The sequence below is a fragment of the Salvelinus sp. IW2-2015 genome, linkage group LG17, assembly GCF_002910315.2.
Source record: "Salvelinus sp. IW2-2015 linkage group LG17, ASM291031v2, whole genome shotgun sequence".
NCBI classification, from domain to species: Eukaryota; Metazoa; Chordata; class Actinopteri; order Salmoniformes; family Salmonidae; genus Salvelinus; species Salvelinus sp. IW2-2015.
In genome coordinates, this window is record NC_036857.1 from 40,000,132 (window position 1) to 40,072,220 (window position 72,089).

Here is a 72,089-nt window from a genome sequence, read left to right on the forward strand (position 1 = left end):
CTATTTTTTGGTTATTCAACAGTCATGGCAAAATAGTTAAGCATTTCTCTGCAATAGGCTTTTTTATGTCGGGATTGTGTTAAATTGTGTAGCCTTTCATGTAACCTAAACATTTCTGATTGTGTAGAGGGGTAAGGATATGGCCGTGTTATTTGATGTCATGTTAATCCGGTCAGGCCTTTTGATTTTAACATTTGGAATGTTTTGGTTATGTAGGCTAGGCTACCAATTTAAATATTGAATTCATGGATCAAGCCTTCTTTCAATAATGAGCTATTCTGATCTTGTTCCCAATGGTCAGTGCTTTAGTTTATTATTTGGCTGTCCAATGGTCCCGGTTCTGAATTTGCAATGCATCCGACTGTCCGCTTTTTTCTGTGCAATAGCCTTTTGATTTGAAAAGTGTTGCTGTGTACTAGGCTATTTGATTTAAATGTATTGCTGTTACAGCACTTTGGTTTCTCTAATAAATATGTTGAAATTACMGCTGACCCCATTTGGTCGACTGGTCGATTGTTTGTTGGTCAACCGAGATTTTATTTTGTTGAGCAGTGGCAAATATATATTTTTCACCAGCCACGTTGGCGGGTGGTCAGGGCTCCACAGTGCGAGCATTTCACTCGCATTTGTGAAAAAAGTTTGTAAAAGTAAAGTATGATCACATTTATAGTGAAAATAAATGCCGCAGTRAGCTGTTTTCAAAGCATTTCTGCAATTTTTGAAAAATCGCACACAGTCAAAGAACTACGAATCCTATATAGCCTATTCCACCCCGCGCTGCAACTATCCCTGGCTGTCGAATAAGGCAGCCCCATGCACCTCTCTGAGTCAGAGGGGTTAGGTTGAATGCGGAAGACACATTTCCYTTGAAGGCATTCAGTTCTACCACTGACTAGGAAACCCCCCCCTTTCTATGTTTGAGTATCAACTGCTAGGGAAGAGAGGTATAAGCTTCTACTCGTCAGACTCAATCTTACAGGCACAAACATGACTGAGTCACGTATCACGGTAACCTCCAGCCTGCTACTGCCTGAGTGGAGATGAGATGATGACTAAAGTCATCAAATAAAAACTAATATACACAAGTGAAATATTTGAGAAAAAAAAGTCTGCTGTTTTTGGATATTGACTGTCAAGGATGAACAGAAATTCCAAAATATGTTTTTAGTTGATTATTTGTTTGCAATATGTGATCTATAGGGTGAGATCTCCATAAGCAGTTTATTCGATTGTGGGGTTTGAATAGTGTGAGAAGAAAACATATTTGGTAAGAATCACAACAAAGTGTACAAAATCTATTCTTAAAGGGGCAGTAGCCTTCATTAAGTGTACAATTTTCAATTACAGCATTATTTAGTCTTCAGTTAGTTATACATTTTCTATTTGTTCAGTTAATATTAACATATAAATATTATTGGTATCTTCTGAGTAATTATTATGTCTCATATTTTAATTAAAAGCAAACTATTAGCTTCCAAAATGTTAAAACAGTGTAGCTATCTCTCCGCAAGGCAACAACAGGCTAAGTCCAGTACAGAGACAAATAGAGTCGCAATTCAACAGCTCAGACACAAGAGGTATGTGGCAGGGTCTACAGTCTATCACGGATTACAAAAAGAAACCAGCCCCGTCGCGGACCGAATGTCTTGCTCCCAGACAGGCTAAATAACTTTTTTGCCCGCTTTGAGGACAATACAGTGCCACTGACACGGGCCGCTACCAAAACCTGCGGGCTCTCCTTCACTGCAGCCGAGGTGAGTAAAACATTTAAACGTGTTAACCCTCGCAAGGCTGCAGGCCCAGACGGCATTCCCAGCCGCGTCCTCAGAGCATGCGCAGACCAGCTGGCTGGTGTGTTTACGGACATATTCAATCAATCCTTATATCCCAGTCTGCTGTTCCCACATGCTTCAAGAGGGCCACCATTGTTCCTGTTCCCAGAAAGCTAAGGTAACTGAGCTAAACGACTACCGCCCCGTAGCACTCACTTCTCGTCATCATGAAGTGCTTGAGAGACTAGTCAAGGGACCATATCACCTCCACCCTACCGGACACCCTAGACCCACTCCAATTTGCTTACCGACCCAATAGGTCCACAGACGACGCAATCGCAACCACACTGCACACCTGCCCTAACCCATCTGGACAAGAGGAATACCTATGTGAGAATGCTGTTCATCGATTACAGCTCAGCAATTTAACACCATAGTACCCTCCAAACTCGTCATCAAGCTCGAGACCCTGGGTCTCGACCCGCCCTGTGCAACTGGGTCCTGGACTTCCTGACGGGCCGCCCCCAGGTGGTGAGGGTAGGTAACAACATCTCCACCCCGCTGATCCTCACACTGGGGCCCCACAAGGGTGCGTTCTGAGCCCTCTCCTGTACTCCCTGTTCACCACGACTGCGTGGCCATGCACGCCTCCAACTCAATCATCAAGTTTGCGGATGACACTACAGTGGTAGGCTTGATTACCAACAACGACGAGACGGCCTACAGGGAGGAGGTGAGGGCCCTCGGAGTGTGGTGTCAGGAAAATATACCTCACACTCAACGTCAACAAAACAAAGGAGATGATTGTGGACTTCAGGAAACAGCAGAGGGAGCACCCCCCTATCCACATCGACGGGTCAGTAGTGGAGAAGGTGGAAAGTTTTAAGTTCCTCGGTGTACACATCACGGACAACTGAATTGGTCCACCCACACAGACAGCGTTGTGAAGAAGGCGCAGCAGCGCCCTCTTCAACCTCAGGAGGCTGAAGAAATTCGGCTTGTCATCCAAAAGCACTCACAAACTTCTACAGATGCACAATCGAGAGCATCCTGTCGGGCTGTATCACCGCCTGGTACGGCAACTGCTCCGCCCACAACCGTAAGGCTCTCCCAGAGGGTAGTGAGGTCTGCAGACGCGATCACCGGGGCAAACTACCTGCCCTCAGGACACCTACACCACCCGATGTCACAGGAAGGCCATAAAGATCATCAAGGAAACAACCACCCAAGCCACTGCCTGTTCACCCCGCTATCATCCAGAAGGCGAAGTCAGTACAGGTGCTTCAAAGCAGGGACCGAGAGACTGAAAAACAGCTTCTATCTCAAGGCCATCAGACTGTTAAACAGCCACCACTAACATTTAGCGGCGCTGCCAACATAACTGACTCAACTCCAGCCACTTTAAAAATGGGAATTGAGGAATTATGTAAAAATGTACATAGCCACTTTAAACAATGCCACTTAATATAATGTTAACATACCCTACATTTCCCATCTCATATGTATATGTATATACTGTACTCTATTCAATCTACTGCATCTTGCCATCTTTATGTAATACATGTACCACTAGCCACTTTAAACTATGCCACTTTATGTTTACATACCCTACAGTACTCATCTCATATGTATATACCGTACTCTATACCATCTACTGCATCTTGCCTATGCGTTCTGTACCATCACTCATTCAATATATCTTTTATGTACATATTCTTTATCCCTTTACACTTGTGTGTATAAGGTAGTAGTTGTGGAATTGTTAGGTTAGATTACTTGTTGTTATTACTGCATTGTCGGAACTAGAAGCACAAGCATTTCGCTACACTCGCATTAACATCTGCTAACCATGTGTATGTGACTAATAACATTTGATTTGATTTGAGTGCATTGAGTTAATTTTGGAAAATGATCTTGGGTCCTTTCTAAACATCGCTTTGAATTCACATTGCTGATTCATACCACAAAATACGTGAAGTGAACTGGGGAAATGATTGAGTCCTCATTCAAATGCAAGGGCAGTGTGAATAGAAATAACGGAGTTATTTGGCTTTTTTTTTTTTTACCCCAGAGTGCAATCGGTTATTTTAAAGAGGACTATATATGAAAACACACTTAGTGTAAACAAGCGTAACGGTAGGATGGGAATCTGTTGGCTACAAACAAGTATAGGCTTWGACAGAAGACAAATTATGCTTTTGGAAAGTAAATAAAAACCTGCTACACGTCGTTTTGTCGGCATGGGTTATTCCAACGTCACGTCCCAGGCCTAGGCTGAAACCTAGGCCTGCAGGCGTCATATTTTGTCAATGTTTTCTCTAGCCTCACAAACCTTGACAACGACGAGGCTACGTTTGTCGGGTGACTGGTAATGTCATCCACTGCCTAGTTCTCAACCTATACACATCAGTCCTGCTCGTGGTATGGTGACACAACCATCTATAATTTAGGTACTCCGTTCACGTCCCTCGTTAAGTAGCCCTAAGAACTTTTGTGTTCTGTTGCCGTGGTTGAGTAGCATATAGCCCTACAATATGTATTGATGGGGAGAGTAATTGATTGCTTTTCATATATTAAGCAATAATTTATAACATGTTAATTGTATATGCGTTTTGTAAAACGCATAACAATTTGCAACTGGTTTCATGATCACTTATGGGAGAGGAAAGAGATCTGTAGAGGTAACAATATCGCCATAGCTGCAGCACTTAAAATACAATGTAACAGCATATATTCGTGGTAAGTGTGTGACTGTTACAAAGTAGCCTATAATGTGACAACTGTTCGGCTCTGGACATATGTCGCTCATCATGTGATCGTTGATGCGTTCTGCTTGCATGAAAAGAAAATAGATCTGATGTAAAAGCATAATAAAAGCAAAAGTTGCCTCCTGATAGCTTACCTTTAGCATCCGTGATGAAGTTACCGAAGTGGTCAAATCAAGTCTTTATATTTCAGTCTGGCAAGTTATCTAACTTTCGGTCCGTGTTGCTGTCTTTCGTTTATTCTCAGGCGATCAATTCTGCGGCCACATCCACCGCCTACTGCAAGTAAGCTAAAATGTTCTTTACAAAACAGACACGTTCACGGTCTACAAATCACTTCCAAAGTTAATTGGTTACACACATTACAAAAAAGTCGCTTGCCAACATCTGTGTCATAGTCTTGGAATCAGCTGTCATCCTATGAAAATTGAATCTCAGGGTCGTTCCCCGTTCACTTAGAAAAATATATAATGGCGAGATGCTCATGTCTCCGCCCTAACAATGGGAGTCGTTGTCCCAAAGGCGGGAAGGCAGGCGACAAGCTTAGGTCCAAAATAAGCCCATCGAAATTTATTGGGTTTATTTTGGACAGATTTTGGCAAGAGTGAAACCTCTCGCTTCGCCTCTTCCTCTCTGACGTCAACGTCACCTCCCCTTTCATGAGAGGGACCCAATGGCTGCCCTTACTCTGCCTGAATTAAAATAAGACATAGTTTTACCACAGATAGACGAGACAGATATATACTGGATGTATAAAAGAGGAAGCCCAGTGGCCGGCAGTGGGAGAAGATTGAGCTAGATGGATTTGGGCCGAAATTCTGCAAATGTTCTCATAAATGAAACATTTGATCTCTATACAGTTCTGTTTCCATAACTAGAATCTATAACAAAAAGTTTGGTAGACTTGACTTACCTAATTGTTTATATAGATTACTTTGTTTAGGACGAGTGCACTAGATAGTGGGCGTTTTCCTAATTAACGTCTTGCATATTCTGTGAGGCACAAATGGTCTTCATCCTCTGTTTGGCGGTAGCTAGCTAGTCCCAAGTAGATATCTAGATGGCTAGTTAATTCACCCCCCCAAAAAATTTTTTAAACATACTTGGCCTATATAGCTAGAAATCGATATCTTTGCAAGTTTTCCCACTACTAGTACTCCTTCTGTGAACTGTAACTGTAAAATGGAAGGGAGGAACATCCCTTTTCCAGTTTCCAACAGACGTTGAAAGGTATGTCATAAATAACGAGAAGATGCAGTTGGAGTAATTATTGCATGGTGAGGCACACGTTGTTGACTGTGTAATCTGTAGTGTGCTGTATCCATGACTACCCATTGAATCAATCACCAAAGCAATAATCACTGATAGATAAAACATGCTAGCTACCAGTAATGAAACAAATCTATCGCTGGGTTTAACACAATTAGCATTAGGCAGCATGGCTAGCAAACGTTAGTTTACCAATGTGCCCAGCCATATTGCATCCAAGGCCATCCCAGGGTATGCTGCACAATCAATAGAAGCCATCATTTGTGACACTGGGTCATTGCAAAGTAATGTATCGAGTTGTAGAACACCATTAAGTACCTCTTAAATGATGGTAGAGGTCTGTAAAAAATATTATATAGGCAACTACTTATGTTCTGTTGCCCTATGATCAGATTTTAAGTGAGAATACCACAAAATATAGTATAATAAAATGTGAGATTAAACCGTACACACTTTTGTAATTATTCAGGAGGAAGCTGTGGCTGAGAAACATCAGGCGTAGGGACATCAGTCTGAAGAAGTCCTTTGAGGACGCTATGTGCGAGGAACACTTTGAAGAGTGTTTTAATCTGATTATTGAGTGTCTTTGTGATTAAAAATACTTTTCTGGAAGACACTGTCCTCTGAAGCAGTACCTACCAGATTAAATTGCATGAATCCACCCCCTCAATCTGCAACAGATGCACGTTGTAGAAAAATAAGTAAGCCAACAACAACATTCGTAGCAATTAAAGATTTTTATTTAACCAGGTAGGCTAGTTGAGAACAAGGTCTCATTTACAACTACGACCTGGCCAAGATAAAGCACAGCAGTTCGACACATACAACAACACACAGTTACACATGGAATAAACAAACAGTCAATAATACAGTAGAAAAAAGAAAAAATCTATGTACAGTCAGTGCAAATGAGGTAAGATAAGGGAGGCAAGGCAATAAATAGGCCATGGTGGCGAAGTAATTACAATAGAGCAATTAGACACTGGAATGGTAGATGTGCAGAAGATGAATGTGCAAGAGATACTGGGGTGCAAAGGAGCAAGATAAATAAATAAATACAGTATGGGGATGAGGCAGTTGGATGGGCTATGTACAGGTGCAGTGATCTGTGAGCTGGTGCTTAAAGCTAGTAAGGGAGATATGGGTCTCCAGCTTCAGTGATTTTTGCAGTTCGTTCCAGTCATTGGCTGCAGAGAACTGGAAGGAGGAATTGGCTTTGGGGGTGACCAGTGAGATATACCTGCTGGAGCGCATCCTACGGGTGGGTGCTGCTATGGTGACCAGTGAGCTGAGATAAGGCGGGGCTTTACCTAGCAGAGACTTGTAGATGACCTGGAGCCAGTGGGTTTGGCGACGAGTATGAAGCGATGGCCAGCCAACGAGAGCGCACAGGTCGCAGTGGTGGGTAGTATATGGGGCTTTGGTGACAAAACGGATGGCACTGTGATAGACTGCATCAAATTTGTTGAGTAGAGTGTTGGAGGCTATTTTGTAGATGATATTGTCGAAGTCGAGGATCGGTAGGATGGTCAGTTTTACGAGGGTATGTTTGGCAGCATGAGTGAAGGATGCTTTGTTGCGAAATAGGAAGCCGATTCTAGATTTAATTTTGGATTGGAGATGCTTAATGTGAGTCTGGAAGGAGAGTTTACAGTCTAGCCAGACACCTAGGTATTTGTAGTTGTCCACATATTCTAATTCAGAACCGTCCAGAGTAGTGATGCTGGACGGGCGGGCAGGTGCGGGCAGTGATCGGTTGAAGAGCATGCATTTAGTTTTACTTGCATTTAAGAGCAGTTGGAGGCCATGGAAGGAGAGTTCTATGGCATTGAAGTTCGTCTGGAGGTTAGTTAACACAGTGTCCAAAGAAGGGCCAGAAGTATGCATCGTTATTATTTTATATCAACAGGATTAAAGTCTTGAATTGTCTATTTTTGAGGGAGAGGACAGGGATGCAGATGTAGGAGTTTTAGGTGAGAAAGACAGAGAGAACAAGAGAGTGAAGGCGAGCGTAGACCCAGCTCCAGCAGAGAAAGCAGCAGGTGGTCTGCAGGAGGTGGTCTGTCAGGTGACAGAGGTGGCAGGAGGCTTCCTCACAAGCATACAGGTGGTGGTCTGTCAGGTGACAGGTGGCGGAAGGAGTAGTCCTCAGGAGCATAGAGGAAGCTCAGGTGTCAAAGGAAGCAGCATGTAGCACAGGTGTCATGCAGGAGGAGGCCATCATCCAATTGAAGGAGGTCTATAGTATAATAATAATACACCCACAGTGATTAATTGCACACACATTGAAAGAAAAATATCACAAAGTTAATCTCATACAGATGTTACTTTAAGAGAATACAACTACTAGAAAAGAAGCTGTCAATCACAAAAAAACAACAGCAAATGCAAAGTAGGCATGCTGCAAGACCAAAAGCCACCGAAACCAAGTACGTCGTCATTTTATAGATTGGAATAACAAAAATGGAGGACATAGTTGACAAAAACCCTTAGCAGTCTCTGGGCAAAAACTGGCATTGTGTAAGAGTCCTCTTACTTAGATCTAGTGCCTTTGATTTCATCCTGGAAGGCCATGTCGAGCATGCCTACGCCTCATAGAAAAAAATTATAAAGAAATGCACCATGTGTAGAATGAGAGCACAGCTTAGAAAAAAACATGGTGAAGTTAACGAACCAAAAACCATAGCACAGCGAAAACTGAAGTGTTTCAGCGGATAGTACTTTTCTTTTGGTGCCTGGACTCCCCCGCCTCACTATCCTGGTGAAGAGAACAAAAACAAACGGAGAAAGGGGAGTCATCCATTCCCTTTATCCCAGGGATCATCAACTAGATTCAGCCGCGTGCCAATTTTTCTTGAGCAGATGGTTTGGGGCTGGAATGTAATTACAAATAATTTGTAGACTGCAAATTGACTGGAAGAAGCCCCCAAAAATATTTTTGAATAAAATAATAATTCAAACCTTGCTTACAATTGTATACGATCAGGTGTCTCTATTATGCATGGGAATACATTTGTCACACCCTGATCTTTTTCACCTGTTCCTGTGATTGTCTCCACCCCCTCCAGGTGTCACTTGTTTTCCCCAGTATATTTATCCCTGTTTCCTGTCTCTCTGTGCTAGTTCGTCTTGTTTTCCKCAGTGTATATTTTTCCCTGTGTTTCCTGTCTTTCTGTGCCAGTTCGCCTTGTATGTTCCAAGTCAACCAGCGTTTTTCCCGTACTCCTGCCTTTGCTATTCTCTTTTTTTCTAGTCCTCCCAGTTTTGACCCTTGSCTGTTCTGGACTCTGTACCCGCCTGCCTGACCATTCTGCCTGCCTTGACCACAAGCTTTTCTGCCACTCTGTACCTCCTGGACTCTGATCTGGGTTTGACCTTTTGCCTGTCCTCGACTATTCTCTTGCCTACTCCTTTTGGATTATTAAACATTGTAAGACTCCAACCATCTGCCTCCGGTGTCTGCATCTGGGTCTCGCCTTGTGTCACGATAACATTAATAGATTCTTAAATAAAATCACTTGGAGCTGATTTCCCGGTGTTTTTACAGTCTTATGTACAACAATAAAAAAATATATATTTTAAATTGCCTCAACTTTGGGGGCCAAATAAAACCAACCATGTGCCAAATTCGGCCCATGAGTTAGGGGAACAGTGCTTTGTCCTCACTGTCACTCAGAAACAAATTCCAATGTCCGCCTGGTAATGGTTCTGTTCAAAACAAAACGATTGTAAAATAATTTTGGTTCCAACACCTGGTTCTAGCTCTTTTGAAGTGTAACAATGCAGTACTGTAGAGAGTACATTAATTCATACAAACACTGTTCATCCATGCTCATCCATGTTCTAGCGATTTGTAGCTCTTCGAGTAAACATAACTTACGTCCTGTTCACTCTCAGATGTGCGGTCCTGAATGATTAGCTAGCTAGACTAGCTAGTTACTCTGCTATTTTTCTGACACGTGCAGAATCGTATTTGTTGCGCTACAGTAACATTAGCTAGCTAACGTTAGCTGAGAACTATATAATGGTGTATATATCAAGCTAGCTATTTCTGTCTTGCCCATGAGAAATTATAACATGTATTAAGAGAAGAGTAACGGGTTAGCTATTAATAACCTCACTCAATTATATTTCACCAATAGTCTCCAGTATTGATTCCCAAAATGACAACTTAACTAGTCGTCAGCTAGTTTCTTGCATGTGCAGAGCCCAGCTAATTTAACGTTATTGATTTAACTGTTAACTTAATGTTACTGTTACTGTTCCTCGGCGTGTTTTAACAGAAAATAGCAAGCCAAACAATTAACGCCCACTACAAAAGTTTTAATATAAAATTTATATAACATTAAACTATATATTTGTCACTTTTCCATCTTGGTGGCGTTATAACAGTCCCAACAACGAATAGTTAAAGTTAGCTACATCAAATCAAGTGTTGAAGTCCCTCTTCAAATCTCCAGGCCAACGTCTGCATCTCATTTTGAACTTCATTTTGAATATGATGACGATGTATTTTATTGACGTCACTAAGCCATTATTGAGAATTTTCCAGAACGTGTGGCAATTATTTATTTCAGAAGAGCTAGCAAGACTAGTGCACTCCATATGTGCTCTGGGTCATTAGACACCATTAGAGATGCACCTGTCTGGGGAGTGGACATGACTGGCTATTTCTGTAACTGTGTTACGGCCTAATATATACTGTTGCTATGGTTACACATTTTGGGACTTTTCCAGAACATGGGTGTTCTTTTCAGAGGAGCTAGCGGGATGACATGTCTGGTTATTTCTATGGGCTGTTGCTATGGTCCTACATGCATACCGGTGGCTCCGGTATTTGTGAAATATTATTGACTGAATATTTCCACGACGACATCTGACCGACCAATAAACGCGACTTTGAAAAACCCATCTCGACACTTGCCTCCCATTGGAAAGGACAGGATGTGGTCTATTTTAATAGAACATCTTTGGTTTTACTTTATCAGAAGGCTGTGGAAGAAACATACGTGCATTCCAAACACTTAAAAGACACACCCTATTCCCTCAGCCCTCAAATTAAGTGGACACTTATGATGACGTATCATGACGTCTGACGAGTATACACTTGCAGGGAAAGGGAGGAGGGAATGATTTTTAAATGGACCGCCCTTGCCCGGAAATTCGTCATCCGTTCATCACGCGATGATTGTGTTTTCAGCCACCGGTAGCTTGTGGGTGCTTTATATGCGCCGCAGTCAATTATGATTGCATGTCTACWTAAATTAACTTTATAATTACTAATATACACCTACTGTTTGATAGCTAGCAAATTAATTTGCTAACTTATGTTAGCCTGCCAAGCTGGAACTTCTGAAGAAGGAAATTGTTTCCAAAAGTTAACCAAACAAAAACATCATTACTTTTACGAGACGTGTTTGTGCCGTCATGTGCATTAGTAGCACAATTTGTAACCTTTTTACGTTCGTTTTTACTTACTTGTATGTTGACTTATTGTCACGCCCTGACATTTACATTTTACATTTACATTTAAGTCATTTAGCAGACGCTCTTATCCAGAGCGACTTACAAATTGGTGCATTCACCTTATGATATCCAGTGGAACAACCACTTTACAATAGTGCATCTAACTCTTTTAAGGGGGGGGGGGTTAGAAGGATTACTTTATCCTATCCTAGGTATTCCTTAAAGAGGTGGGGTTTCAGGTGTCTCCGGAAGGTGGTGATTGACTCCGCTGACCTGGCGTCGTGAGGGAGTTTGTTCCACCATTGGGGTGCCAGAGCAGCGAACAGTTTTGACTGGGCTGAGCGGGAACTGTACTTCCTCAGAGGTAGGGAGGCGAGCAGGCCAGAGGTGGATGAACGCAGTGCCCTTGTTTGGGTGTAGGGCCTGATCAGAGCCTGAAGGTACGGAGGTGCCGTTCCCCTCACAGCTCCGTAGGCAAGCACCATGGTCTTGTAGCGGATGCGAGCTTCAACTGGAAGCCAGTGGAGAGAGCGGAGGAGCGGGGTGACGTGAGAGAACTTGGGAAAGTTGAACACCAGACGGGCTGCGGCGTTCTGGATGAGTTGTAGGGTTTAATGGCACAGGCAGGGAGCCCAGCCAACAGCGAGTTGCAGTAATCCAGACGGGAGATGACAAGTGCCTGGATTAGGACCTGCCGCCGCTTCCTGCGTGAGGCAGGGTCGTACTCTGCGAATGTTGAAGAGCATGAACCTACAGGAACGGGTCACCGCCTTGATGTTAGTTGAGAACGACAGGGTGTTGTCCAGGATCACGCCAAGGTTCTTAGCACTCTGGGAGGGACACAATGGAGTTGTCAACCGTGATGGCGAGATCATGGAACGGGCAGTCCTTCCCCGGAAGGAAGAGCAGCTCCGTCTTGCCGAGGTTCAGCTTGAGGTGGTGATCCGTCATCCACACTGATATGTCTGCCAGACATGCAGAGATGCGATTCACACCCTGGTTATCAGAGGGGGAAAAGGAGAAGATTAATTGTGTGTCGTCTGCATAGCAATGATAGGAGAGACCATGTGAGGATATGACAGAGCCAAGTGACTTGGTGTATAGCAAGCCCTCGGTTCTCTATGGTGTTTTAGGTCAGGGCGTGACTAGGGGGGTTCCTAGGTATTATATTTCTATGTTGGTGTGTGTATGGTTCCCAATTGGAGGCAGCTGATAATCGTTACCTCTAATTGGGGATCATACTTAGTGTGTCCTTTTTCCCACCTGCGATGTGGGATATTGTTTTGTGTGAGTGCCTATGTGCGTTACGTATTTCACAATCGTTATATCTTTGTTGTTTTGGAAGTTTCACTATCAATAAAATGTGGAACTCTACTCACTCTGCGCCTTGGTCCAATTATTCATATAAGTATATATAAGTTTCGGCTGACTTTTGTTAGCGGAAGTACAATCATCGCGAATTGAATTATGGGGCGTTTAAGAACCCGATGTGAACATAATTGTACAATCGCAAACTCGATCAAAAACGAGGGCTGAGGGGCTTACGTTGCGAACTTCCCTTGTTTGGCTAATCATTTGACCAACGTCCAAGATGGTGACGGGATTCCCCAAGGGCGTAAGGCGAGGGTAAGTGGACGAGGGTGTGTCTTTTATGAGTTTGAAATGCAGCCCTAGAACAGGGGTTAAAGGTCCACTTGACGATAATAAAGTGGTAATAACAGACATGTGCACATGTGTTTCAATTCCGTAAGTAATAGTAATAGTGGAATGAATGAGTGTTTCACAGCATTACTTATCCGCCAGTGTTCTGATTGGCTGTGATATTCGCCCTAATGATTTCTCCAGCTGGAGCAGCATCTGTTGTCAATGTGAAAGTTGTTCTGACTTGGTGGTTGTGTTGTCTAGTGGAAATCATTATGGCATTTCCTGGTTGCAAGGATTCTACACAGTTTACTCAATTTCACTTCATGTACTGTTAGGTTCTAATTCTCAGAATAAAAAACTKAACGAAAGCTTAACCAAGTTTATTCTTCCCAGAGGGTCAATACAGCTGCATTTGACAAAACCATTTTCACACAAGCACTGATATTTAACCCTTTCTCCTAGGCTGAGTCTCCTCCTACACATCTGAACAAACATTGTATATTTACTGCTAGGCAGGACACAAGTGATACGGGCCATAAACTTTTATTTCTCCCTTAACGTGACCTGACCTGATCTCGACCCCCCCCCCCCTCATCAGTAATCCATGGCTCTCTCCCCTCATCAATGCCTGCCACGTGATCGCTTTCCCTCAGTGACATGAATATATTTATAATTATATTTCATATTCTCAGAACCCAACAGTACCCTCTAAATCACTGTAAAATATKTTTTCAATAGACCAAAACCGCTGGTTGAAGCTGGTGGACCAAAACCAAAAGTAACTTGTAGCTTTCGGTTTTGGTACACCAACTTCAAAAAAGCAGTAAAAATGCAATTTTTTTCTTATTGAAAATATATTTCTTAGCGATTTAGATGGTACAATGAATCCCTTGTTTTCTCTCACAGCCTGAAATTGAGTGAACAGCGTAGAATTTTAGCAACCGGGAAATGACAGCTATTTCCACTAGATAACACAGCCACAAAGTCTGATGATAGCAAAATTTGAATTTTTTTACGTTGGATAAAAGTACAGACTCAGAGCTAGAAAATGATATATCATAAACTACAGTTGAGGAACAATGGGAAAGTGATTTTTGTTTTATTTTTTAAACTTTAACCCCCCTTTTTCTCCCTAATTTCATGGTATCCAATTGGTAGTTACAGTCTTCTCTCATAGCTGCAACTCCTGTACGGAGGTTGAGAGCCATGCGTCCTCCGAAACACAACCCAACCAAGCCGCACTGCTTCTTGACACAATGCCCGCTTATCCCGGAAGCCAGCCACACCAATGTGTTGAAGGAAACACCGTGCACCTGGCGACCGTGTCAGTGTGCATGCGCCTGGCCCGCCACGAGTCACTAGAGCGTGATGGGACAAGGACATCCCGGCCGGCCAAACCCTCCTCTAACACGGACGARGCTGGGCCAYTTGTGCACCGCCCCTTGGGTCTCCCGGTCAAACCAGGATCTCTAGTGGCACCGCTAGCAACTGCAATGCAGTGCCTTAGACCACTGCACCACGCAACAATGGGAAAGTTGATCAACTTGTAGCCTCACTTTTGAGAAAATGGCCCTTTAATGTTTGGTACCAACTGGAGAGCTTTTCTTTGTCTACACCCATTCAGCATCAATCACACCCTCTTAAGCTTTAGCCCCACCCATCTCTTTAAGGATTCACATGTGAGTGTCACACCCTGATCTGTTTCACCTGTCCTTGTGATTGTCTCCACCCCCTCCAGGTGTCGCTTATTTTCCCCAGTGTATTTATCTCTGTGTTTCCTGTCTCTCTGTGCCAGTTCGTCTTGTATGTTTCCAAGTCAACCGGCGTTTTCCCCATTCTCCTGCTTTTTGCATTCTCCTTTTTCTAGTCCTCCCGGTTTTGACCTTTGCCCGTTTCTGGACTCTGTACCCGCCTGACTGACCATTCTGCTTGCCTTGACCACGAGCCTGTCTGCGACTCTGTACCTCCTGGACTTTGACCTGTTGACCTGTCCACGACCATTCTCTTGCCTAACCCTTTGGATTAATAAACATTGTAAGACTCCAACCATCTGCCTCCTGTGTCTGCATTTGGGTCTCGCCTTGTGCCTTGATAGTGAGGCTATGTACAAAACAACCAAAAATGTAAAGACTAAAGGCTGGTTTATACTACGGGTGTGTTAGTAAATTTAATCTGGAGTGCCAGAGTGTGCTCTGGGCGTTCGTAAACTCAGAACGTTGTCAGATTGTCCGTTCTTAAATTCAGAGCGTTTTGCTCTTGGAGCGTTCAGAGTGCACACTGGATGCTCTGGCCGAGGAGTAGGGTTGATTAGAGCTGTCTGACCTAACAACAGCAGTCAAGCACCCAAGCTCCCAAGCTAACTGGCTAAAGTTGGCTAGCTTTTTAGCTACCTCCAGACACAAATGAGAGAACAGCTCACTGACCATTTTACTTGCCCTAGCAGAGCTGGTTAGGCTGTTTTTATGTTATGCAGAGAGTTGGTGACTGCAACTGTGCTGCTGGCAACAATTTAATTGCGCTTTTTTGCCAACATTTACTGACACCGGCCATATTCAAGGGGTTTTGAGCGTTCGTAAATTCATCAGTTATTCTGCACTCTGGCACACTCAGACGAGAGTGCTCTGAAATCGGAGTAGATACCCAGAGAGAATTTACCACCTACGTCTATCGACAGTTGTCGCTGTGACGTCATAAACATTCTATTAAAATAGTTACTTGCATTGTGGAGTCTTTTGTTTAGGCATGTTGCTAACTAGCTAGTGAAACAATTAACCATAATCAAATCAAATTTTATTTGTCACATACACATGGTTAGCAGATGTTAATGCGAGTGTAGCGAAATGCTTGTGCTTCTAGTTCCGACAATGCAGTAATAACCAACGAGTAATCTAACCGAACAATTCCACAACTACTACCTTATACACACAAGTGTAAAGGTATAAAGAATATGTACATAAAGATATATGAATGAGTGATGGTACAGAACGGCATAGGCAAGATGCAGTAGTAGTACGGTACTAGTTATAAGCATATGAGATGAGTAATGTAGGGTATGTAAACATAAAAGTGCATAGTTTAAAGTGGCTAGTGATACATGTATTACATAAAGATGGCAAGATGCAGTAGATGATATAGAGTACAGTATATACATACACATTATATTAAGTGGCATTGTTTAAAGTGGCTAGTGATACATTTTTGATCAATTTCCATTATTAAAGTGAGCTGGAGTTGAGTCAGTATGTTGGCAGCAGCCACTCGATGTTAGTGGTGGCTGTTTAACAGTCTGATGGCCTTGAGATAGATGGCCTTGAGATAATCCCAACTAATAACGTTACTGCATGAATCTGCTGGTAGCAACCAACCAGGTTCAATGTTAGCTAGCTAACATTAGGCTAAAACTAGCAATGCAAATGGCTCTGAGACACAAATAATAGTACTACACAGATCATACACGTAATGTTAAGCTAGCTAGCCAGCCAGCTAATTTTAGCTAGCTAACAGTACACTTTAACTTGAAATGAAAATGACTTTCTGAGAAAATTAGAAACGTGTAATATCTGAAAATGTAGCTAGCTAGACTCTCTTACCCGTATATATGGATGGACGCTTCTCTCGCTCTCTGTCACAGATGCCATGGTTGCCCTTAGTTTGAAGATGTAATCCGGAGACAGGTGTTTTATACAACAGCTTTCTGTGTGTTCTCTTTTCGATTCCGTCTGCATTTATTCAATCAAATGTCCGAATTTCAAAACTCGGTCCTCCAGAAAGTGGAGAGCAACACTTATGCAGTTTTACTACATGATATCTTTCAAAAAAGCCACTTTAGAAAGGATTACCTACACATACTCATGTTATAGACAGTAGCGTGCTACATGGAAAACCAATCCGAACTCATCTCTCTGCATGTCTAGCCCACTCATTATCCCAGCCAATCATGGCTAGCGGGAAGGTTGATGTCATTTTCTGTTGCTAAACCAACTAGGCTCCTAATTTAAAAATGTTATTCATATTTACAGATGGCATACAAGTTTGTTATTAAGGCACATGAAAGTTCACATGTTCCCGAAGGCAATTCTTGGGAAAAAAAACGCATTTTGATTTAAAAAAAAGTTTACGTTCAAATGGTGCTCCTGTGAAGTAGTGCGTCTAGTTTCCTGAAACGAGTCACATATGTTTGCATTTTTTTCTTCCATAAAACTTTAGGAGATGTTTGTTGAAATTATAGGAGACCTTGTTGTATACAACTGTGAAATATATTTCTAAACAGCTTTAAACCATTGGTCATGCTATAAAAATCCTGTTTTAATCCATTTCTACCATAACACTTGTACAGGACTAGCAGATGTCATTTGACATGTTTCAACTGTGAAATTTCCATTTAGACAGTTTTCCATAACATTATATAATATTATGTTTGTGACAGTTTCTACCATAAAATTCATACAGCACTGGAGGCTCCTCAGAGGGGGATTAAAACACATTGTTTTGCAATGAAGGTCTATTGTAACTTCAACAGCTCTCCCTCGGGTAGCACCATGGTGTAGCCGGAGGACAACTAGCTTCTGTCCTCCTCTGGGTACATTGACTTCAATACAAAACCTAGGAGGCTCGTAGGCCTCACCCCCTTCCATAGACCTACATGGTAATTATGACCACTTCTGGAGGACGACCTCCAACCAATCAAAGCTTTTGCAGTATGAAGTGACATGTTGTCCATCCAATCATAGGGTTAAGATCAGAGAATGAACATTGTCTGTTGTATTGGAGTTGTGCCGCAGAGCATTATGGGGGGGGTGGGTTCTATGTGTTGAGAAGCTTGGTGAGTTGGTGACATTATTGGATAGAGATTGAAAAGTGATAGTTGAGCATTTTTTAAATATTATTCAATTCAAATTGGTTTCTTCAAATTACAGTAGACAGAGGAGGTAGATTAAAGATTGTTTTCTTGGTTTTAGAAGGTTATTTTTGTGTGCAGTTAGTGCCTATGAAAAAACAACGGTCCAGATTATATAAAGAGATCTAGGCTCTAACAATGATTAACTCCACCATTATTTCCACAGTCTACTAGCCTATTGAAGGTCTTGCTCAGCCTCAACATCACAGGAAAATTATTAAATGCTCCGCAATTTAGAATATTAGTGGCTATGCCTACTGCAAAATACCAAAAAGATAGAATCGGTATGGGTCTATGCATAGACCAAACAGCTTAACAGATCAAATATTTTTTATTCAGGAGAATCCCATTGAATCAGGCTATTAATTTCAGTGCAGTTGCGTTCTTACGCATAACCTTAACCTAAACGGAACCGAAAACACCCCACCCTGTTTTGATCACAGATCATGATGAATTCTGAACATTTCAGCTGTTTGTCATTGACTTAGCCCCAAATCGRATACAGATTTATACACATGAAGGCCTATATTTAATATGGATTTGTCAAACAATAGCCTGACTAGGATCCTGACTTTTCCCCACGTCATATTTGTCACCAATTAGGCTAAATGTATTCCTATTAATAAGCTTGTGTTTACCTATTCAAAATGCTGACACCCTCCCTGTACAACATTCGTTTTATGATTTTCTACAGCGCCCTCCCAATTCAAAACACCTCATCTCACAGTTTGTCTCCTTTTTCTCCAACTACCCACAGGCCTCTACTAGTCATCTCAAGGAGACCTGAGGTAAAGAGTTAAATATTGAGATCTCAGATGATCTATGGGGAGAAGCCCTGTCTAGAATTCACTCCTCTTCCATCAATGCCAGATATTAATTGAAACAATACAAAGTCATGCATAGAGTTCATTACTCCAAAACCAAATAGAATTTACCTACAGGTCTCCCCACTGTGTGACAAGTGTAAATCCTCAGAGGGTTCCTTAACTCATCTTTTTTTGGCTCTGCCCCCTACTCAATAATTACTGGAGGAACATCTTTGATTGGTACTCAAAGGTATATGAGAGGGCCATTGACCCTGACGCAGAACTCGCTCTCTTTGGCTGCTCAGAGTCTGTTCTAAGATCGTCCTATGAGGAACAACAGGCTCTGATGTTTGGAATGGTGGCTGCCTCCAAAAATGATCCTGACAAAATGGAAGTCTCCCCCTTGCTTCAGTAGATGGCTAGCAGAAATGATTAACACTAAATTAACTTGCAACATTTTCATTTTTTTAGGACCAACTCCTCCATCAGATTTGTCAATGTTTGGAGTCCATTTCTGGACCATCTGGACAGAGACTGACTGAAAACTGACTAGGAACACTTACTGTTGTTGTAACTGTCATTGTTGCTCTATTCTTGTCCCATGTCTTGCCTAAGCAATACTTKATTTCATATGTCTGGCAGCTGTGTTTTTTCATTTTTTTTTCTTGTGTGCTTTTGTTTTGTACTGAATTGCAAAAGAAAATCCTTTCAAATAAAATATACCAAAAATATATAATAATAAGCTTTTGTTTTCCTATGAATTTGCATAGGCCATAGCATTGTGATGAATGTTTTTTGCCAACTTCTGATTTTTATGAATAAACAATTACCGGGGATAAATAACATAATTTCGATGCCCCCCCCCCACACATTATCGTTGCTTACCTTACAGATCACAAAGTCAGCCGATTTTCACTCCATTCATAGGCACATTTGATTAATACACTGGCTTGTCTAGCTGGCATGTTTTCATCTACACTGAAATACTATTATTTCTGAAGTCTTCTATTATGATTTTAATAAAACCATAGCTGATTAGTACACCCTTGTGGTTGAATATATATCTATTGTAGGTCTATGATACAACAATAACTAATGTTAAACTAACAAATAGCATCAAGGGATACATTACAATTTACAATAATGAACACCGTGTGAAACAGCTGTGAAAACCAGCTCACATGGCCAACAAAGACTGAAATACTGAATTCTGGTGTGTGGAATAGAGAGGAGGTGGGTGCTGTGTGGATGGGAGGTTTTGCCGGTCACTTGTTTTCATCAGGCAGTCAGTCTCGGAAGGGGGCTCGAAGAAGGAGACTGCAAAGTCCAGGCGCTGCTGCTCTCTTTGTTCTGAGTGTTTGCAGTGCTAGTGTTTTTAGCTAATCTGTGCATSTCACATTTATGTGCCTAGTATGATAGTTTCCTTGCTCTTTCTTAGCAAATAATGACAACATGACAATAACAGTAGCTGATATAATGAAAAGTTGGAGGGTGGTTGATAATGGAGGACATCAGGTGGATCCACATCTGGATGTTGGGCAGAACCCCTAGGTCCTGGAGAACAGGAGCAGAGTTAAAGGGAACAGGGTAGGAGACAGACGTAAACAAGCAAAAACAGGTTACAGATTTATCAGGTATGTAAAAAAATACAGTTAATTTAAATGTTTGTTTCGACATGAAATAATGTTAATGACAGACAGAAAAGGATACCTGTATGTAATTTTTTATGTCAGTGAGGTTGATGGTCCCTGGAAAATATGAGTTGTGAGAGAAACTCCAGGGTATTGTCATAACCACTGGAGTCATACACCTTAACTATACCTACCTGGAAACGGCGGTTACTTAATGTGACCCAGTGGTTAACCTTGAGATTGACTATTTGGAGAAACCCCTGGGCCAGTGTTGGTACTGCTGACAGCATGGCGATGCTGCCCATCACGAGGTGGCAAATACAAATAGTTATCATCTGAGATTTTTATATTCACCTCAACGGATGGTGATCCCAGCTAGGAGCGAAAGAGCAGCAATATTTCCCAGGTCTCGCCTTCCTTTTGTCCTTCTTCCAAGCCAAGGCATTCGCCCGGATGTCGATGCACTTGGTCCCCTTGATTCTCCTCCAGTGGCAGTGATCGCATCTAAACTTTCATAGTATTACCACGACGACCGGCAAAACAGTTRGTCTTTCAATCACCCACGTGGGTATAACCAATGAGGAGATGGCACGTGGGTACCTGCTTCTATAAACCAATGAGGAGAGGCAGGACTTGCAGCGCGATCTGCGTCACAAATAGAACTGACTTCTATTTTAGCCCTTGGCATTGCAGATGCTCGTGAGCAGTATGGGTGCAATAATTGAATAACATGGATTTCTACATTTATTTTGCGACGCTCGTGCATGCGACGTGTCCGGTCTGGTCAGCATGTTATATGGATCTCRCCAGATTTGTTATTGGATTGCTGGGACAAGTCATTCGAACCATGGCTATAGCTGATACTACATACTGTACATTGTTTCATACACATTTAAAATACAGAAGTGACAAAATAGATGAATAGGCATTAGATCAGTGTAAGAAAGTTTGACTGGTACAACACAAGATCAGCCGGTGCAGTGGCATCACTAAAACAGTCACTTGGTGCTCTCTATAGTTTGGTCCTTGAAGGAAAATAGGTCCTATAGGTTTTTTTGGTAGCAAGGCTAATTCTTATAATGTGGTGCCTTTTCTGTCCCCATGAAATATCAGTTCTTATACTGAACAAAATATAAATGCAACATGTAAAGTGTTGGTCCCATGTTTCAAGAGCTGAAATAAACGATTCCAGAAATGTTCCATAATCACAAAAAGCTGATTTCTCTAAAATGTTGTGCACACATTTGTTTACATCCCTGTTAATGAGCATTACTCCTTTGCCAAGATAATCCATCCACCTGACAGGTGTGGCATATCAAGAAGCTGAATAAACAGCATGATCAATACACAGGTGTGGGGGGGGGGGCTCATTCTGATTGGCTGGGCCTGGCTCCCCAGTGGTTGGGCCTATGCCCTCCTCCAAGGCCTACCCATGGCTGAAATAACGTTGCGTTTGTATTTTTCTTCAGTATATTTAGTGAACAATCGTGTACAATGTGGATTCCAAAAGTCTTTAAATAAGGTCAGGTGTCCTTTACCTTAAAAAAAATATGATATATATTAGATATATATATAGATCTTGAAATGGAATTTATATATTTTACACCTTCAGTGGATGTAGGCGTTTTTGCCATGTCCCCAGGTGTTATTCGTCAACTTTCACAATAAATATAATCCATAAAATACAATATTTAATTATTTAATAGTCCTAGTTTATTACTCATCAATAAAGTTTATTTTTTCATGATTATTGTATTTACTATTATTTAAGATTTTCTGTGTCCCTGATATCACTTTCCACCCTGTTAGTCCTACAATTACACCACATGCAGGAAGTGCCATTTCTTTGGTGGGAAAACAATTCAAAGCAAAATACATACAAACACTCAGTTTTATACATTTTCCCATGTTTCATGTTGTTAGTCTGTACGTCTCATTAATACATTTTCACCCTATAGAAATACTAATGGCGTATTTTTGTAGCCACGTTGGACAAAGCCTATGGGGAAAATTAATGCAGTTTTTGGGGATAAACGCAGAAAATAAGGTATGTGGTAAGCACATGCTTACAGGCTGACTACACTGCTCGCGTTGCAAAATAAATTTAGGAATCTATATTATTCAATTATTGCACCCACACTGCTCGCGCGCGCCAACGACCGTCTGCGTTGCCAAGGGCTAAAATAGAAGTCAGTTCTATTTCTGACGCAGATCGCGCTGCAAGTCCTGCCTCTCCCATCTCCTCATTGGTTTATAAAAGCAGGTACCCACATGCCATCTCCTCATTGGTTATACCCACGTGGGTGACAAAGACGAACGAGTTCAGTGGCGGTAATGCACCTAATTTATGAAAGTTTCCAATCGCAATATAAAGTCAAGAGAAGAAAAAGCCTAGAACAAGGAGAGATGACTAGAAARGATTCAGCTGACAGTTTTGTGTGTGGATTAATTGTCAGAGTAGAGGTCCTTGTGCATTTCAGGTAAAATAACAACTCAATGTTTATATCCCGGGACAAATTAGCTATCAACAGCAAGCTAGCTAAATAGGACAAATTAGCTAGCAAGTGCAAGCTAGCTAGCTAAATTGCCATAAATGTTTAATGCTTTTCGACCTGTCCCCAAATTAATGTAATTTGTTCAGAGTTTGTTTTGATATTTTGGTGTGGGGGGACAAAATACATTTATGCACGATAGCGCATGCGCGCAGCCGGTTTGGGTTCCGTGTTAGGAAATCTTGTACATTTTGTTCTATGAAATTAATATTCATCAGCTAACGTCACTTTGTGAATTTTGAAGCATTTATATAATAAAAAACAGATGAAGGCTTCATAATTCATAAAGTCATGTTAACTGACTGCTATTATCTCATAACTCAGACCTTATTTTTARTCCAAAACCCTATTCATTTTTCCCATCAGGATGGCTGAACGAACCAGAGGTAACTAATTTCTGGGTTTTAGGACTACAAGCTGGCGATGTCTATTAAGCTAAATTATAGAGAAAAAAAGATAATGGAACATCAGAAGAGGCTTTACAATAAATATAATTACTTGCATCTAAAGGGGAAAAACTGAAGACAGGCCGAAATAGGCCAAAAGGCATGAAATGAAAACATTGGTAACTCCTTACATTAAAGAACACTAATGGGGGTAGTTAAAGGTTTACATTAGTAGTTAATTATTACTTTACAGATGCACTGAACATAAATATAAACGCAACAATTTCAAAGATTTTGCTGAGCTACAGTTCATATGAAGAAATCAGTCAATAGAAATTAATTAATTAGGCCCTAATCTATGGATTTCACATGACTGGGAATACAGATATGCATCTGTTGGTTACATATACCTTAAAAAAAAGGTAGGGGCGTGGATCAGAAAACCAGCCAGTATCTGATGTGACAACCATTTGCCTCATGCAGCGCGACACATCTCCTTCGCGTAGAGTTGATCAGCCTGTTGATTGTGGCCTGTGGAATGTTGTCCCATTCCTCTTCAATGGCTGTGCGAAGTTTGTGGATATTGGCGGGAACTGGAACCGGGACACGCTGTAGWACACGTCGATGCAGATCATCCCAAACGTGCTCAATGGGTGACATATCTAGTGAGTTTGCAGGCCATGTAAGAACTGGGACATTTTCAGCTACCAGGAATTGTGTGCAGATCCTTGCGGCATGGGGCCGTGCATTATCATGCTGAAACATGAGGTYATGGCGGCGGATGAATGGCACAGTAAATGGACCTCAGGAGCTTGTTACGGTATCTCTGTGCATTCAAATTGCCATTGATAAAATGCAACTATGTTCATTGTCTGTAGCTTATGCCTGCACGTAACATAACACCACCGCCACAATAGGGCATTAGGTTCACAACGTTGACATCAGCAAACCGCTCGGCCACAACTCCATACACAAGTCTGCAGTTGAGAGGCCGGTTAGACGTACAGCCAAATTCTCTAAAACGACATTGGAGGCAGCTTGTGGTAGAGAAATTAACATTCAATTATCTGGCAAGAGCTCCGGTGGACATTCCTGCAGTCCCTCAAAACTTGAGACCTCTGTGGTATTGTGTTGTGTGACAAAACTACACATTTTAGAGTGGCCTTTTGTCCCCAACACAAGGTGCACCTGTGTAAAAATCATGCTATTTTATCAGCTTATTGATATGCCACACCTGTCAGGTGAATTGACTATCTTGGCAAAGTAGAAATGCTCTCCCAAATGCGCTKCAAATTTGTGCACCAAATTTGAGAGAAATAAGCTTTTTTTTGTGTGTATGGAAAACAGACCAACACTTTACATGTTGCATTTATATTTTTTAACCCATTAAGTTCTAATTCATATTAAATTATTCTTAACGGTCTTAACTAAGAACCCCTTTAAAGGGTATCTTAATGTAGTGTTACCAAAACACAAGACATGGAACAATGTTGGCAAACTTAAGTTTGGGTACACAGCTGACTGTGTTGAGGAACAAAATGATAACTAAATGAATGACCTCGAGTGATGTTGAGCAGCCACCCCAGTCAGACTTCTCTCTACTACCGCATGGCAAGCGGTACCGGAGTGCCAAGTCTAGGACAAAAAGGCTTCTCAACACTTTTTACCCCCAAGCCATAAGACTCCTGAACAGGTAATCAAATGGCTACCCGGACTATTTGCATTGTGTACCTCCCAACCCCTCTTTTACGCTGCTGCTACTGTTTATCATATATGCATAGTCACTTTAACTATACATTCATGTACATACTACCTCAATTGGCCCGACCAACCAGTGCTTCCGCACATTAGCTACCCGGGCTATCTGCATTGTGTCCCGCCACCCCCTTCTTTACGCTACTGCTACTCTCTGTTCATCATATACAGTGGGGAGAACAAGTATTTGATACACTGCCGATTTTGCAGGTTTTCCTACTTACAAAGCATGTAGAGGTCTGTCATTTTTATCATAGGTACACTTCAACTGTGAGAGACGGAATCTAAAACAAAAATCCAGAAAATCACATTGTATGATTTTTAAGTAATTAATTTGCATTTTATTGCATGACATAAGTATTGATCACCTACCAACCAGTAAGAATTCCGGCTCTCACAGACCTGTTAGTTTTTCTTTAAGAAGCCCTCCTGTTCTCCACTCATTACCTGTATTAACTGCACCTGTTTGAACTCGTTACCTGTATAAAAGACACCTGTCCCACCACTCAATCAAACAGACTCCACACTCTCCACAATGGCCAAGACCAGAGAGCTGTAAGGACATCAGGGATAAATTGTAGACCTGTACAAGGCTGGGATGGGCTACAGGACAATAGCCAAGCAGCTTGGTGAGAAGGCAACAACTGTTGGCACAATTATTAGAAAATGGAAGAAGTTCAAGATGACGGTCAATCACCCTCGGTCTGGGGCTCCATGCAAGATCTCACCTCGTGGGCATCAATGATCATGAGGAATGTGAGGGATCAGCCCAGAACTACACGGCAGGACCTGGTCAATGACCTGAAGAGAGCTGGGACCACAGTCTCCAAAGAAAACCATTAGTAACACACTACGCCGTCATGGATTAAATCCTGCAGCGCACGCAAGGTCCCCCTGCTCAAGCCAGCGCATGTCCAGGCCCGTCTGAAGTTTGCCAATGACCATCTGGATGATCCAGAGGAGGAATGGGAGAAGGTCATGTGGTCTGATGAGACAAAAATAGAGCTTTTTGCTCTAAACTCCACTCGCCGTGTTTGAGGAATAGAAGGATGAGTACAACCCCAAGAACACCATCCCAACCGTGAAGCATGGAGGTGGAAACATCATTCTTTGGGGATGCTTTTCTGCAAAGGGGACAGGACGACTGCACCGTATTGAAGGAGGGATGGATGGGCCATGTATCGCGAGATCTTGACCAACAACCTCTTCCCTCAGTAAGAGCATTGAAGATGGGTCGTGGCTGGGTCTTCCAGCAAGACAACGACCCGAAACACACAGCCAGGGAACTAAGGAGTGGCTCCGTAAGAAGCATCTCAAGGTCCTGGAGTGGCCTAGCCAGTCTCCAGACCTGAACCCAATAGAAAATCTTTGGAGGGAGCCGAAAGTCCGTATTGCCCAGCGACAGCCCCGAAACCTGAAGGATCTGGAGAAGGTCTGTATGGAGGAGTGGGCCAAAATCCTGCTGCAGTGTGTGCAAACCTGGTCAAGAACTACAGGAAACGTATGATCTCTGTAATTGCAAACTAAGGTTTCTGTACCAAATATTCAGTTCTGCTTTTCTGATGTATCAAATACTTATGTCATGCAATAAAATGCAAATTAATTAATTAAAAGATCATACAATGTGATTTTCTGGATTTTTGTTTTAGATTCCTTCTCTCACAGTTGAAGTGTACCTATGATAAAAATTACAGACCTCTACATGCTTTGTAAGTAGGAAAACCTGCAAAATTGTCAGTGTATCAAATACTTGTTCTCCCCACTGTATGCATAGTCACTAACCATACCTACATGCACATACTACCTCAAATCAGCCTGACTAACCGGTGTCTGTATATAGCCTCACTACTGTTATTTTCAACTTCTTTTTACTGTCGTTTTATTTCTTGACATTTAAACTTTGATTTGTTGACCGTGCAATGCACACGCAACAAAACTTAAGTAAAAAAGGCCTATAAATATAAAAACAAGAGATTTCACACCAGTGACCACCGTAAATGTTTTCCTGCCTATTCATATTTAAATAACTTGAACATATGTAATATTCCCAATAATATTTTCCTTCACATTTAGATTTTTTTTATTTCCACATACCCCCAGTTGGGAAACACTGGTGTAGAGAACGATTATGCCAGGTCACTTACCAGTCACAGAATACGGCTGTTAGCGTCTGCTTTGAATAGATAGAGCATTTACATTTTTTATTAAAGAATATATTAGCAAGATTTGTAATACTACAATGCCATGCATCAGGGTTCAAATCACGCTAACGTTGATATTCCTGTTCTTTGGAGAGTGCACTTCTCCCCGTAGACCCCCTGTAAATCAGATCTTGCAAAAGATAATTGTGAGTTAATCCAATCACCAAAATGTGAGTTCTTGCCAGTCTTGTGGTTCAAACCATTACAAAATGACAATTGTTGTCAAAGACTTCACTCTTCACTACACCAATAAAGTCTAGTCGTTTTTTTCCGTAAAAAAATGTTTATTGGGTTCTCTAATCAGTTTATAAATGCAGTAACATGTACAGCCCTGTAAATCATATCACAATGGTCTAGAACAAAAAGGACAGGGATGGGGAAGCATCAGCTGTGGTGACGATCAGAAAAAAGGGCCATACAAAAATCATCATATCATGCATATTGGAAGAAACCAAATGAACAAACTTTTAGTGTTTTTGTACATTTTTGTAAACAATATCCTTCTAGAGATATGAAAACATTTAGGGCAAGTAACAAAAATAAAGGATATAACAACATAAAGAGAAATGACAGTTTCTATGAGGCACCTAGAATGCAACACTGCTTGGCGTGAATGCTTTACAGACAAAAAAAGATAATACATTTTGCATTTCAACGAGTCAAATGCTCTTCTAGAAATTGTAAACACAAGCAGTGTTACATGATTATGCAAAATGTTTAACCTATACAAAAAGTATTTTCACTACATACATGAAKCATGTGTTGCTGCTTTCTGAAGCTTCAACAGTGATATGAGGTATATTTAGGTCAATCCTATCGTTTGTTTCGCTCAGCCTCTCGCTCTTTCTTTCAACGCATAGTGTGTGTTTTGGAGTGAAGTGGCCGGCCAGCCAGTCTTTTGTTTCCTGAGATCTGAGCAGATGTAGGAAGAGATTGACCCTGGCTGCCAGGAGAGAAAAGGCTTGAGCCACAGAAGACAAAGGCCATTGTTTATTCTCGCAATGTTTGAAGGACTGCATTTTGCTAGGGGGGGGGGGGGTTATAACGTGAAGTTGAGCCTATATCACCGAGGTTATTTTTCAGTATTAGGCCTGATTTCATAGGGTGAAGACTGAGGTGCAGTGAATACTTGCACTTTCAAAACATTCTGTAAAAATAAACTCCTGTTAGGTTAAAGACATGATRGGGCACTTTGGCGAGTAGCAAGTATTGTGTAGTTCATACATGCATAATATATGAGCAGAATGACTGTTTCCTCAATTGGCCATGAAACCCCAAGTTTGTAAGAGACRTTTCAGGAAAATGTGAGCCGCCATTTTGCTTACATCTACCCCCCCTAGCAATTAGAGTTTCAGCCCGTCGCCATTTGAGTGACAGCTAGCAAGACGCACACACAATAGAGCGAGAGAGCAAGCAATGACGTGGTGCACATATGTGACACAGTACGCAATATTCATGGACCACCTTTGGCTCGTGGGCGTTACTTTGAGAAATCCTGGCTAAAAAGTATACTCAAGTACCGGAGAATATCTTCAAGAATAAATAAAGGAAAAATAGTTTGATTTTTGCATCCAGTAGTCTTAGTACATCAGTGGGAATAAAAAAGTTCCATAACCATAACAATGGGTAACACACAAGTCTAACAAATCATAATTTGTACAACCCCTCCACCTGACAGTCAAAAACAGTCAAAAAGACTAACACAACTCTACATTGAAATGGCCATGGTCATACCCGTTCAACCCCAGTCGAACCCTCCCTACAGAACACCCTCTCTTCCACCCACCCCTCTTCAATTTTCTCCTCCAATTAAAAAACACTGTTTTGCACATCCTTAATTGAGTCGGGTTGTTTTTCGTTTTCAATTACGATTTTGTTTTTCYAAAGCGATTGTTTGATTTCCATTGCCAAAAAAAGGGAACAGCCAGGAGTGGAGGACAAACCGGTAAAAATGTGTGACAATATAATTGTTGAAATGTCGCTAATGAGGCCAGTGTGTTTCCATGTCACGGGCCACTGAAGGGGGCATTCCAAAGGGGTGCATGGCTAAACAGATATCACCACCTGACACGCACACAAACACATATATAAACAAACAAAACAAGGTCCTTGGGTTGAAACCTCTGTCTGTTGAGGCTGGGGTGTGTACACCATGAGTTATTGAGTGTATAAATATCCATGTTTGCGAGTCTTTTACACGTGGCCCTTTATGGAGGAAATGTGAGCAGTTGTTTTCACATTGACACAGAAGTACCATAACAAGTAGCGGAAAGGGTTTGATGAGGAAAACTGAACAGGAAGATCCATTGAAGTTGTTGCAGTCTTTTTGTTCCGCCCTCCTCCTGGGATAAATAGCAACAAAGCTTTGTAGTCTCAAAGTACACCTGTAAAACGTGTGCCAGTTGCATCTCATAATACAAAGTTCTTCTTATTACACAATTTTGCCTTAATTCCTGAGTAATACAATTCTTGTAACAGACAATATATAACTTTTTTTGCCATTTGAATTCTGGGCTTTTCCCTGACACAAACTTAATTATTATTATTGTAATTATCATCATTCATTAATACTTTACAACTGTATGATTGTTAAAAACAAGGGGTTACAGGTGAAAGAAAAATAATTAAGTTCATAACTACCCCCCAATTTTTTGTTTTAAAATTACATACAAATCTAGGTTTAGTTCATTTCATAGCAACTACACTAACAAAATAAAGACTAAATACAGATACAAAAAAATATCAAAAAATTGCATTTGAGGCCTTAAAGACCTTCCCTGGTAGAGTTCTGGTTATCAACATTTAATGGCAGTGTTTCATTTTTTTTTTTTATCTCGCTACAAGAAGAAAATGAAGGGTATAGGAACACAAAGAAAAACAAAACCCACAACTAGGTTCACCTATTTTTAATCCTTACCTGAAACTTTGGCTTGTTGCAGTTTTCGATCCTGTACTAACTGGCTCGCTGACATCAGTTAACAAACTGGTAAACCCTGAGAATTCTGACACAGTAGCCCGTATTCGTTGGTCGACCTCGGGCCCGAGGCCAGCGCTGTAACCCAGCGGGGTATGGCGGCCCAACTTGAACTGGGAGCCGAAGGCCTGGGCAAAGTTCTCGATCTGGTAGGTAGCCCGAAGGTCCACTTCCTTGGGTACATCTAGGTCGGCGTAGTTGCCGGAGCCGTTGCTCCTGTTGCCCTTGGCCCCCTGCTCCTTGGTGGCCCCGCCGGCGGCTGTCAGCTCCTGGGGTGTGAGCTGGAACCCATGGGAGTGGTGCTGCTTCTCCAGCTGCTCGGTAAGCTCCTGAGACGGGGTGAGCTGCTGGTGGCTAGCCGCCTCCAGGCCATTGAGGTGGAAGGCCGGCTGGGACAGGGAGCCTACCAGCATGCCGTAGTGGGACTTAGAGGATGACAACGAAGAAGAGGAGACTGTGGAGATGGGCAACGGCAAGGAGATGGATGGTGGGTAGCCACATTCCTGCGGGGATGTAGTGTAGAGATGCTTGTCAGGGAAGAGGGGCCCGGTGGGGCTGGAGCTGCTAGGGAGCAGAGGGAAGGGCCTGCTGGGACCCAGAGTGGGGAAGGGCCCACTGTGGCTGGTGCGCTCTAGGGCCTGCAGTAGGAATTTGGAGTACTCGCTCATCACCACCTGCTTGTCGCCGCCGTTGGGGGAGTCGTCATCCAGCTCTGGGGTGACAGGTGCGGCCGGCTGCAGGTCCACATGGTGCGGGCCACTGCTGTCGGTGAGGTCAAAGCTTACGTCACTATGGTGGTGGTGCGCGTTGTCTGACTTGTGGCTGTAATGGTCCAGCAAGCTCTGGAGCACCTCGTCCGGGATGCATGACTTGTCATGGTGCTTGAGGTCCAGGGGCAAGGCGTCCAGCATGGCCATGGTGGGCTCGTTGTGGTGGCCCAGCGAGCCCTGAATCACACTGCTGGACTGGGGCTGGCCCATGTGGAGGGAGGGTGCCCCATAGTCGCTGTTGGACATATGTTGGAGGTAGCGACGCTTCTTCACAAACTGCATGGCGTCGTCGTAGTTGTTGCTGGTAGCTGACTGGGCCTGCCTGGTGGCTGACTGGGCCTGCTTGGCTCCCCCACCGGAGGAGCCCTGGAGGAGGCCCATGGCCTCAAGCCCTGAGCCCACCGACAGCTCCATGGAGCCCTGCTTCTGAGACAGCAGCTTCTGCCCCCCGTCCTCCATGGAGTTGAGGGACTTATTGGCCTTCTTGAAGACCAGCTTGGGTGTGCGGCCCTGCATGCTGGGCCCGAGGTCGGAGCACTCCATGCCGTAGTCCTGCAGGCTTCCCGACGACACGGTGGCGGCCACAGTTCTCTTACGCTTGCGCTCGATGCCTTCGCCTGCGTTTTTGGACTTGCCCCTCCTGCGTCCAGAGGTGGCAGTAGCATTTCCCTGAGTGAGTGAGTAGCTGCCGTGGCCAATGTCTGCGTCGGCCAGCTGCAGCATGCTGGGGTCTAGGCCCTTCTTTAAGGCTTCTCCACAGGTCCGCTTGTGCTTTAGTAACCGGTCTGTCCTCGAGAAAAACTACAGGGGGAACGGGGGGAGATGCACAGTATTTTAAAATGTTCTAGTCACCCGATTGAGCAAATGGATAAACGACAACAAGATGTATTTGTCCACTGTTAGCCGGACAAAGTGCTCTCGAACAAGCGTTACTGTTCCAAACGGCTGTGATAACAGAGCACGTTGCAAGCATCCAACACTGTGGATTATCCATTATATTTTGAGCAAACAAATAGGCTAGATTGAGACAAACATCAGTGTGACATCAACAATTGGCATATTGTCAATCCGACCTGGGTATTTTAGTATTTGTACTTTCCTATAAAATGGCTGAAACCATTTTCAAATACTTATTTCCGAAGACATTATCTGAAATACTCTTAGGACCAAATAGACCTGGGTTTTAATGCATGGAGTGTTGACATGAGTATTTACAAATACATGCCAATATTCAACTACTTGAAATCTATGCCATTTTTCTAAATACTTTATTTTCAGAGACATTTTAATAAGTATTGAAATACCCTAAATAGTATTTGAACACAGGTCTGTTGTCAATCAAATACATGTTTCTGATTTGAGGGTAAAGCCTAGCTACCCTTGTGACTAACTGACCTGTTGGCAGGTGTCACACCTGTATGGCTTCTCTCCGCTGTGGGTCCTCTTGTGCCGCTCCATGTGGTACTTCTGGATGAAGCACATGTTACACTGGTCACAGCTGAAGGGCTTCTCTCCTGAGAAATTAATAGCACAACCGAAACAGTTGGAACCAAATTTACTCACTCAAAGCTAGTACTGAGCGATTAACCGATCTAGGTAAATGTTAATTTTTAAAAAACAATTGACTGACGTTTCAATTATTCGTTATATATAGTATATATATATAAAAAATTACTCCAAATACAAAAACACACACAACTAAAAATCTCCTCTGCCCAGACCCGCATGCTCACACCTCCATTCCTAGAGCCTGCATTATTGTTTGCCACATGGCCTTAAAATTGTACCAATTAGTTTCTCGGTCACCGACGCTATTGGAATATTTCAATAAAATCATTAGATTTTTCCATATTGTTAATGAAGGCGGAAGTTAAATATGTTTTTTTCAAGATGAGAAGAGAATCGTCCAGCCCATTGGGTCTCTCACTACATCCCCATATGCCATGTCTTGAAATATACAGACAGATAGAAGTATTACAATGTAAACTTTCGATCTGACAGGCAACTTCCTAGCGCCGCCCACAACTTTTGGACTTTATAGCATTCCCWGAAAGCATGGATTATTGAATCATTGTTAGTTTTACACTTGACATGATTATGCCGTTGTGCTGTAGAATCTCTCAATTCTATACATTAGTTTATACTGGATTAAGCGTACATTTTCATTAACTGTAATTTCTTTAGTTATACTCCAACTTCCTCTCAATCTTGTGCCAACATCAGTTCTTTTAAGTCTTGGTCCCAATAGCTTATATTGTTTTCTAAGAGATTGTCAGTTGGATATGTTCTCTCTGCAAAGTGTTGTATATCTTACCTATTTAGGGATGATAACCCTTAGTCGGTTAGCCACCGAAAATACATTTGACTTGTCATGCTTATCGGTCTATAGGTTAAGTTGTCTAATTTTGTGTGATGAAATTGGTCGCGTGTGTATTTGGTGTGAAAACACATTTTAACTGTAGAGGGCGCTAATACAACCAAGAATGCACTTGGAAGGTTTCACATCCGCTAGAGAACTTGTTTGGGAACTGAGGGGAAATGATGCACGCCAAACGCAGCTGTGTGGGACAATTTCGTTCAAAAGGGTGATGAAGTTCGCTGCAAGCTTCGCGACAGTTAATAAAAATGCAGCAGTAGTACCAGCACGATGAAGCACCACATCAAGAACAAACACCCGCATGCCATGTCGGTAGAGGATGGCTCGCAGCCGACCATCACGTCGATTCTAGCGGGGAGACGGTGTGATGCGTGCCGGTCTGAGGTGATCACACAGCTGGTGTGTAGAATGATTGAGCGCAATATGATGCAAATCAGTGGCTTTAGGGAGTTCTTTACCTTGAGCCAGAGAAATGCATGCCATCAAGAAGTGCGATAAATAGAAATCGAAAAGCATTATGAAGAGAGAAAAAAAAAGTGCTGAAAGTGAAGCTAGCCACAGTCGACAAGTTAGCTCGCACAACTGACTGTTGGACTGCGCTGACCATCGAGAGCAACATTACCATGACATTTCACAGCTTTGACGGAATCAACGGTCGTCCTGGGACTGAGTCTATCCATCAGACAAACGACGTCGCCGAGAAGCTGACCAGTGCTGTTGAGACATGGGGACTCGATGACCGTGTTGGCACGCGTCCACGATAACGCACACTTTGTGGCTGCCAATTCTCCTGCCTAACCAGCCTCCTGCGCACACACTTCAACTCACCATCAAGACAGCTTCACTATGTATGCGTGTCACGTGATTGTTGCAACTGGGAGGCTGGTTAGGCACTTTAACCATAGCTATCAAGGCACTGGAKGTCAAGCAAGTCCAAATGCAGCTGCCGCAGGACCACCTGATCCAGTCCTTAAGACACGCTGGACGATAGTCCACTTCGAATGGCGTACTGCTATTTGAAAGATAAAAACATGAACTGTTTTGAAAATAAATTGGAAATGCTAAATAATACAGTACCAGTCAAAAGTTTGGAAACCTACTCATTCCAGGGTTTTCCCTTGTTTTTACTATTTTCTACATTGTAGAATAATAGTGACGACATCAAAACTATGAAACACATGGAATCATGTAGTAACTGAGAAAGTGGTAAATCAAAATATATTTTATATTTGAGATTCTTCAAAGTAGCCACCCCTTGCCTTGATGACAAAGTAGCCACCCCTTGCCTTGATGACAGCTTTGCTGAGTAAAGGGTATGAATACTTACGTAAATCTGGTATTTCAGTTTTTTTATTTTGAATACATTATACTAAAATGGATTATTTAAAAAATCCCCCTCAGCAATCTACACACAATACCCCATAATGACAAAGCAAAAACAGGTTGACATTTTTGTAAATGTATTCAAAATAAAAACTGAAATACCAGATTTACGTTATTATTCATACCCTTTACTCAGTACTTTGTTGAATCACCTTTGGCTGACATTACAGCCTCGAGTCTACTTGGGCATGACGCTACAAGCTTGGCACACCTGTATTTGGGGAGTTTATCCCATTCTTCTCTGCAGATCCTCTCAAGCTCTGTCAGGTTGGATGGGAAGCGTCGCGCACAGCTATTTTCAGGTCTCTCCAGAGATGTTTGATCTGGGTTCAAGTCCGGGCTCTGGCTGGGCCACTCAAGGACATTCAGAGACTTGTCCTGAAGCCACTCCTGCATTGTCTTGGCTGTGTGCTTAGGGTCGTTGTCCTGTTGGAAGGTGAACCGTCTCCGAAGTCTGAGGTCCTGAGCAGGTTTATGTCAAGGATCTCTGTACTTTGCTCCGTTCATCTTTGCCTCAATCCTGACTTGTCTCCCAGTCCCTGTCGCTGAAAAACATCCTCATAGTATGATGCTGCCACCTCCATGCTTTACCATAGGGATGGTGCCAGGTTTCCTCCAGACGTGATGCTTGGCATCAAGGTCAAAGAGTTCAATCTTGGTTTCATCAGAACAGAAAATCTTGTTTCTCATGGTCTGAAAGTCTAAGTGCCTTTTGGCAAACTACAAGTGGGCTGTCATGTGCATTTTACTAAGGAGTTACTGCCATATGGCCACTCTAACATAAAGGCCTGATTGGTGGAGTGCTGCAGAGATGGGAGAACCTTCTAGAAGGAAAACCATCTCCAGAGCAACTCTGGATAGTGGCCAGAGTTACCAGCCATTTCTTGGTCTGACCAAGGCCCTTCTCCCCCGATTGCTCAGTTCAGCCAGGCGGCCAGCTCTAGGAAGAGTCTTGGTGCGTCCAAACTTCTTCAATTTAAGAATGGAGGCCACGGTTGTTAGGTACCTTCAGTCCTGCAGAATTGTTTTGGTACCCTTCCCAGATCTGTGCATCAACACAATCCTGTCTCGGAGCTCTACGGACAATTCCTTTGACCTCATGGCTTGGTTTTTGCTCTGACATGCACTGTCAACTGAGACCTTATATAGACATGTGTGTGCCTTCCCAAATCATGTCCAATCAATTGAATATACCACAGTTGGACTCCAATTAAGTTGTAGAAACATCAAGGATGATCAATGGAAACAGGATGCATGTCAGATCAATTTCAAGTCTCACAGCAAAGGGTATGAATACTTATGTAAATAAGGTTTATTTATATTTTTTATTTTAACACATTAGCAAAAGTTCCTAAAAACCTGTTTTTGCTTTGTCATTGTGGGGTATTGTGTAGATATTTAATCAATTCCAGTATAAAAATATTTAATAGATTTTAGTATAAGGCTGTAACGTAACAAAGTGGAAAAAGTCAAGAGACCTGAATACTTCCTGTAAGCACTGTAAATCACAAAGTGAATGCACAAGCTGCATTTTGAATGCCTTCAGGGACCAGCGCCTGCTGTTTCTGGGAAGGGGCCTTTACGGGTCTTCCCACACAATGTATGCATTCATGATGGCAATGTTGAGCATCCCCCAAAACACATACCTCCACCATTTTCTACCTGTCCATCCAACATTGTAATAGCTCCTCAGTTGATCAAGCCTAACCATTTTCTACCTGTCCATCCAACATTGTAACAGCTCCTCAGTTGGTCAAGCCTAACCATTTTCCACCTGTCCGTCCAACATTGTAATAGCTCCTCAGTTGATCAAGCCTAACCATTTTCTACCTGTCCGTCCAACATTGTAACAGCTCCTCAGTTGGTCAAGCCTAACCATTTTCCACCTGTCCGTCCAACATTGTAACAGCTCCTCAGTTGATCAAGCCTAACCATTTTCTACCTGTCCGTCCAACATTTGTACAGCTCCTCAGTTGATCAAGCCTAACCATTTTCTACCTGTCCGTCCAACATAGCTCCTCAGTTGATCAAGCCTAACCATTTTCTACCTGTCCGTCCGTCCAACATTGTAATAGCTCCTCAGTTGATCAAGCCTAACCATTTTCTACCTGTCCTGAGGTTAGCTGAGGTTCTGAAGGAGCTGCAAAATCTGGACCCATACAAATCAGCTGGGCTAGACAATCTGGACCCCCTCTTTCTAAAATTATCCGCCGAAATTGTTGAAACCCTTATTACCAGCCTATTCAACCTCTTTCGTATCGTCTGAGAGCCCTAAAGATGGGAAAGCTGCCGTGGTCATCCCCCTCTTCAAAGGGGGAGACACTCTTGACCCAAAATGTTATAGACCTATATCCATCCTGCCCTGCCTTTCTAAAGTCTTCGAAGGCCAAGTTAAACAGATTATCGAGCATTTCGAATCCCACCGTACCTTCTCCGCTATGCAATCTGGTTTCCGAGCTGGTCATGGGTGCACCTCAGCCATGCTCAAGGTCCTAAACGATATCTTAACCGCCATCGATAAGAGACATTACTGTGCAGCCGTATTCATCGACCTGGCCAAGGCTTTCGACTGTCAATCACCACATTCTTAAAAATCGGCAGACTCAACAGCCTTGGTTTCTCAAATGACTGCCTCGCCTGGTGCACCAACTACTTATCAGACAGAGTTCAGTGCATCAAATCGGAGGGCCTGTTGTCCGGACCTCTGGCAGTCTATGGGGGTGCCACAGGGTTCAATTCTCGGGCTGACTCTTTTCTCTGTATACATCAATGATGTCGCTCTTGCTGCTGGTGATTCTCTGATCCACCTCTACGTAGACGACACCATTCTGTATACGTCGGGCCCATCCTTGGACACTCCAAACGAGCTTCAATGCCATACAACACTTCMTCCGTAGCCTCCAACTTCTCTTAAATGCTAGTAAAACTAAATGCATGCTCTTCAACCGATTGCTGCCCGCACCCACCCGCCTAGCATCACTAATCTGGATGGTCCGGACTTAGAATATGTGGACAACTACAAATACCCAGGTGTCTGGTTAGACTAAACTCCCCTTCCAGACTCACATTAAGCATCTCCAATCCAAAGTTAAATCTAGAATTGGCTTCCTATTTCGCAACAAAGCCTCCTTCACTCATGCTGCCAAACATACCCTCGTAAAACTGACTATACTACCAATCCTTGACTTCGGCAATGTCATTTACAAAATGTCCTCCAACACTCTACTCAGCAAACTGGATGTAGTCTATCACAGTGCCATCCGTTTTGTATCATTGGCTGGCCCTCGCTACATATTCGTCGCCAAACCCACTGGCTCCAGGTCATCTACAAGTCTTTTCTAGGTAAAGCCCCGCCTTCTCAGCTCACTGGTCACCATAGCAACACCCACCCGTAGCACACGCTCCAGCAGGTATATTTCACTGGTCATCCCCAAAGCCAACACCTACTTTGGCCGCCTTTCCTTCCAGTTCTCTGCTGCCAATGACTGGAACGAATTGCAAAAAATAATAATAATATATATATATTTTTTTTTTAAATCACTGAAGCTGGAGACCCATATCTCCCGCACTAACTTTATGCATCAGCTGTCAGAGCAGCTTACTGATCACTGTACTTGTACACAGCCCATCTGTAAATAGCACACCCAACTACCTCATCCCTAGTTTTTTGTTTTGTTTTGCACCCCAGTATCTAGCACATCATCTGCACATCTATCACTCATGTTAATGCTAAATTGTAATTATTTCGCCTCTACGGCCTATTTATTGCCTACCTCTCTACACACTGTACATATATTTTTCTATTGTGTTACTGACTGTACGTTTGTTTATGTGTAACTTTTGTTTTGTCGCACTGCTTTGCTTTATGTTGGCCAGGTCGCAGTTGTAAATGAGAACTTGTTCTCAACTGGCCTACCTGGTTAAATAAAGGTGAAATAAACATATTAAATAAAAAAAGGCACAGGCTGTGTGGTACAAGGGTGAATGGTGGGACTGGGGGGGCAGACACTCCATGGAAACGTAGGCTCCCCTCTTGGGTGTGTTTCAACTCATCTCACTCTGCTCCCCCCCATGTTTCAGCATGAGAATGCCCCCATGCACAAAGCGAGGTCCATACAGAAATGGTTTGTCGAGATCGGTGTGGAAGAACTTGACTGGCCTGCAGAGAGCCCTGACCTCAACCCCATCGAACACCTTTGGAATGAATTGGAATGCCGACTGCGAGCCAGGCCTCATCGCCCAACATCAGTGCCCAGCCTCACTAATGCTCGTGGCTGAATGGAAGCAAGACCCCACAGCAATGTTCCAACATCTAGTGGAAGGCCTTCCCAGAGGAGTGGAGTCTGTTATAGCAGCAAAGGGTTGACCAACTCRATTTTAATACCCATGATTTTGGAATGAGATGTTCAACGAGCAGGTGTCCACATACATTTGGTCATGTAGTGTATGAGGGCGGTGGACATTCCATAGAATTGGAGAATCATAGTATAAATACATAGTTATTGTATACATTACATATATACAGCACGTGGGCATGTGGGCTGAGCAGACATGAACAAAAAACAAAGCAAAGTATGATTTTGTACTTGAGGTGCTATGTCTTTTTAGTGCAGAGTCCTCTCCTAATGTACCCCCAAAAAACKTGTGGATACATACATTGTACACATATCTGAAGAAAGACTGCAACTTAAGTGCTGTGTTTGGTTTGTATTACCTTATAAGTAAAAGTATAGAGGCTGGTGAGGGTCTACTTGGGGTGAATGGATCTCTTGAGAAACTGAAATGGGATGACTGGAGGTCCCACGAACAACTCAGAGAAGTGCCTGATACCCTCCCAGTCACCKCATCCCAATCCCCCGGATATTGCCCCTCTCCATTCTCACTAATACCCATCATTAAAATCTTAGTCATGACAAACAATGATTCCACATATTTTCCTAATCTGTCCAGAACTCTTATTCAGTTTACAAGTCCTACCATCCCATCGTTTACCAAGCTTGCCAGCCCCACCACCAAGCCAAGCTTATCACCACCTTCCCCTCCCTTACCGACCTAGGGCAAGTTTCTCCCAACCTCAGTCTTTTCCACCTCCCTTCTTTTCAAAAACATTTACACTCCTCTATATATCTACCTTACTCATTCTCCTTCACACACACTCTCCCACCCATACACATATTCACCCTGATTCACTTTCCCATTCATATGCACAGACAAATCTATAGAACTGACAATTAGACTAAAATGCTGTATTTCCTCTTTTTTATGGCATTTTCAGTGTCCATGTATCTCATTGGCATCAGCTAATTCTATCATTACTTCCTAGGGGGGAACAGTTACTTGGGGACAATATAATCTAGATTGTATTGGGGGGGGGAGAATATGGTTTCAATTTACGATAAGCTGTCTTGGGCATCACTGTAGGTAGCCTAGTGTGCACATGTTTTTTCCGCTTCTGCCTCCCCTCAGCCCTCAAGTGGAAAGGTTTCCTGCAGCATATTCAGGTGTTCACTGGCACTTAAACTCCCTTCTCTGTGTTCACTTACATACCCACAGTACTGCCGGGAATCAGAGTTAAGACCTTTTTCCTCTAGTGACTGTCTGATCAGAATTGTATTTCTTCCCTTAGCCTAGCAGACAGGTCCTGGACGAATTGAATGGACTGGCCCTTGATCTCCTTTCCCCCATGCCCTCAGAATGTTGACTTTGGTCTGACAGTTACACAGCTTAAAGATTACCATGTAAGGGTATTTAGAGTTCTTCTGCTTCATGCTGATCCGATGTCATCGCTCCAGATCCTCCATTGATACATCCACACCAAGCTCCACCGATATCAGCTTGATCACGTAGCTGGACAGGTCCCTTTTCCCCTTGTCTTCCAGTAGAGACATTCTTCTCATATTTGGTCTCGATCGGTTTTCTCGCTGATCCAGTTAATCTTCTAAAGTTTGCACCTTTGTTTCCAGGATTCCAACTTTGTTGTCTTGTTCGTCCACACTCATGCCCTGTATATGCATATCTGATACAAAAGACTGCTTTCCCTTTTTAAAGAAGATTGTTTTGGTGAGCATTGACAGCATTTTAGCTATGTTTTCCTGGATATCCTTCAGCTGTTCTTGGAGATGAAAATTTATTTTAATTCCATTTCGTACTTTTTCCCCCTGTAAGCTCAATAAGCACATTGCAGTTTCTCAAGAGATGAATCAGATCGAGCCCTAAATGTGCTATGTAGTAGGGAGCTGTAGTTTCAAACAGGCCAATCAATATTCTACATAGTTGAAGAAAATGTGGGAATTAACTACAATGACCGTAATCCATTGCGAGCATACTTCTCCATCCTGCGTTTCTTTTACGCCGGCTGTGTAAAAGAGAGACGAATGCACGAGAGGGATACAGAGTAGGTGCTTGAAAAACAAATGCCAGTCCCACTAAGCCCAAACCAGATGGGATGGCGTATCGCTGCAGAATGCTGTGGTAGCCATGCTGGTTAAGTGTGCCTTGAATTCTAAATAAATCACTGACCGTGTCACCAGAAAATCACCCCCACACCATCACCTCCATGCTTCACGGAAGGAACCACACATGCGGAGAGCATCCATTCACCTAGTCTGCGTCACAAAGACAGGGCGGTTGAAACCAAAAACCTCAAATTTGGACTCATCAGACCAAAGGACAGATTTCCACCAGTCTAAAGGTCCATTGCTTGTGTTTCTTGGCCCAAGCAAGACTCTTCTTATTATTGGTGTCCTTTAGTAGTGGTTTCTTTGCAGCAATTCGACCATGAAGGCCTGATTCACAGTCTCCTCTGAACAGTTGATGTTAAGATGTGTCTGTTACTTGAACTCTGAAGCATTTATTTGGGCTGCAATTTCTGAGGCTAGTAATTCTAATGAACTTATCCCCCGCAGCAGAGGTAACTCTGGGTCTTCTTTCATGTGGTGGTCCTCATGAGAGCCAGTCTCATCATAGCGTTTTATGGTTTTTGCAACTTCACTTGAAGAAACTTTTGAAGTTCTTGACATTTTACAGATTTACTGACCTTCATGTCTTAAAGTAATGCACTGTCATTTCTGTTTATTTGAGCTGGTCTTGCCATAATAGTGCCATCTTCTGTATACCACCCCTACCTTGTCACTACACAACTGATTGGCTCAAACACATTAAGGAAAGAAATTCCACAAATTAACATTTAAGGCACACCTGTTAATTGAAACGCATTCCAGMTGACTACCTCATGAAGCTGGTTGAGAGAATGTCTAGAGTTTGCAAAGCTGTCATCAAGGCAAAAGGTGGCTACTTTGAAAAATACCACTGGTTGGTTACTACATGATTCCATGTGTGTTATTTCATAGTTTTGATGTATTCACTATTATTCTACAATGTAGAAAATAGTAAAAATAAAGAACAACTCTTTAACGAGTAGGTGTCCAAACTTTTGACTGGTACTGTAAGTGATAAGCAACAATGGGGCAGTCACTACCATCATGGGACTTATATTAATTGCTTAATTCTGTATTGTTACAGCATTCAATCCACAATGCGAAGAGCATTAGTTAAAAAAAAAAAAAATTATCATCAAAACCAAAATAGAAAACCCATGATTATTTTTGAATAATCTAAACGACCTCAAAAAGCATGAAATGCTCAGCTGAAACATTTAAAAATGCACACTGGGTTCAATTTCATTTCGGGAAGTAAACTGAAATTCCAATTTTGCCTCTGAATTTGAGATTAGTTCTTGAATTTAAATGGAATTGACCACAGCTTTGACTGTCATATGTTAAGGGCAAAACTCACCGCTGTGGATCTTCTCATGCCGCTGCAGCAGATACTTCTGGATAAAGCTCATGTTACACTGACTGCACCGGAAAGGCCTCTCACCTGTGCGATCAGAAATACAATCACCCACTCTCCACATTAATTGACTATCAGTGAGGGAAAGCAGAGGTTGGCTTTACTCAAGAAGGGTGGGGAGTGTCAGTTGATAAAATTGGATCATTTGGAGTAACACTGCAGAAGAAGACAATGTTAAGTTAAAGAGTGAAATCCTAAAGGGATGGTTCCCCCAAATGACACATTTAGATTGGTTTCCTTACCTTGAAATCATAGGACAAAAACAGCAATCCACACTTTGGTGTCTTGTTTCCCGAAACTAAAGCGTGAATTGCAATCTCTCCTTGTCCATAGATCACTTTCAAGGTAAGGACGTTTATATATAAATTTGTAATTTGGCTGAACATTCACTTTAAAGACAAAAAATAACAGAATTTCCCTTTGCGTCAATGAGTCAGACCTCCTGCAAGAAATGTGAGTCATTTACATTACCTCAGCATTTAGAGAATATTCATTGCATCACACAAATGAGCACCTCCATGCTACCCAAATCAGGGATATTGGGTACATTTATTTTAATTCACCTGGTGCCTTGGGTGGGTGAGGATTTCAGTTTAGGACCAATAGATTGATCTAAAAAGTACACACTTCACCCACCCAGTGCAAGTCACGCTAAAACAAATGCAACAAATGAACAAAGAAATCTCATGCAAAAATCAATGAAAGCCTCTCACCTGTGTGAATGAGTACGTGTCTGCGGAGGTGGTAGGAGCTGCGAAAGGCGGCGTTGCAGTGCTCGCAGATGTGTGGTTTGGAGTTGGGAGACTGGCCGCCCCCTTCGCCGTCCAACATCTGTGCAGGTGAGCGACAGAATGAAAAGTCAGAATAACACGGTTGTGCTGCTACGTCGAAGTATAAAAAACGTGGTGTGAGGGGGTTGACATGACTACCGCAAAAGTGAACTGTTGTACGACATTTTGGTGGCTTTGACAATTGCTTTGGCAATGAATGTGAACGCTAGAGATGTGTTGGGTTCTACCTTGTGTTCTCCACGTTTTCTTCTGGCTTTCCCTTCCCCGTCGCTCTTCCGTCTTCTTCCCGACGACTCTTTTGTCCCTTTCACTGGTCTTCCAGACACCTGAGGACAAGGTTGGTCATGTAGACAGATACCATACACAGTGTGAATATTCTCAAAAGGAGCTATCGGTCCTATACTGATAACAGATTTCTATCTTTAGAGAGGGATTCATGGATCTGACATGGGTAGGATGTAAAAAAATCTCTGTTTTTGCCCGAAAAAGCACTTTATTATAGACAGAAATACTGCTCAGTTTCATCAGCTGTCTGGTCTTATACGATTCCACAAGTGAAGAAGCCCAGAAGTAGAGGTCCTGGGCTGGCGTGATTACACATGGTTAGCGGATGTGAGGTCGATTGGACGTACTGCCAAATTCTCTAAAACGACATTTGAGGCGGCTTATGGTAGAGAAATGAAATTATCTGGCAACAACTCCATACATTGCTCCGTTCATCTTTCCCTTAATCCTGACTAGTCTCCCAGCCCCTGCCGCTGAAAAACATCACCACAGCATGATGCTGCCACCACCGTTGCTTCACAACAGAGATGATAGCGATGGTGCAAGGTTTCCTCCAGACGTGAGGCTGCAGAGATGGGAGAACCTTCCAGAAGGACAACCATCTCCACAGAGGAACTCTGGAGCTCTGTCGGTTTCTTGGTCACCTCCCTGACCAAGGCCCTTCTCCCCTGATTGCTCAGTTTGGCCAGGGGTCCAGCTCTAGGAGGAGCCTTGGTGGTTCCAAACTTTTTCCATTTAAGAATGGAGACTGTGTTCTTGAGGACCTTCAATGCTGCAGAAATGTTTTGGTACTCTTCCCCAGATCTGTGCCTTGACACAATCCTGTCTCGGCGCTCCACAAACAATTCCTTCGACCTCATAGCTTGGTTTTTGCTCTGATATGCACTGTCAACTGTGGGACCTTATATAGACAAGTGTGTGCCTTTCCAAATCATGTCCAATCAATTGAATTTACCACAGGTGGACTCCAATCAAGTTGTAGAAACATCTCAAGGATGATCATTGGAAACAGGATGTACCTGAGCTCAATTTCGAGTCAAATAGCAAAGGGTCTGAATACWTGTGTAAATATAACATAGCAGTTATTTTATAAATTTGCCAACATTTCTAAAAACGTGTTTTTGAGTTGTCATTATGGGGTATTGTGTGTAGATTGATGAGGTGAAAAAAAAGGCTGTAATATAACAAATATACATAAATAAAGTAGAGCACCAAGATGGGTGCCTCTAAAACGTTGTTTGAAATACAGCCGCACCGACCGTGCCCATTGCCACACCCACCACCTAAACTCCTTTTTGATACAGAAAAAACACTGGGAGTACCAAAGTGGAAAACGATAAAAAGCATACGTAACCAATCAACAAACTATATTTATTGACTGATGCCCCTTATCAGCCACAAACTACAACGCCCACAACAAACTTGGCTTTCTCACCAGCTCTCCAATTCGGCCGTTGCTGAGGTCATGCAGGAGCATGTTCTGATGGTTGTGGTGGTGGCCTCCACCAAACTGCATCTCCAGCATCTCATTGCCCTTCCGCATGCCCCCTCCTCCGCCACAGCTGCCACCCAGTCCTCCTCCACCATAGAGGGGCACACGGTAATCCAGCTCGCTCATCCGCTCCTGCTTGATGCCCATGCCATGGAGGAAGCCGCCGGCGTGGGGAGGAGAGTCACGTTCCTTTTTTAGGATAATCTCCTGGGGTTGGTTGCCCCCCATGACTGACTGCGAAGTCAGGCAGGTGAAGCTGGTGACGGGCGGCAGGTGACTAAACATGAGCATACCCGGGGCGAAGTTGGGGTCCATGCCCCCGTTGCTTTGCAGGAACTCGTTGCCTAGCTTGTCTTGGATAATACTCATGGCAAGTGCAGGAGGGGAAACACTAGATGGGGCCAGGTAGGGGTCTCCTTAAAGAGAAGGGAAGAGAGTCAGAAGTTTACATACTTAGATTGGAGTGATTAAAACTCGTTTTTCAACCACTCCACAAATTTCTTGTTAACAAACTATAGTTTTGGCAAGTCGGTTAGGACATCTACTTTGTGCATGACACAAGCAGTTTTTCCAACAGTTGTTTACAGACAGAAAATMTCACTAATAATTCACTGTATTACAATTCCAGTGGGTCAGAAGTTTACATACACTCAGTTGACAGGGCATTTAAACAGCTTGGAAAAATCCAGAAAATTATGTCATGGCTTTAGAAGCTTCTGATAGGCTAATTGACATCATTCGAGTCAATTGGAGGTGTACCTGTGAATGTACTTCAAGGCCTACCTTCAAACTCAGTGCCTCTTTGCTTGACATCATGGGAATATCAAAAGAAATCAGCCAAGACCTCAGAAAAAAAATTGTAGACCTCCACAAGTCTGGTTCGTCCTTGGGAGCAATTTCCAAACGCCTGAAGGTACCACGTTCATCTGTACAAACAATAGTACGTAAGTATAAACACCATGGGACCACGCAGACGTCATACCGCTCAGTAAGGAGACGCGTTCTGTCTCCTAGAGATAAACAAACTTTTGTGTAAAAAGTGCAAATCAATCCCAGAACAACAGCAAAGGACCTTGTGAAGATACTGGAGGAAACAGGAAGAAAAGTATCTATATCCACAGTAAAACAAGTCCTATATTAACATAACCTGAAAGGCCGCTCAGCAAGGAAGCACTGCTCCAAAACCGCCATAAAAAGGCCAGACTACGGTTTGCAACTGCACATGGGGACAAAGAATCTACTTTTTGGAGAAATGTCCCCTGGTCTGATGAAGAAAAAAAAAATAGAACTGTTTGGCCATAATAACCGTTGTTATGTTTGGAGGAAAAGGGGGAMGCTTGCAAGTCGAAGAACACCATCCCTACTGTGAATCACGGTTGTGGCAGCATCATGTTGTGGGGGTGCTTTGCTGCATGAGGGACTGTTGCACTTCAAAAATAGATGGCARCATGAGCTAGGAAAATTATGTGGATATATTGAAGCAACATCTCAAGACATCAGTCAGGAAGTTAAAGCTTGGTCGCAAATGGGTCTTCCAATTGGACAATGACCCCAAGCATAGTTCCAAAGTTGTGGCGAAATGGCTTAAGGACAACAAAGTCAAGGTATTGGTGTGGCCATCACAAAGCCCTGACCTCAATCATATAGAAAATTTGTGGGCAGAACTGAAAAAGCGTGAGCGAGCAAGGAGGCCTACAAACCTGACTCAGTTACACCAGCTCTGTCAGGAGGAATGGGCCAAATTTCACCCAACTTATTGTGAGAAGCTTGTGGAAGGCTGCCCGAAACATTTGACCCAAGATAACAATTTAAAGGCAATTCTACCAAATACTAAGTGAGTGTATGTAAACTTCTGACCCACTGGGAAGGTGATTTAAGAAATACAAGCTGAAATAAATAATTATCTACTATTATTCTGACATTTCACATTCTTAAAACAAAGTGGTTATCCTAACTGACCTAAGACAGGGAGTTTTTACTAGGATTAAATGTCAGGAATTGTGAAAAACTGAGTTTAAATGTATTTGGCTAAGGTGTATGTAAACCTCCAACTGTATCAGGCTATGTATAGATCCACGTTATGGAAACATCTTGAGTGAGATAATAAAGTAACAGTCAAGTTTGGACACATCTACTCCTTCAAAAGGTTATTCTTTATTTTCACTATTTTCTACATTGCAGAATAATAATGAAGATATCAAAACTATGAAATAACACATGGACTCTTGTAGTAACCAAAAAGTGTTAAACAATATATTTTATATTTGAGATTCTTCAAGTAACCACCCTTTCCCTTGTTGACAGCTTTGCACACTCTTGGCATTCTATTTGTTTAACATTTCTTTGGTTAGTACATGATCCCATACGTGTTACATCATAGTTATGTCTTCACAATTATTCTACAAAAATTGACACGTTAAGTTTGCTGAAAATAAACGCAGTTGACAGTGACGTTTCTTTTTTGCTGCGTTTATTAGACGAGTTGTTTTCTCCGGCGGCTATTTGCAGGAGAGAAAGAATCTAACAAAACAGGACAGTTATACTGAGGAGGATATAGGCTGCAAGCCTGCAATCTTGTTGTAAGGTATTGGTTTAACCCTGACCATAGGGCTAGACTGGCCCCAGGTGAATGTAGTCAGTGTGCTTACAGTCATCCATTAATTACTTGATTGAATTTATTGGGCTTCGCCTATCTGGAACAAAATGCTTGAGTAATTCTTATTTCTATGGAGTGAGGCTATGAAATAYTGTCTGGGTTAAGGTTATCAAGCTAAACCTGTGTATTGTGGTTCCTTTCAAGACCTTTTAACACCACTTCTCAAATCAGATCTTATTCGTCACAAGGGCCGAATACAACGCGTGTAGACTTTCCCGTGAAATGCTTGATTCTTGTTTAAGCWATTTGTTAGCAAATATAATTGGCTAATGTTCCATGTAGCATAYCCCACATTTCCAAATGCCTGGAGGCTATGGCTAAATAAAATTGCCATGATTAGGCTATTAACCACTGACTAAATGGCAAATATTTAAAGAGGGACACATTTAGACTAAATTGCCTAGCCCACTGCTATCGTGCAAAGTGCAAGGAGAGGTTATCACAGCAGCGAAGTGAAATCAAGGCCATTACTAGCCGTGCCAAATATCTCATCGGGTCAACAAAGATTGAAGAAACTACTTTTTAAAATGTTTTCATTAAATTGAACCTTTATTTAACTAGGCAAGTCCGTTAAGAACAAATTCTTATTTACAATGACGGCCTAGGAACAGTGAGTTAACTGCCTTGTTCAGAGGCAGAACATATTTTTACATTGAATCCGAGCTGACAATCTAGCAACCTTTCAGTTACTGGCCCAACGCTCTAACCACTAGGCTACCTGCCGCCCACTTCAGTAAGCTACGGCAAAGCTTAACTGCTTGACTCCACCAAAAATGGAACAAGCAGCTGTGGCCAATAACCGATCCTCCTACTAGGCCTATCATAAACGCTTTAAGACAAATGAAAGTTTTGAACYGTTGCCTATTTCTCAAATGTTCTAATAGCCTACGAAGGTACGGTTGTCCTAAAGCTGACGTTTTCTAAAAGCTTGCTTGAGCCTGTTAACTTCTTATGGCTGCAGGGTCAATATTGAGTAGCTTGGATGAAAGGTACACAGAGGTGCCCATAGTAAACTGCCTGCTCCTCAGTCGCTAATATATGCATATTATTATTCGTAGTGGATAGAAAACCCTCTGAAGTTTCTAAAACTGTTTGAATGATGTCTGTGACTATAACAGAACTCATATAGCAGGCAAAAKCCCGAGATTAAATCCAAACAGGAAGTGGGAATTCTGAGGTTGGTCGATTTTCAAAACAGCCCCTATTGAATACAKAGTGGGATATGGATGAGTTTGCACTTCCTACGGCTTCCACTAGATGTCAACAGTCTGTAGAACCTTGTCTGATGCCTCTACTGTGAAGTGGGGCCGAAGGAGACAGGAAATAGTCAGGTCTGCCATGACCTCATCATGCTTTGACCATGCGCGTTCACATGGGAGGGACCTCTGTTCCATCGCTCATCTGAAGTCAATGTAATTCTCCGGTTGGAACGTTATTCAAGATTTATGTTAACAACATTCTAAAGATTGATTCAATACATCGTTTGACATGTTTCTACTGACTGTTACTGAACTTTTTGACATTTRGTCAGCTTTTAGGGAACACGCTTCGTGACTTTGGAWTTGTTTACCAAACGCGCTAACAAAAGTAGCTAATAGGACATAAATAACGGACATTATCGAACAAATCAAGCATTTATTGTGGACCTGGGATTCCTGGGGCTGCATTCTGATGAAGATCAAAGGGAACATTTATCAATGTAATTTCTGGTTTATGTTGACTCAAATGGCGGCTAATTTTATTATATTTTTGAGCGCCGTCTCAGATTATTGCATGGTTTGCTTTTTCCGTAAAGTTTTTTTGAAATCTGACACAGCGGTTGCATTAAGTATGAACCAGATACTTTTACTCAAGTTGTATTTTACTGGGTGACCTTCACTTCAGTTATTTTCTATTACGGCATCTTTACGTTTACTCAAGTATGAAAATTGTGTACTTTTCCCACCACTGCTTTTAAACTACACCCAAACCATGGGCTAAACCCAGGCCAGCCCAACACGAATTAATAGCCATCACTAGCCGGCTAACACCCGGTTACTCAACCCTGCACCTTAGAGGCTGTTGCCCTCTATACATAGACATGGAATCACAGGTCACTTAAATAATGGAACACTAGTCCCTTTATTAATGTTTACATACTGCTTTACTCATCTCATATGTATATACTGTATTCTATTCTACTGTATTTTAGTCAATGACACTCAGATAAATGCTTGTCCTAATATTTATATATTCCATATGTGTGTGCATTGTTATATTCCACTGCACGGTTGGAGCTCGGAACACAAGCACTTTGCTACACCCGCAATAACATCCGCTAAATATGTGTATGTGACAAAAAAAATCCAAAAAATGTATTTGATAATATCAGGCACATTTTCACGTCACATTTCTTTAGAGGGCAGGATAATTACATGAGAGTCTACTTGAATTAACACAAGCAAGCCTTCATGACCTGGCCTCTGTACATTTGTATAGAATCAGCTTGATTTTATTTAACCAGGCAAGTAAGTTAAGAACAAATTCTTATTTACAATGACGGCCAAATATGGACGACACTGGGCCAATTGTGTGCCGCCCTATGGGACTCCCAATCGCGGCCAGATGTGATACAGCCTGGATTCGAACCAGGGAGATGCAGTGCCTTAGACCATTGCGCCACTTGATTCCCTCTGTCGAAGCTTGGAGCCTCTTTTTTGATATTTTCAGTGGTATCGGTAACAAATACACACCCATAAACAAAATTAAAATACAGGTTCATCCCCTGGTTTGACTGATCTGGCAGAGTTACTCCACCTCAAGAATTCCATTTGGAAAATCGCCCAGCACACGCATAGTCAGGCTGACTATCTCTTGTTCAGGCAAATGAGAAATAAGTGCATTCAGGCTATCCGGAAGGCCAAGTTACTAGTTACTAAGGAGCTGTTCTCTCTGTGGGTCTAACCCCAAGAATTTCTGGAAAACTGTTAAAGACCTAGAGAATGAACCCTCCTCACAGCTGCCCATGTCCCTTAATTTTGATGATGTGGTTGTTACTGACAAAGAGCATATGGCTAAGCTCTTTAAAATCACCACTTTATTAAGTAAGGATTCCTATGCGACTCTGCCATGCCTCCATGTCCGTTCAACATTCCCTTATCTCCCACCCCTTCTAATGTGACTATCCCCGATGCGCGTCCATCTTTTCCCCCTGCAGGTGGTCAATGAGTCCAATGTGCTCAATTAGCTCCTTAAACTTGACCCCCAAAAAACATCTGGGTCAGATGGTTTAGACCCTTTCTTCTTTAAGGTTGCTGCCCCTATCACCGCCAAGCCTGTCTCTCCTCTCTGGGTAGGTTTGCCATTGCTTGGAACGCAGCCACAGCGCATCCATTACTTAAAAGGGGGAGATCAAGCTGATCCTAACTGTTATAGGCCTATTTCTATTTTGCCCTGTTTATCAAAAGTGTTGGAAAAACTTGTCAATAATCAACTGACTGGCTTTCTTGACATCTATAGTATTCTCTCAGTACGCAATCTGGTTTCCGCTCAGGTTATGGATGTGTCACTGCACCCTTAAAGGTCCTCAATGATGTCACCATTGCCCTTGATTCTAAGCAATGCTGTGCTGCTATTTTTGAATTGGCCAAAGCTTTCGATACGGTAGACCATTCCATTCTTGTGGGCCGGCTAAGGAGTATTGGTGTCTGAGGGGTCTTTGGCCTGGTTTGCTAACTACCTCTCTCAAAGAGTGCAGTGTATAAAGTCAAAACATCTGCTGTCTCAGCCATTGCCTGTCACCAAGGGAGTACCCAAGGCTCGATCTTAGGTCCCACACTTCTCAATTTACATCAACAACATAGCTCATGCAGTAGGAAGCTTTCTCATCCATTTATATGCAGATGATACAGTCTTATATTCAGCTGGCCCCTCCCTGGATTTTTTGTTAAACGTTCTACAACAAAGCTTTCGTTGCCCTTAACCTTGTTCTGAACAGCTCCAAAACAAAGGTCATGTGGTTTAATAAGAAGAATGCCCCTCTCCCCACAGGTGTGATTACCACCTTTTGAGGGTTTCGAGCTTGAGGTAGTCACCTCATACAAGTACTTGGGAGTATGGCTAGACAGTGCACTGTCATTCTTTCAGCACATATCAAAGCTGCWGGCTAAAGTTAAATCTAGACTTGCTTTCCTCTATGGTAACAGCAATCTAAACAAATCCCCAAAACACATGTAAATATTGGACTTTAAATTGAGCCTTCCTGTATTATACTTATGCTAAAAGGTTTATATTGTACTGAGACATTTATTTTGTTTGTATTCTTATATTTTCTTATTGTTGTTGCAGTGTTGAGAATGAATCTGCAAATAAGCATTTCGTTGGACGTGTATACAAAATAACGTTACCTCTGTCTCAAACCACCTTGTGCTCGCCTATTACCAATTAGACATCACCATAACATTAGGCCCATGTGGAATAGTGTGTGCCATTTCGCCAGCGTAAGACAAAGTTGCATTTTGTATCATATACAGCTGGGATTGTAGCCAAACAAAAAACTGRGCTGCAATGTAAAATTTGCAATGGTATATTCTCATTCAAATGACACTAAGTGACAATTACTTCAACTTTATTACAGGGGATGTGAACACCATGAATTTGCTGCCCTTGGCAAAGTGAGTATACGAATAAAGAACCATTGGTAGGCTGGACACATTACATTTTTAACAATGCTTTTTCTGATTWAAAAAAAAGTTCATTGCATCTGCCGTGGAGCCCAGTTTCATAATATTACCATATGTCCCAGCTGGTTGCCGTAGTTTTGAAGTAATCACGAAAAAAACAGACCTCGTTTTTGGGCATTTTTCACGCTGCCAGCTCATATTAGTTCTATTGAGCAGCGTGGCACCAACTCGCCTTCCGAACGTTCTATTCCCAGCTTATTGTTCTACCTRACAATGCTTGCTTTTGTTGGCAATGAGACCTGCTCACGTTGTTTGTAGGTAAAATGTAAACAACTAAAAATGACTTATGGAACTCTGAGGTCGTCCCATTGTTTCCTATAGGGAAATATAGGTATGCCTGTCTATACTACAATGTGTATATTTAGATTTTTTTTTAATTGGACACCATTTTAAATCATGAGAATCTCCTCTTTCTAACCATTTAAGGCTGGGCAGTGTATTCCGTTGTCATCAAACGCTAGCCATGAAATGTATTTTGCCCTTGGAACGCTGAACTCCCCCTATTGTTTTCCTATGGAGAGGCATGCTGTTATATTTCGACAAATATCTCGCAATGTGCAAATTTATATTTTTTTGAAGTCGAACACCATTTTAATGATGAGAATCTCCTCTTTCTAATTATGTAAGGCTGGGCAGTGTATTCRGTTGTCATCAAACGCTAGACCAGAAAGTCAGAAGTTGCCATTTGTTTCCTACTTCCTCGTTATGTAGACATAAGCACACTTGGCACCATCGAGATGCGAATGTTTACTTTATACACAAGTTATTTTMTCCGTTTCGTCCTAAGAACAGATTGTAGTGGTAAAATTTAAAAAAAGGATAATTGTTTTGGTGCCATTTAGGCGAAATGGAATTCTAAACGTCACTCCAGCCAAAACAGTCTCTTCGACGTTCCGTTAATTTGCTATGGGATCGGGCTAGTGTTACAGCTCAGCCAACCTTCTTTTGACATTTTATAGCCTTGGGTGAATTTAGACTCGTTCTATTGTCCAGTTTACCATTGGCTGAAATCGCTACCTGCTAAATTGTACATCAAATTACACGGGTCCGCTAAACTAGACTAAAGCAACCCATATTTTACCACGGATTTAGCCAGAATTTTGTCTAACGTCATTGGGGTAAAACTGCTAGCTGGCTTACAATTCCAGATGCCTCGAATGGCTCAGACACAATATTTTGTTTAGTCTAGCCGACCATTTGGCTACGCGACATTTAATTTTATGGTAAGCGGATGGGCTTTTGTGATGCATAGCCAGCAGCTAGCTAGCATGCTACAAATGGCGTTAGCTGTCCTGGTCAACTGTTGATACAAAGCACGCTTCTGTCACAAATACAATACTATCAAAACGCAATAACACAGATGACAACAAATCGACTCACATTATGACAATAGACGTTAAAAGGCGACGGCTCAATCAAGAATGGGTACGCGTTAGTAAACTAGTTATCCTAATGCTAATTCGSCATATCAAACCATTGTATCAAACTCAGGTAGCTAGTAGCTTGCTAGTCTCATGCTGGCAAAACATTAGCCAGGGATTCAACGTTACCGCTCGCACGACCTAATTTGTCRAAAGGAAATATTTGTCTTATTAAAACCCAAACACTAACGTTAGCTAGTTACCGGTATAATAGCAGCACGTTTTATTTATCCGTTTATGAAAGAAGATAGGCTTGCTGTCCTTGGCTGGGACGACGCTCGTGAAATAAAGTCGGACTAACAAACGTTAGCTTGATAATTATCTTTGGCGCTCGACCCTATTTATCGACATAGTGTTAACAAGCTAACTCAGCATACCTATCTCTAATTATAGCATTCCTCAAGGTTTGCGGTGCACGTTAACTTTAGATCACATACTGCAAATAGTACGGGTGCTATGAGCCAAATGTCTGCTTACCAGTTAGCTAACGAGCTAGCCGCTCCAACTGAAACCCCACATTATGGCCCATGCAACAGAGAAACAATGATGCTCGACTGAGTGTATCTCTCGCATGCTGAAGCGATTTGCGTCTGACATTTCCACCGCTTATAACTTGACAAATTTCAACAAAAACTCAGAAATAAAGGTACATTTCAATAAATAATTACCTACACATGACCGCGACTGGCTATAAATGTTGGTATTTTCTTCTCTTGTTCGTTCCTTTGAGGTGTTATAGACAAAACATTGTCGTCTTGCGGCCGATGCTTTCTTCCATCTTGTCCAGGCGCGGGGAATTCTGGGTCTAGCGGACGGGTAGTGAGAGGAGAGAGCTGCTGCAGTATGAGTAGATATGGCTAGTGTCACCAAAGGTCGCCTGACAAACTTTTCCATTGTCAGGTCAATATTGTTGACTGGAATATTGTCCACTATATTCCGTTGTATTTTGTGTTTCACTTTTAATTCTGTCAGGGCAATCATCATTGCACTGTAGATGAAACACGTGCAGTTCGGCTTCTGGTGATAGAAGTCACAAAATTGTTACATTTAGTTAATGAATTAATTGATTAATGAATTGTACTATCATAAGGGCAGTCTTTTTGGGCATCGTATCATTATTTGAAATTAATGTGATGATAGGCTAGGTCTCTCTGTCACACACAAAGATCTAGCTTAACCTTGTTTTATTTTATTTTTTATATTTAACCTTTATTTAACTAGGCAAGTCAGTTAAGAACAAATTCTTGTTTACAATGACAGCCTACCAAAAGGCAAAAGGCCTCCTGAGGGGACGGAGGCTGGGATAAGAAAAAATATATATACTGTATATAAAATATAGGACAAAACACACATCACGACGAGAGACAACACTACATTACATAAAGAGAGACCTAAGACAATAACATAACAAGGCAGCAACACATGACAACACAGCATGGTAGCAACACATGGTACAAACTTTATTGGGCACAGACAACAGCACAAAGGGCAAGAAGGTAGAGACAACAATACATCACGCAAAGCAGCCACAACTGTCAGTAAGAGTGTCCATGATTAAGTCTTTAAATGAAGAGATTGAGATAAAACTCCAGTTTGAGTGTTTGTTGCAGCTCGTTCTAGCTGCAGCGAACTGAAAAGAGGAGCGAACCAGGGATGTGTGTGCTTTGGAGACCTTTAACAGAATGTGACTGTCAGAACAGATGTTGTATGTGGAGAATGAGGGCTGCAGTACATATCTCAGATAAGGGGGAGTGAGACCTAAGAGGGTTTTAATAAGCATCAACCAGTGGGTCTTGTTTATTTATTTATTTTATTTATTTAACCTTTATTTAACCAGGTAGGCAAGTTGAGAACAAGTTCTCATTTACAATTGCGACCTGGCCAAGATAAAGCAAAGCAGTTCGACACATACAACAACACAGAATTACACATGGAGTAAAACAAACATACAGTCAATAATACAGTAGAAAAATAAGTCTATATACAATGTGAGCAAATGAGGTGAGATAAGGGAGGTAAAGGCAACAACAAAAAAGCCATAATGGCGAGGTAAATACAATATAGCAATTAAAACACTGGAATTGTAGATTGCAGTGGAAGAATGTGCAAAGTAGAGATAGAAATAATGGGGTGCAAAGGAGCAAAATAAATAAATACAGTAGGGGAGAGGTAGTTGTTTGGCTAAATTATAGATGGGCTATGTACAGGTGCAGTGATCTGTGAGCTGCTCTGACAGCTGGTGCTTAAAGCTATGAGGGAGATAAGTGTTCCAGTTTCAGAGACTTTTGTAGTTCGTTCCAGTCATTGGCAGCAGAGAACTGGAAGGAGAGGCGACCAAAAGAAGAATTGGTTTTGGAGGTGACCAGAGAGATATACCTGCTGGAGCGCGTGCTACAGGTGGTGCTGCTATGGTGACCAGCAAGCTGAGATAAGGGGGGACTTTACCTAGCAGGGTCTTGTGATGACCTGGAGCCAGTGGTTTGGCGACGAGTATGAAGCGAGGCCAGCCAACGAGAGCGCACAGGTTGCAGTGGTGGTAGTATATGGGCTTTGGTGACAGAACGGATGGCACTGTGATAGACTGCATTCCAATTTATTGAGTAGGGTATTGGAGGCTATTTTGTAAATGACATCGCCGAAGTCGAGGATCGGTAGTATGGTCAGTTTACAAGGTATGTTTGGCAGCATGAGTGAAGGATGCTTTGTTGCGAAAAATAGGAAGCCGATTCTAGATTTAACTTTGGATTGGAGATGTTTGATGTGAGTCTGGAAGGAGAGTTTACAGTCTAACCAGACACCTAGGTATTTGTAGATGTCCACATATCTAAGTCAGAACCGTCCAGAATAGTGATGTTGGACGGGCGGACAGGTGCAGGCAGCGATCGGTTGAGAGCATGCATTTATTTTACTTGTATTTAAGAGCAATTGGAGGCCACGGAAGGAGAGTTGTATGGCATTGAAGCTCGTCTGGAGGGTTGTTAACACAGTGTCCAAAGAAGGGCCAGAAGTATACAGAATGGTGTTGTCTGCGTAGAGGTGGATCAGAGACTCACCAGCAGCAAGAGCGACATCATTGATGTATACAGAGAAGAGAGTCAGTCCAAGAATTGAACCCTGTGGCACCCCCATAGAGACTGCAGAGCCCGGACAACAGGCCCTCCGATTTGACAGACTGAACTCTATCAGAGAAGTAGTTGGTGAACCAGGCGAGCAATCATTTGAGAAACCAAGGCTATCGAGTCTGCGATGAGGATGTGGTGATGACAGAGTCGAAAGCCTTGGCAGGTCAATGAATACGGCTGCACAGTATTGTTTCTTATCGATGGCGGTTAAGATATCATTTAGGACCTTGAGCGCGGCTGAGGTGCACCCATGACCAGCTCTGAAACCAGATTGCATAGCGAGAAGGTATGGTGGATTCGAAATGGTCGGTAATCTGTTTGTTGACTTGGCTTTCGAAGACCTTAGAAAGGCAGGGTAGGATAGATAGGTCTGTAGCAGTTTGGGTCAAGAGTGTCCCCCCCTTTGAAGAGGGGGATGACCGCAGCTGCTTTCCAATCTTTGGGAATCTCAGACGCACGAAAGAGAGGTTGAACAGGCTAGTAATAGGGGTTGCAACATTTTCGGCAGATAATTTTAGAAAGAAAGGGTCCAGATTGTCTAGCCCAGCTGATTTGTAGGGGTCCAGATTTTGCAGCTCTTTCAGAACATCCGCTGACTGGATTTGGGAGAAGGAGAAATGGGGGAGGCTTGGGCGAGTTGCTGTGGGGGGTGCAGTGCTGTTGACCGGGGTAGGGGTAGCCAGGTGGAAAGCATGGCCAGCCGTAGAAAAATGCTTATTGAAATTCTCTATTATAGTGGATTTATCGGTGGTGATAGTGTTTCCTATCCTCAGTGCAGTGGGCAGCTGGGAGGAGGTGTTCTTATTCTCCATGGACTTTACAGTGTCCCAGAACTTTTTTCAGTTTGTGTTGCAGGAAGCAAATTTTTGCTTGATAAAGCTAGCCTTGGCTTTTCTAACTGCCTGTGTATATTGGTTTCTAGCTTCACTGAAAAGTTGCATATCACGGGGGCTATTCGATGCTAATGCAGAACGCCATAGGATGTTTTTGTGTTGGTTAAGGGCAGTCAGGTCTGGAGAGAACCAAGGGCTATATCTGTTCCTGGTTTTAAATTTCTTGAATGGGGCATGCTTATTTAAGATGGTGAGGAAGGCATTTAAAAATAATAACCAGGCATCCTCTACTGACGGAATGAGATCAATATCTTTCCAGGATACCATGTCGATTAGAAAGGCCTGCTCGCTGAAGTGTTTCAGGGAGCGTTTGACAGTGATGAGTGGAGGTCGTTTGGCCGCTGACCCATTACGGATGCATTACGGACCCTCCATTACGGACCCTCCAAACTCATCATTAAGCCTGAGACCCTGGGTCTCGACCCCGCCCTGTGCAACGGGGTCCTGGACTTCCTGACGGGCCGCCCCTTGGTGGTGAAGGTAGGAAACAACATCTCAACTCAGCTGATCCTCAACACTGGTGCCCCACAATTGTGCGTTCTCAGCCCCCTCCTGTACTCCCTGTTCACCACGAATGCGTGGCCATGCACGACTTCAACTCAATCATCAAGTTTGCAAACAACACAACAGTGGTAGGCTTGATRACCAACAATGACGAGACAGTCTACAGGGAGGAGGTGAGGGCCCTCGGAGTGTGGTGTCAGGAAAATAACCTCTCATGCAATGTCAGCAAAACAAAAGAGATGATTGTGGACTTCAGGAAACAGCAAAGGGAGCACCCCATTATCCACATCGACGGGACAGCAGTGGAGAAGGTGGAAAGTTTTAAGTTCCTCTGTGTACATATCACCGACAAACTGAAATGGTCCACGCACACAGACAGTGTAGTGAAGAACCTCTTCACCCTCAGGAGGCTGAAAAAATTTGGTTTGTCACCGAAAACCCTCACTAACTTTTACAAGTGCACAATTGAGAGCATCCTGTTGGGTCGTTTCACCTGGCACAGCAACTGCACCGCCCACAACTGCAAGGCTCTCCAGAGGGTGGTGCAGTCTGCATAACGTATCACCGGGGGAAAACCACCTGCCCTCCAGGACACCTACAACACCCAATGTCACAGGAAGGCAAAAAAGATAATCAAGGACAACAACCACCCGAGCCACTGCCTGTTCACCTCGCTTCCATCCAGAAGATGAGGTCAGTACAGGTGCATCAAAGCTGGGACAGAGAGATTGAAAAACAACTATCTCAAGGCCATCAGATTGTTAAACAGCCATCACTAGCACAGAGAGGCGGCTGTCAACCTACAGACTTGATATCATTGGCCACATTAATAAATGGAACACTAGTCACTTTAATAATGTCACTTTAAGAATGTTTACATATCTCACATTACTCATCTCATATGTATATACTGTTTACTGTATCCTTCACTATCTATTCTTTACTATCTATTGCATCTTAGCCGCTCTGTCACTGCTCATCCATATATTTTATACTTATATATTCTTATCCCATTCCATTACTAGATTGTTGTATTAGGTTTTGTTGGGGAATTTTGTTAGATATTAGGTTTTGTTGTGGAATTGTTAAATATTACCTATTACATACTGCTGCACTGTCGGATCTAGAAGCATAAGCATTTCGCTACACTCGCAATAACATCTGCTAACCATGTGTATGACCAATAAAATGTGATTTGATTTGATTTGAATAGTCTACCGTATCAAAAGCTTTGGCCAAGTCAATAAAAATAGCAGCACAACATTGCTTAGAATCAAGGGCAATGGTGACATCATTGATGACCTTTAAGGTTGCAGTGACACATCCATAACATGAGCGCAAACCAGACTGCGTACCAGAGAGAATACTATAGACATCAAGAAAGCCAGTCAGTTGATTACTGACAAGTTTTTCCAACACTTTTGATAAACAGGGCAAAATAGAAATAGGCCTATGACAGTTAGGATCAGCTTGATCTCCCCCTTTAAATAGAGGACGAACTGCCTTCCAAGCTGCCTTCCAAGCAATATGAACCTCTCCAGAGAGGAGAGACAGGTTAAAAAGGTCGGAGATAGGCGTGGCGATGATAGGGGTAGCAACCTTAAAGAAGAAAGGGTCTAAATCATCTGACCCAGATGGTTTTTGGGGTCAAGTTTCAGGAGCTCCTTTAGCACCTTGGACTCAGTGACTGCCTGCAGGGAGAAATTTTGTAGAGGGGTAGGGGGAAAAGAGGTAGAAGCGATGGGGATAGTCACATTAGAAGGGTCAGTCAGTCATGTATGTATATATTCATTTCATTTAAAGAAGTAAAGAAGTATTCTTTATCAATATTACAATGTTACAATGTTACAATATTACAATGTTTCCAGATGTTTTTCAATGTATACATGTATATTAAAATGTTTTCTACGGTGAAGCAAGTTTCAAGCTGGTTGAAACCTGCTCATCCAACTTGGACCACAGGGACACTGGTATGGAGTGAGATTTGTTTCTTTATTCTGTATGTCTACCACGATCCGTGCATATATTCAACATAACTCACAAATAAAACTATTATCTGTGAATATATTAAAATGTTTTCTGTAATCTGTAAATATGTAAAAATATCTTACAAATATTCACTATAAATCACAAATAAATCCATGATCGGAAAATGTATTCAACATAGCTCACAAATATAACTCCAATTGAATAAATGTAGAATTATTGGTGAGCAAATGTTCAGAAATCCCTAACATTTACAACCGTGGAATATGCATTTGCACATTTAAAAAGTGCTTGTGGATCTGAATTTCAGATGAACAAGTGTGGGGTGGAGGCCAAAGCAAGGTGCTTTAACTGCGGCAGACAACATAGTGCTGCGTTCGGGGGTTGTATAGCACAGAAGCAGAAAGCAGGTACAGAGATATTAGATCTCAAACAAGGTAGCGTATGCTGAAGCAGCACGGAGAGTTCAAAGTACAGAACCTGTGAGGAAATTGGTGCAGCGGGCCTCCAATGGAAGCGAGAGGTGAGGGAGTAGCACAAACTGGGGTCTCCACGAAATGTGACCATCAGTGTGCGGTCATAAAATAATCGTTGACGGTGAACAGGGTTGACTTCTTGGCGTTCATGTGTTGTGTGATGAATGTAAGTGATCAGGTTAAGAAAAAGTCTGCATGCATAGATGTGGTGGTACTCGCGGCCAAAGAATTACAGAGGCAACTGAAGTAAGGATGCAATAGATGTTGAATCAGCCAAGAGATGATGGGTTGGAACAATCTATTTACACTGCTCAAAAAAATAAAGGGAACACTAAAATAACACATCCTAGATCTGAATTAATGAAATATTCTTATTAAATACTTTTTTCTTTACATAGTTGAATGTGCTGACAACAAAATCACACAAAAATGATCAATGGAAATCAAATTTATTAACCCATGGAGGTCTGGATTTGGAGTCACACTCAAAATTAAAGTGGAAAACCACACTACAGGCTGATCCAACTTTGATGTAATGTCCTTAGAACAAGTCAAAATGAGGCTCAGTAGTGTGTGTGGCCTCCACGTGCCTGTATGACCTCCCTACAACGCCTGGGCATGCTCCTGATGAGGTGGCGGATGGTCTCCTGATGTTTCCTTTCAAATGGCACCAAGAATATGCATATTCTTGCTTCAGGGCCTGAGCTACAGGCAGAGAGATTTGGGTATGTCATTTTAGGTGAAAATTGAAAAAAAGGGGCCGATCCTTAACATGGTGTGGTGATTTTAATGCCCATAATTAAATCTGGGGAAGTACGCATAAAGATAAATTCATAAATACCAATCGGGCAGAGTTACAACCCAGGCCGCAGTAAAAACTGTTAGAATACCCGCCCACAAGACCATTAAGCGCAGGCGGTGGTCGTAGATATAATAACACATAACCTACTTCAAAACAACTTGTGTACCAGTGATAAGCTGTTATCCATGATATGACATATAATCACACCGTAGGCTATTTACCATAGTAAAAGTCTGATGTGAAACTCTTAAGACCTTTTGGTGAAATAGTGGGCAAACGGAGAATCCAATACAACACATCAATAATAAATTATCAATGCCCCCCCCCGTCCTAGGAACCTAGACATGTTCAATACGATTGTATTTCAGAGAGCTAATATTGTGACGGGCCTCCATTAATGTGGAGCCACAGGTTTCCTCTGATAAAGATTGCTCATATTACTCCTGTGTTGTGATATTGTTGTCTTCTGGGATTGTTTGTTTTTTCCTACATAGAGCCCAAATACACTTTATTAGGTATACATTTGTTTTTGTAGAACACGTAGGCCTAATGATACCCTTAATCTTAATGGCCTTGCACGTGATGGTGTGATTGAACATAAAGGCCTAGTGCATTTGTTTGTGAAGTTACACTTGGTACATCGACCACATCTGTAATTGTCGCCTGGCACATGGTCTAGGATGGTGCTACATGGCGCAGTTGGAAGATCAGACCTAACCACCATTTGACAGTGACTGATATTGGGGGCGCGTTTGAAGACTACAGATGTTGGTTCTTAACTTGATCATTCTTTTGTCGCAGAGAATTTTCCTGATGCATCAGGAAGTTCAAATGAGCCTCGTAAGTGGCTGAAAATGAGCAGTCTCTTTCTCTCTATGCGGGGGCAGTCGAGTCATTGGGATTAGGGCATGCTATAAAAAATGATGTTCTCTTGCTCACTCAAACGCTAGGCCTAGGTCATATTACTTCAACATTCAAATGTACAAAAATGTATTTGAAATGCAGCCATATACATCAACAACCAGCATTTTATATCGCTTAATTACACAAGATAGATATTGGGTCTTCACTAGGCTATGACATACAAGTTCCTAGTGTATCCTAAGGTTACAAATAAACTCAAAATTAAGTTTAATCGTGGCCTGGGGTATTCTAGCTGTTAGGGCAGCTGCCTTCAGCGCATAAATATAACTCTACCATGTTGGCGTGGGTTTAATGCCCGCCCATCCTGTGTGGATTTTTATTTTGTCTAACTTTATTGCGACAAATTCATTCTAATAAATAATGATTGCCGAATCAGTTTGAATGTAGGCGGGGCGCGTGATGTCACCYCGTAACTAAAAGCTCCACTGTTTCTTTGCAGGACAAGGATTGTCCTGACTTTCAAGAATGCCTGCATTGCTTCGCCTTGTTTTTCTGGTTGGCTGGCAAGTTTCATCATCCAAGTATTTCAGATCTAGAGGAGTGCATGTTTTTCACCATGGCATGGACCGTGGCTATACGTTGGCACATGAGAATTATTAGAATATGGCAAATATTAGCAACTTATTGTATACATGCTGGCTTTCGGGGGCTACCTGTGACATGAAACAGATAGGTGGGAGGCCTTACAGGTTGTCTGAAATGTATTAATGCGCAATTTGCCTAAATGGGTAATGCAAACACTTCAGCCATTACATCTTTATTCGACACGGTACGTCCAGCTGTTTTTGTCAACACAAGATAGTTCAATTGAAATTCACCCTAGCAGGCAATTGTCACATCTATTTTCTATGCAAACTTACTAAATGTCAACAAAGAATCACGAAACAAGTTAATGGAAACATAGCTAATATCAACCAGAGGGCGAACATATCTTTGTTAGTGGCACTAATGCCCGGTTAAGCTTCACGGTCGTTTCTTTGTTTTCTTGGCGACATTTACTATAAATAAAATAAAATGTACGCTCACCACGCGGCACCTTGGTCTCCTTCCGTCGACGGCCGTTACAGGCACAGCAAAAATTTTGAAAATAAATGGAGACAGAAGTCCCCGGTTTGTATAAGATTTTTCAGAAGAACAAGGAATAACTTTTCAAAATCTAAGTACTGTAACGTTTATTTATTTAACAAATTATGTTCATGTTCAAATGACTTTCATATGAATTGTGAATTCAGATGTTTATCAGCCCATTGCCTGGCTAGCTAACACGTCGTACGCAATAGCTAGCTAGCAGGCGATCTCATCCTGCTTATCGGCTGTTTAGAGATGAACAACTGATCTAACTAATCGTAGATTCCGCAATGTGTCAATAAAGTAAAGTAAAGACCCAGACAGTTTTTCAATCATGAATTGGTAAACTTGAAAGCCAGCTAAAGACATGTAGCAAATATTTTTTTTCCTTTTGTTTAAAGGGACTAAAGTGGACACCTGATTGCGTTTCACTCCATTACATTGGCTTGGCAGGACAAAACACTCCTGCCCGACATGTTTGGAGGTAAGACATTTTAACAACATCTGATGAAAAACATAGGAAATGCAGCCAGCTGTGTTGTTCAATCTAAGCTTGCTTGCCAGCCAAGTTATTTGTGCATTCTGTTGATGAGTCTGTTTTGCTAGCTAGCTTCATGCAGTGTCTGTTTACCTAGCTAACTTTATTTTGCCACTTTCCCTTCCCCTATTGTTTTGCACTATTGGGGTTGGTGTTACTTGATAAAATTAGAGYCTAAGTTATTCTACTCTTACGGTAAACAACTTGACCAATCTCAAAAATATACGTAACTGTTAAGAAAACAATTGAACATTAATATAGGTAGTTGTGGCTTCAGCAACTTCAACCAGCACTGAGGTTAGGTTCATTTCTCCCCTCGCCTCTGCTTGTTCCAGGTTGAAGGACATTCCTCCTAGACACTCTGCAGATGTAAAGAACTTGTTGCGAACCTCCCGGCCACCAGGATAATCACCATATCCCAGAATATTATTCAGGCGTGAGCAACATCACAATGTTAGATAGAAATAGAATCACTTATGTTATTGTTTATTATGCAGATATGTCAGGACATCGTAACTTATTACGCTCATTCTCAAATACAGACGTGATTTCTATCCCAGTGGATTGCAGTGTATGCAAGTCTCCAATTTCGACCACAATTAGTTGAGTTAGGTGTTAGTGAAGGGCTGGAACATAAACCTGTAAACTCCTGTCCTGTGTCTAAAAAAAGCTGTGCCTGTCATAACTAAATTTGCCCTCATGTACTGAACAAGTGTTGGAATGTTGGAAGTTAATCTCCTTGAGATGTCCCTCACCTGGAAATGACTTATTTTGGACTGTGCTTTAAGGACTCGTGCACAGCAATATAGGAAATCCAATAAAATGTTTAACATTTATTCAAAATTACAAGTGTTGAAGTCTCCACACGTTGCTGGTTTTGAGTCTTGAGCATCTGGTGGCTGCAGTTCATCCCCTGCAAGGAGAAATGCATTAATGTATTATAGTATTCACTTAATTGAATATATATATTCCTGTTTGATATGCATTTATAGAATTACAATGGACATGTCACCCTTTATCACATGCCAGCATTTGTTTTGTATCCATTGCATTTAACTTACATTAGGATGAAGTAGCCTAGGCCTTCTAATCTAATTAGATTGCATCATATAACCTTTCAATATTAATCAACAAATATATAACCATGTTATCTTGAACATCGGTGTCATTTAATAATATGCACGGGTATGCAATATTAGCTTCAGAGTGAAACACCACAATTCTGGTTATGAATCATTCTTAAACAGTTAGTAAAATTGATTATTTAGCTATCTGAAAAAAGCCTGTATTCCATGGAGGGCCTAGTGTCTGCTGGTTTTTGTTTTTTTGCTTTCAATTAAGACCTAGACAACCAGGTGAGGGGAGTTGCTTACTAATCGGTGAAATCCTCCAAGGGAGGAGCGAAAACCCGCAGACACTCGGCCCTCCATGGAATGAGTTTGACATGTGCTGTTTGATATCATGCGTGCAACTTACCTGTCATGTCCACAATGATAGAGCAGCAGACCAGGCAAAATGCGAGAGGAGGACCCCATATCTTAGGATAATTATTCTCGTTGGTGCCGACTTCATTCGTTGAGGAGATTGATTCCTGTTGCTTGCTTACTTGTTATTCCTGTCAGATATTTCCATTTTGGAATAYTTGTTCATTGAATTGCTAGCACTAGTTGCTCACACTGCTACAGTGGCTAAAAACAGCTCATGCTCYGTGGAATGTGAATGCGTTATCACATGATGCTGCCGTCGACTCCAAATGGCAGTAACCTACTCGAAAAGCGCTACCTACTACGGTAGGTGCCTTTGGAGGCATGTAGGTAGCAGCCTTTAGATTGGTTAAATATTAACAGTATGCTACACCAACATTAGTTTCTATTTATGCAAAATCTCCAAACGATTGCCCAGCATTGGGCGGGCACTCGTGATGCTTGGTCGAACTGATATGGTGGAACTGTTTGCCAAGTGGGGAGTATTGAACAAGGCATTGGCTTAGTCGGGACGGGGTGGTTTGGGAGTTAGTCTGTCATCCTGGGTAATATTTTTTTAATGGTCTCGTGCATCATCCTCTTGGCAAACGCGCCGTCTGAAGCGTTCATCTAGACAGTGCGCTTGATYGGGAGGCTCTTCTTCAGGGGTGTATGTTGGAAGCTACATGACATGACGTCTGCTCGTCAAACATCTCATTCCAACATCATGGGCATTAATATGGAGTTGGTCCCCCCCTTTGCTGCTATAACAGCCTCCACTCTTCTGTGAAGGCTTTCCACTAGATGTTCGAACATTTGCTGCGGGGACATGCTTCCATTCAGCCACGAGCATTAGTGAGGTTGGGCACTGATTTTGGACGATAAGGCCTGGCTCGCAGTCGGTGTTCCAATTCATCCCAAAGGTGTTCGATGGAGTTGAGGTCAGGGCTCTGTGCAGGCCAGTCAAGTTCTTCCACACCGATCTCGACAAACCATTTCTGTATGGATCTCGAATTTGACAAACTGACTTGTTGGAAAGGTGGCATCCTATGACGGTGCCACGTTGAAAGTCACTGAGCTCTTCAGTAAGGCCATTCTACTGCCAATGTTTGTCTATGGAGATTGCATGGCTGTGTGCTCGATTTTATACACCTGTCAGCAACGGGTGTGGTTGAAATAGCCGAATCCACTAATGTGTATATAGTGTATCTCTTTTCGGGAATTCCTGTCTGTCAGCTTTCTAGGTCAGTGCTAAAGCCACCCCCTACCATGTTTCATGAGCCGAAATAAAAAATCCCAGAAATGTTCCATATGCACAAAAAGCTTATTGCTCTTCATTTTTGTGCACAAATTTGTTTACATCCCTGTTAGTGAGCATTTCTCCTTTGCCAAGATAATCCACCTGACAGGTGTGGCATATCAAGAAGCTGATTAAACAGCATGATCAATAAACAGTTAACCTTGTGCTGGGGAAAATAAAAGGCCACTCTAAAATGTGCAGTTTTTCCACACAACACAATGTCACAGATGTCTCAAGTTTTGAGGGAGCTTGCAATTGGCATGCTGACTGCAGGAATGTCCACCAGAGCTGTTGCCAGATAATTGAATGTTCATTTCTCTACAATAAGCCGCCACCAACATCATTTTTTAGAATTTGGCAGTAGGTCCAACCGGCCTCACAACCGCAGGCCACGTGTAATCACACCAGTCTAGGACCTCCACATCCAGCTTCTTCACCTACGGGATGGTCTGAGACCAGCCACCCGGACAGATAGATATAGAGAAGATATAGGCTTAACACTCACCTTCCAATCGGTGTTGCCAACTCAATAGCACTGGAAATGACACTCTTCAAACAATGTTCCCTCGAATTTATTTTTTTGCTGAGCGCAAACTTGAACATTGTGTAAATTCTGTGCAACTTCCAGCGTGCGTTTACCTAGAGCACGAAGGCTGTATCCGCTTTAAGTTCCAGTTTCAGACAGTGGTCACATAGGCTATTGTGGCTATTTGATCATAATGTATGCCTACCAGAGTTGCCTATCATCAAAAACAATGGAGAAAATGCATCCCATAACATTTTACCATGGAAATAGCTGTTCTATCATGCAGCCTACAGTAGCAGCCAATGGGTGGTGTTCAATGTAGGCCTACATTCCATGAGACTTTGGAAAAAAAACATGCAGGGCTTAACATTAACCTGTTTATCAACCTGTCTTCCAGCAAAACTAGTTATGTGCTTTGGGTCATTTGACACCATTAGACATGCACGGCTGGTTATTCTTGTAACTGGTATGGCCAACTATGTACTGTTGATATGGTTACACCTCTTGGGTTTTTCCAGAACAGGAGTGTCCCTTTCAGAGGAGTTCGCAGGATAACATGTATTGGTTATTCCTGTAGAGTCCTAAGGTCTGTTGCTATGGTCCTACATTGTCACGCTCGTCGAAATGAGTGGCCCAAAGCGCAGCGTCATCTGGGTTCCACATCTTTTTATTACTAGGTGAAACTCACAGCAAAACAAAAACAATAAATCTCAAAACGAAACGTGAAGCTAACAATAGTGCTAACAGGCAACTATATATAGACAAGATCCCACAAAGCACAATGGGGAAATGGCTGCCTAAATATGATCCCCAATCAGAGACAACGATAAACAGCTGCCTCTGATTGGGAACCATACCAGGCCAACATAGATCATTATTCACCTAGATAACCCACCCTAGTCACTGTCACGCCCCAAACAACATAGAGAATAAGCAGCTCTCTATGGTCAGGGTGTGACAGTACCCCCCCCCCCCCCCCCCCAAAGGTGCAGACTCCGACCGCAAAACCTGACTCAATAGGGGAGGGTCCGGGTGGGCATCTACAGTCGGGGGCGACTCCGTTACGGGGCGAAGTACCCACTCTGCTCGCAGATACATCATCTTCCATGGCGGCTCTGGAGTGGGTATCGTCGCCGGAAGCTCCGGACCATAGATCGTCGCCAGAGGTTCCGGACCGTGGGTCGCCGCCGGAGGAACCGGACCATAGATCGTCGCCAGAGGCTCCGAACTGGGAACCCTCGCAGTAGGCTCCGAACTGGGAACCCTCGCAGGAGGCTCTGGACTGGGAACCCCCGCTGGAGGCTCTGGACTGCAGACTGTCACTGAAGGCTCTGTACCGTAGACCGTCACTGGAGGCTCTGGACCGCAGACCGTCGCCGGAGGCTCTGGACCGCAGACCGTCGGCGGAGGCTCTGGACCGCAGACCGTCGCAGGTGGTTCTGGACCGTTGACGTCTCAGGAGGTTCCGGACCGCGGACCGTCTCAGGAGGTTCCGGACCGCGGACCGTCTCAGGAGGTACCGGACCGTGGACCATCCGCAGGAGGTTCCGGACCGTCCGCAGGAGGTTCCGGACTGCGGACCTTCTCAGGAGGTTCCGGATTGCGGACCTTCTCAGGAGGTTCCCGGACTGCGGACCTTCTCAGGAGGTTCCCGGACTGCGGACCTTCTCAGGAGGTTTCCGGACTGCGGACCTTCTCAGGAGGTTCTGGATTGCGGACCTTCTCAGGAGGTTCCGGATTGCGGACCTTCTCAGGAGGTTCCGGATTGCGGACCTTCTCAGGAGGTTCCGGACTGCGGACCGCCTCAGGAGGTTCCGTACTGGGAACTGTCGCCGGAAGCTCTGGACTGGGAACTGTCGCCGGAAGCTCTGGACTGGGAACTGTCGCCGGAAGCTCTGGACTGAGAACTGTCGCCGGAAGCTTGGTGCGTGGAGCCGGCACTGGTGGTACAGGGCTGGTGACACGCACCTCATGACGAGCGTGAGGAGCAGGCACAGGACGTACTGGACTGTGGAGGCGCACTGGAGGCCTGATGCGTGAGACCGACACTGGTGGTACCGGGCTGGTGACACGCACCTCAGGACGAGTGCGGGGAGGTGGCACAGGACGTACTGGACTGTGGACACACACTCCAAGGAGAGTACGAGGAGCAGGCACAGGACATACAGGGCTGTGGAGACGTACTGGAGACCTGGTGCGTATAGCCGGCATCAATGGTACCCGGAACGTTAACACACTTCTCACGGCAAGTGCGAGGAGCTGGCACAGAACGTACTGGGTTGTGAAGGTGCATTGGAGACCTCGTGCGTATGGCCGGCATCAATTGTTCCGGAACTTTAACACACTTCTCAGGACGAGTACGGGGAGCTGACTCAGGTGGCACCAAACTGACAACACGTTCCTTTAGTCCAAATCCGTGCATCCTCCACCAACTCAACAACTCTCCCATTTCTCTCCCCTCCAAATTCTCCTTCTTCTCCCAGACTGGCTCTGGTTCATTCCTCGGATCCGCCGACTGCGCCATGTGCCCCCCCCCAAAAACAATTATTGAGGTTTCTGTGGCCTTCCTCCCCGACTTCGTCTTTGTCCCTCCTTCGCTGCTTCTGCCTGCTTCCATTGCAGGCTCTTCTCTCCTGCCATTATGTCATCCCAAGTCCAGGATGTTCTCTCCCTAATCTCCTCCAAAGACCAGGATGACATTACCTCCCGGGCACGCTGCTTAATCTGTTGTTGGTGGGATCTTCTGTCACGCTCGTCGAAATGAGTGGCCCAAAGCGCAGCGTCATCTGGGTTCCACATCTTTTTATTACTAGGTGAAACTCACAGCAAAACAAAAACATACATCTCAAAACGAAACGGAAGCTAACAATAGTCTAACAGGCAACATATACATAGACAAGATCCCACAAAGCATAATGGGGAAATGGCTGCCTAAATATGATCCCCAATCAGAGACAACGATAAACAGCTGCCTCTGATTGGGAACCATACCAGGCCAACATAGATCATTATTCACCTAGATAACCCACCCTAGTCACTGTCACGCCCCAACCAACATAGAGAATAAGCAGCTCTCTCTGGTCAGGGCGTGACAGTGAAAATCTGCAGCTGTGAATGGGCTTCCTGGACGGACTGCACAAAACACAAGCGGCCGCTTGTTAAGGCGGTAAACTGAGTTCTTACCTATAGTAATAGAGTTATTGTGTGGTCCGCTCTAGGGAACCTGTTTTCAGAGGTAGGTCACCGAGTAGGTCGCTCCTAATTTGATGAACCAAAGAAATATTGGGAGATTTTTAGTTCAATTTGATTTATTTTTAATTTCACCTTTATTTAAACAGGTAGGCTCGTTGAGAACAAGTTCTTATTTACAACTGCGACCTGGCCAAGATAAACCAAAGTAGTGCGGCACAAACAACAACACAGAGTTACACATGGAATAAACAAACATACAGTCAATAATACAATAGAAAAAGTCTATATACAGTGTGTGCAAATGAGGTAGGATAAGGGAGATAAGGCAATAAATAGGCCATAGTGGCGAAATAATTACAATATAGCAATTAAACACTGGAGTGATAGATGTGCAGAAGATGAATGTGCAAGTAGAGATACCGGGGTGCAAAGGAGCAAAATAAATAAATAACAGTATGGGAATGAGGTAGTTGGATGGGCTATTTACAGATGGGCTATGTACAGGTGCAGTGATCTGTGAGCTGCTGTGACAGCTGGCGCTTAAAGTTAGTGAGGGAGATATGAATCTACAGCTTCAGTGATTTTTGCAGTTCGTTCCAGTCATTGGCAGCAGAGAACTGTAAGGAAAGGCGGCCAAAGGAGGTGTTGGCTTTGGGGATGACCAGTGAAATATACCTGCTGGAGCGTGTTGCTATGGTAACCGGTGAGCTGAGATAAGGCGGGGCTTTACCTAGCAGAGACTTGTAGATGACCAATGTGTTTAATGAGGGATTTTCCATCACCAAATAGACAGGCTGAAATCAACACCAACGAGCGATTGGACAGTGTCTATTACCCATATGCTATATTGTCAGTGTGAACATGCTCTTCTGCAAATTGACAGTATCCATTGCCAATGTATATCCATAAGGACTTCCCATTACGAAATGGACACGCTGAATTAACATCAATGAGATATTCTTACTTCCTATGATCAAACATGACAAATAGACCTTCTAGGTTGATTCAGGGCTTAATAACATAGTGATATATATCATTTGGTCAGTATATATGTCATTTGGATATTTCTTATGCCATTTGGACATGGTTCACTGACTTTTGAGTTCAGAAGCCGACTCCTATGATCATATATGGCAAATGGACATAACATCCTGATTTTGTACTTTCAATACTTATATATGGCATTTGGACTTTTCTTATGCCATTTGGTCATGGTTCACTGACTTTTGACTTCCTATGATAATACACTGCTCAAAAAAATAAAGGGAACACTTAAACAACACAATGTAACTCCAAGTCAATCACACTTCTGTGAAATCAAACTGTCCACTTAGGAAGCAACACTGATTGACAATACATTTCACATGCTGTTGTGCAAATGGAATAGACAAAAGGTGGAAATTATAGGCAATTAGCAAGACACCCCCAAT

The 72,089-nt window shown here is 42.7% G+C and overlaps 2 protein-coding genes across 2 annotated transcripts in view; both read right to left on the reverse strand.

Moving 5' to 3' along the window:
• Window positions 1–5,132, reverse strand: part of dnmbp (dynamin binding protein) — a 130,992-nt gene extending 125,860 nt beyond the window's left edge. Inside the window, exon 1 of the mRNA XM_070448136.1 lies at window positions 4,675–5,132. The gene's annotated coding sequence lies outside the window, so the exon portion shown is untranslated. The remainder of the gene's footprint in view (window positions 1–4,674) is intronic.
• A 22,275-nt stretch (window positions 5,133–27,407) lies between these two features.
• On the reverse strand, window positions 27,408–54,694 carry LOC111976572 (zinc finger protein 281). The gene is made up of 7 exons (XM_024005506.2): window positions 54,534–54,694; window positions 45,011–45,483; window positions 43,518–43,616; window positions 43,213–43,330; window positions 42,443–42,526; window positions 32,284–32,402; window positions 27,408–31,689 (listed from the first exon to the last, which is right to left on the reverse strand). The coding sequence occupies exons 2-7, from the start codon at window positions 45,434–45,436 to the stop codon at window positions 30,058–30,060; spliced, it is 2,478 nt and encodes an 825-aa protein (XP_023861274.1). The 5' UTR covers window positions 45,437–45,483; window positions 54,534–54,694; the 3' UTR covers window positions 27,408–30,057.
• Between the last annotated feature and the right edge of the window lie 17,395 nt (window positions 54,695–72,089).

Bases quoted from the DNA above. Each gene is read 5' to 3' on its own strand.
- LOC111976572 (XM_024005506.2), bottom strand. From the start codon at position 45,436: ATGAGTATTATCCAAGACAAGCTAGGCAACGAGTTCCTGCAAAGCAAC. The intron at 32,403-42,442 runs GTGAGTTTTGCC...TTAATTTCTCAG, and splicing joins GCATGAGAAGATCCACAGCG to GAGAGAAGCCCTTCAGCTGT. The intron at 31,690-32,283 runs GTCAGTTAGTCA...TTCCCCCTGTAG, and splicing joins GGTGTGACACCTGCCAACAG to TTTTTCTCGAGGACAGACCG.